The sequence below is a fragment of the Chenopodium album genome, chromosome 2 (genome assembly GCF_948465745.1).
Source record: "Chenopodium album chromosome 2, dcCheAlbu1.1, whole genome shotgun sequence".
Taxonomy (NCBI): Eukaryota; Viridiplantae; Streptophyta; class Magnoliopsida; order Caryophyllales; family Amaranthaceae; genus Chenopodium; species Chenopodium album.
In genome coordinates, this window is record NC_137835.1 from 64925568 (window position 1) to 64997656 (window position 72089).

At 36.9% G+C, this 72089-nt stretch overlaps 3 protein-coding genes across 3 annotated transcripts; 2 read left to right on the forward strand and 1 right to left on the reverse strand.

Annotated features, from left to right (window-relative positions):
* The first annotated feature begins 10659 nt into the window (after positions 1 to 10659).
* LOC145574372 (uncharacterized) lies at positions 10660 to 38739 on the forward strand. The gene is made up of 3 exons (XM_081632146.1): positions 10660 to 11005; positions 37698 to 37989; positions 38076 to 38739. The coding sequence occupies exons 1-3, from the start codon at positions 10660 to 10662 to the stop codon at positions 38737 to 38739; spliced, it is 1302 nt and encodes a 433-aa protein (XP_081488272.1).
* Positions 38740 to 51853: 13114 nt separating this feature from the next.
* On the reverse strand, positions 51854 to 53134 carry LOC145574380 (uncharacterized). Its single transcript, XM_081632159.1, has one exon. It carries the CDS (start codon positions 53132 to 53134, stop codon positions 51854 to 51856), a length of 1281 nt encoding a protein of 426 aa, XP_081488285.1.
* A 6868-nt stretch (positions 53135 to 60002) lies between these two features.
* Positions 60003 to 60854, forward strand: LOC145574395 (uncharacterized). The gene has a single exon (XM_081632180.1). It carries the CDS (start codon positions 60003 to 60005, stop codon positions 60852 to 60854), a length of 852 nt encoding a protein of 283 aa, XP_081488306.1.
* The last annotated feature ends 11235 nt before the right edge of the window (positions 60855 to 72089 follow it).

Sequence of the window (72089 nt, forward strand, 5' to 3'; positions counted from 1 at the left end):
TGATGTAACAGGGATAGAATCGGTGAATTATGGACTATAAATTAGTTGTCATTTGAAGTCTTCAAGTTGGATAATGGGGGTGAAAAATGTCTATGATGGATTTTCAAGGATAATAGACAAGTGAATGTATTAATGGAGAGTGATAGAAAGTTCATGGGGAATATAAATGTGAAATAATTTTTGTATGGAAACATGATTATTTGAATGAAGTTTAAAGTTGAAATAGACTCTCACACACAAGGATTTAAATATGTAGCAAAGAAATGATTGGAGGTGATAAAGAAATATGGGTGAGGCATTCAATATTATTGAAAGGGGAGGTAATGTAGTGGATTGATACAAAGTAAATAGGAAAGAAGGAAATTAACCCCCTCAAAAGTGTTGGAAAAGAAAGTAAAGAAAATGTTGGGATAACTAGAGTTTGAGACCAACGATATTCGAGGAAATGCAGGAAAATCAAGAAGAGAATGTGAATTTGGGTCGAATTCGTAGGAGGATATGCTATTTTAGTGGTCATGGAAATAAGCTTAAATATACATTTAAGAGTAAGAAGTTGAAGTGAAATATAATGGAAGGAAGGTGAAATACACCTAGGAAAGGACAAGTTGTAAAAGGATTCGATAAAGGTGTATTGATGATTAAGAGTGATTGTTTCATTTGAATTGTAGTGGATAGATTGTCTAAGTCAACAATGTGTAAAACTGATGAAGGAGACTTGGAGAAAGGAGCAACTTGCAAAGGCTTACATCAAATTTTTTTTGTGAGATTACATGGAGTTCCTAAGGATATCATTTTAGATTGAGATTCCTAGTTTCTTTCAAGATCCTAGGAGGTATACAGGAGAACTTTGGTGATACACTGAGGACGATTACTACAACCACCAAATAATAATGGACAAACAAAAGGAATATTTGACGTTGGAAGTCATTAGAGAGCATGAAGCATTGGAGAGAAAATAAATGAAAGATAACCATGCAAGCCCGCATTGGCATGGCAATATTTCGAGGTTGGTATAGAAAGAACCATGAAAGTTCACTATGTCGGGGAACATTAGTGAGAAGATCGTCTTAGGACTTCAAACGAGTAAAGTTATGGAGAAGCAAGAAAAGTATCCATGACGGATTTAAGTGGTGCAAGTTAAACAGGGGACAAAAGACAAGTGTTATTGAAAGTGTAACCCATAAAACAAAGTTAAAAGTATGGAAAGAATAAAGAGAATGAGCCAAGGAATATAGAAATATATGAATTTGCATAGAATTGGTAAAGTGGTGAATAACTTGGCATATTATTGGACCTTGGTAAGGTATAAGACATTTTTCATGAGTCATTGTGAAAGAACATTGACTAAAGATATGAATTACAAAGGAAACTATATATTGAGGGTAACCAATTTAATCAAGAGAAAGCTTGACAAAATCAAGGTTTTAAATAACAAAGTGCTTCATACTTTTACTAGAGGATTGGTAAAAGAGAGTATAGATGGTATTGATTATTTTTGGTATAATGAGTACGGAATCGATGAGACTTTTGGTACTTGCAACAAGGAATGAATATAGAAAAGTATTATGATTTTACCAAGGATAAAACGAGAAAGAGAACAACATAACTCTAAAGTTGAATTAAGTGGAGTTACGGGGGCGTAACTCGTTTTCTTTAAGGGGGGGTAGAGTGCGATAGAATTGCGCGCTTTTCCCTTAATTTTGGCATTTTAAGTGCTTTTTCGGTCAGTTTTACACTGATTTTGTTATTTAGTTTGTTTGTCTTACACACAAGGATGTGTAAGTTTATTACCAAAGTTGAATCTTACACTAATAGTAGTGTGAGTTTGTTAGATAGTCTAATAGTTTACACATTATTTTGTGTAAGTTTGTTGGTAAAGTTGTTATCTTATACATTAGTCTGTGTAAGTTGGTTAGTAAGTTAGTTACTTTACACACTAGTTTGGGTGTGAATGAATAGATGAGGTAGAAAGTAAGTATCACAAAGTACAGCAACTAAAAATATTAAGGAAATTTTCAGAATTTACAAGCACTTATTCGTTTTCAAGTGAGCTTTTTTCTGTTTTCGTACCTAAGTTTCGGGGACGAAACTTCTTTTAAGGGGGGTAGACTGTAATACCCCGTATTTTAATGTATTATATATATATATATATTATTTATTTAATAATAAAATATATTTTGGGTCAAACTATTTTAATTATTGGAATATATAAATAAAACAAGTTTTGGGTCAATAACTAATTAATCTAAATGTAGCCCATTTTCACTATAAGGCTAATCATTTTATTTACTTATTTATTTGGGCCAATTAATCTTCCCATCATACTATTTCTTATGAGGCCCAAATAATTATAATTTACCCTATTCTATAAATATCCCTTTGATCCCCAAATTTGCCACACAAAAGTCAAAGGGGTAAGCTTTTTTTTTTTTTTTTTTTTTCTTTTCCTTCTTCCTTATTTTCTTTCTATTGTTCTTACTTTTCTTTTCCCCTGCTTCACGTGAACTGCTCACAATGCAAGGAGAAGTTGGAAGCTTTGCTCCTCCACGTCACCCGCCACCTCACACCTGCCACGTCACCAGCCACCTCCGGCCGCCCAGCAGCCGCCGGCGACCAGCCGACCACCACCACGGGTCACCTCCTTCTTCCCTTTTCTCTCCTCTTTTCACTCGAGCTATTTTGATGATTTTATTTATGGGTTTTGGTTTTAATTATTCAAAGTATGTTTGATTAGTATCATAATTATGTTTTGATGATTAAAGATTGTAAATTTTAAATAATAAAGTGTTTTATTTTCAGATTTCATAAAATTATAAGTTAGGGTTTTAAAATTATTAAAGACTTGATTTTTAGGGTTTTTATGAACAATTGATTTAGGGCTTTTATAGTAATGATTTTTTGAAATTTTGGTGATTATAACTACTAATTAGTTTAAATTAATTCCAGATTATTTTGAACACGTAAATTCATGTTTTAATTATTAGATTTCCATTCGTTAATATTAATCCCGATCAGGTTCTAAACTCCTCCGATTTTGATTAAAAAAAGTAGTGTTTTTCGAGTGTAAACAACGTTTTAAGCAAGACTCACTACTTCTAGTAGTGAGCACCACTCTCTCGTGGCCAAATTAAGCCTCTAAATACGATTTTCGAGCAGTTTTTGATTTTTAACGAAGTTTTTTTTTATTCTTTGAATTTTATCTTTGAGTTTAAAAGGGGTAAGAGATAATTTAATGTTTATATGGACAATTTAAGTATAAAGATGTATTTTGATGAAGTTTTAAAGGATTTTTATTAGTTTAAAATGCTGGAATTTTATTTAAAGTAGTATAATTGTGATTTTAATAAAAGGGTGTGATAACCTATTAAAAAGGAGTTTAATTAGGGGTTTTTAAATAATTTTCAGATTATTTTAAATGGTTTAAAGTGAATTTAAGTTGCTGGAAATTGTGTATACAAGGGTAATTAATTTAGTATTATTGTCCCTTTATGTAGGAGACTTGCTTCGGGAATTGTTGTAGTGTTTTCGGCCACTTTAAGGGCGTTATTGAGGTACGTACGCGTACTTAGCATATTTTGGTGATGTAGAATCATGCTCGGTTTGATTTCAATTAATTACAAGTAGTATCATGCTAAGGTTTATGTATGGAATTGTGAATTTATGATGTTTGTGATTGAATTGGGAAGCATGAATTATTTGTGATGGTTATAGATTGGAAGATTATATTTTGGGCATGTTGTGTTTGAACCACATTTTTATTTATGGCATGTTAGAAGGCATGATTAATTAAACTACATGTTTAATTATGTTTGGAATATTGAAAAGGAATTTTATTACGGTTCAAATAATTTTTATTGATGCTTTAAGCATGAGGAATGAGCTATATAAGTGTCTATGTACACAAGGAATAAATTTTATGTTGTTGCCTTTGTGCACTTAAGGTGTTTTTAACACCGAGGGATAGGATTTTTGGCGCATTATGCGTTTAAGGTGTCTTTGACACTGAGGTAGAATTAAAAAGGGTTCAACAATAAATAATATGTGGTCACTAATTATTCAAGAATTAAATTGGTATGTTTGTTTGATTGAATAATTATTGTTGATTGACTTGTTGTGCTTTGAGAGTCATCACCAAGACTAATAATATGTAAATAACGTAAAGTGAAAGAGATTACGCACTAAAACTCTTTGAACGTATATACCTTGAGTATGAACAATGGGGGGAGTTATGGGGTTTTATATTTAACCATAACTTCTAATGGAGTACAGGACGCTGAATATTCCTTTTTTTTATTATTATTATACGCAGGAATTCCGCCACCTTTGAGTGTTTTTGTTGCTGGCATGGTTAGCTCCCGTGTCAGTTAACCTCAAATTTATTTGGGGGAGGTTAGGAGGTGGAAACCCGTTCGATGCGTAATCAATGCAAAATGAATTATTTAGTGTCTAGTCATTGTGTCTTGTTGATTGGTGTGTATGCTTGTGAACAGGTGCAATGAGGTAAGTGTGTGTTGATAGGTGAAAGCATGTTAGTGTGGCTAATTTACGCTTATGTACTCAGCTTTGCTTATTGTGTGTGTGTTTGTGTATTTGGCCATGTCTTTACCTTGGCCCTATGATGACCCATTTCTAATGGAGAGTAGTGGAAACAAGTAGAGATAAACTTTTCAGGTATTGAAGCATGATCATAATGGGGCATGAGTGAAGAGTGAATCTTACTAGTTTTCATTAGGTTACAAGGTGTTTTATGCTTTATTTATTTATGACATATTTTATGTGGACTAACACAAAGGTTTGGTTTTGGAACGGTTTTTGAATAAGGGCCTTTAATGGTTCCAAGTTGTAGTTTGATTTTATTTGATTTTGTTTGTTTGGTTTTAAACTTTATTTTTGTTTGGTTGACTTTTGAGTTGACTTGCTTAATCGGTTTTTAATTTTGAGTCTTCCGCTGTGTATCTTTGATAATTGCCTTACCCGTTTTCACGGTGGCGGTAATGCCTTAGTTATTCCTAAATCGTGTTTTTAAAGAGTAGAATGGGTATTTAAAAGAAAGGAATTTCTAGGGTGTTACAGCTTCGCTGCCGCCTGATGTGCCGCCAGCATTGGTGAGTGGCTGTTTTCCACTCTTCGACACTCGTTGTTGAGTGTTCGGCTTTGTAGGGGTTTTGGTAGGAGAGGAGGCGCCCGTTCCCTTCTTAGCAGGCTTGGTGGCGACATGTTTCCTTCGGCTCTAGGAAACATCGCCAGTCGACTGCTTGCGCAGCTTGGGATCCGGCTTAGAAGAAGGGGCAGGCTTTGACGAGCCACTCTGAAAATAATTCTAAGTATGAGAAACAGAATGTGCTACGCATTTCATTAAGAGAAAACTTAGCAAGCTCGTTACCTTAGGAGTGCCGCCTATTGGTTGCTCATCCGCCTGCTTCAGGTTTGAGCAGTAGAAGGCGGCCGAGAGGGCTGGTTTTTTGTGAGCAGGGAGCTTGGCCATTGCCTTGTCTGCAACAAATAACCAAGAGTTAGCAAAGAAACAAATAAACAAAAGCAAGAAAAGGTAATAAAATCATGCGGCCAGCTACCTCTCGGCATCTCAGTACTAAGGTCGCAGGCGGCCAAGTACGTCCCGTCCGAGAGCTACTCGAATTTGGGAATATAGCTTTGGGGGGTGACTTCCTTAGCCTCCGTCTCATATTTCATCCGGACGGCCACAGTAAAGAGGCCCCGGTCAAAGATCTCCTCTTTTGCCCGCCTGGGAACAGGCAGAAGGGCCTTCTTCCAAGCCAAGAGGCGTGGATACTGGGTCCAGCGGTTGTACCGCTTATTTCTTTGGGCGTTTAGGGAAGAGACTATGTAAAATTTGGTCCTCCAGTCCTTCCACTTGTTCTCTTTCCCCAACGTCATCCATATATCGGGTGTGGCTGGTCAAAGTAAACCAGCCGATCCCTCTTGGATTGGGCGTCCTGCTCAGATAACGCATGTGAGCAAACGCCTCGAAGCTGGGATCCACCTCCAGTATTTCGCATGCGGCAACGTAGCCCAAAATATTGACCCAAGAGTTGGGGGCTAGTTGCCAGATACCCAGCTGGTATCCGTCCAAGATCCTCTCCACAACCGGATGGAGAGGGAAGCGAAGTCCTGCCTGGATGGCTGCCTCATAGCATCTGAAGCACTGGTCACCATAGACGGCCATTTAAGTCCAGGTGACTATGTCAATAGCATCCGCCACGGACAGAATTAAACCATGCCCCATGACATGGTCAGAAAGGAACTTTGGAAGATCATCCTTCATGATCTTTCGCCTGCCTTCGGGGACATGTAGATAGTAAGGTGCACGTTCATGCCACCTGGAAGCGCCTGATCGAGGTTAGATAGTGTCGTTAGTTCTACTAACCCTAATCAAATTAACAATTTATAATACCTAAACTACCCTAATACGAGTATAGGGGTAAGTAAAGGGTCGAACCCAAAAGGACTAAGTGTATCAATCTATGCTAATTAGACTACTAGGAAAGCTTGTGAGGTAAAGAAAGGTTCAACTAAACACTACTAAGAGCAAATAACTAAAACTAGGGAAAGTGGAATCCAATTACATCAATGCATTCAACAACATCAAACAATTAGATGAAAATGACCTCAATTAGGACGATTTACACATTTAACTCACTCTCGCGCAATTAAACATGTTAATAATCCTACTAAACTAATTCACTCTCGTGCAACTAGCCTAGCAAAGATATGGAGGAATTTAGGGCTCTCAAACAACTCACTTTCGCACAATTGATTGAAAACACAATTAAAAGCATAGAATCAATTAGCTAGAAAGATTCTAATCCATAAAAGCATCATCCATACACAATAATCAAGAAACAATTTCATACTAACCACAATCAATCATTAAATTAATTAACATAACCTTCATCCATTTCCCTAGAACAAAACCTAAACTAACATGGTGAACAAAAACAAGGAAAACAAGGTAAAATAATAATAAAAGCAAGAATCAACAACTAAACTAATTAATCTACTCAAATAAACAAATAAATAAGCAAAAACAATAATAAATGAAAGCAATAAATGTGAGAGAAAGTTAGGAAGACTCATTGAATTTATGAGAGGAAAAATCCACAAATTTGCTTCTTCAAAATCCCAAAAACTCCATGAAAAATCCAATCTTTCTCTCTCTAAACTACTCCTAAACTAGAGAGAGAAACTCCTAATCTAACCCTAAGAGAGAGAAAATAAAAGAGCTAAACTAATCTAATCTAATCTAGGGTAAATTAATTGTTAAGTGAAAGTTGAGAGAAAATAACCCCAAAAGGGTATTTATATACAAGGATAATTAAAATAAAATAAATAAAAGAAAACAAAATAAAGAAAATAAAATAAAACAAAAGAAAGAAAAAGGGAAAAAGAAAAAGGGAATAAAAATAAAATGAAATTAAAAGAAAATAAAAAAACCCAAAATCCCCAATTCCCTCAGCAACCCGATTTCCTCCTGTTCGAAATTTTGGCTGCTTCAATATTGGGATGCAATCCCCTGCTTCACGCCACACCACACCCCATCATCAATCATCACGCAACCATCATCACCACCATCGCAAGCATCCATTATCATCTAGCATCAAATCGTGGCCCTCCGATTTTCATAAAAATCACGTGAAAAGCTCGTGATTAACCCACAATTGCGCGCCCGCACAGACATCGCACAGAGGTCGCGCAAAGCTTCTGCCTCGACTCTGATTTTGGACTCAATTGTGTGCGCTTTCTGACAGGGCTGCGCGGCCGCGAATTGGGGCTTGAGATGGTATGAGTTGCGCGGCTATGAGGTAAGTAACTTGGTGGTGATTTGGGTGGTTATTGTTGGTTTAATTGGTTGTTGTGGGGGCTGGTTAGAAGTGGTAATTGCTGGCGGTTTGGTGGTGTTGGTTGGAAGGTGACGGTGGTGCAGGGGTGGTTTAATTGGTGCAAATTGGTGAAGTGGTGAATTGGTTGATGATTGTTGTTGTTGCGAGTGAAAACAGGGGAAGGGCGTGGTTCAGGTGGTTGCGGTTTTGAGAGGGCTGAGAGGTGGTGTCGAAGGTGCGATTGGTGGTGGTTTGGTGAGTGTGTGACGGGGGTTAAAATGGTGGCAGAGGTGGTGGTTGCAGGTGGTTTGCGTGGGTGATGATTAGGGCAGCAGGCTGCTGTTGCTGTTGGTGTTGTTGATGGTTGTTGTCGCTGCTGTTGCTGTTGGTGATGGAGATGGTGTGAGTGGGCAGCTTTGCTGTGAGGGCTGGTGGTGTTGAGGAGCTGGGAGCAGGGGAGTTGTGTGGTGGAGGTTAAGGGATGGTGTGGTGATGGTTAAGCTGGCAGCAGAGGTTGGCTCAAATCATGTGCCTCGGATCTTGGACTTTGAACTCGAACATGACTTTGAAACCCGGAACACCTACAACCTAAAACACGAGGGTGAAATGGAAAATAAAATAAAATAAATAAAATAAAGAAAAATAAAGTAAAATAAAATAAGATAAATAAAGTAAAATAAAATAAAATAAAATAAAATGCTAAAACTAAAGAAATAATAAAATTAAATGAAATAAAATAAAATAAAATAAAACACGAAAATAAACTAAAAACTATAGAAAATTACAAAAATACTCAAAATAAAGATAAAAGACAAGAATAATAAAATAATAGAAATAAAGGATATAAAAGGTGAAATTATTGGAAAATAAGTCGGAATACGACTCAATAAACACCCTAAAAGTGACATAAAAGTCACTTATCAGCGCCCTCTCCCTTTTCAACGGAGATGGACTCTCTGGCAGCTTTAAGGTTTGACTGCGCCTCCTCAGAGTCAAGGGGGACGCAGTTGGAAGATGATGACGCAGAGTCATCATCAGAGTTCTCTTCGGAGCTAGGGGACTGCCGATTGGTGCCGGCAGTGTCCTCCCCCAGCTCATCATCCGGCACCGATCCACTCGACCCTGGGTTCTCAAATTCCTCGTCGCACTCCACCAAAAATGAGTCATTTGGAGTGCTGACAGTGCTAGGCGGGTCTCTACTTATTTCAGAGACAGGCACCCTAATGGAGCCGTCAGAATTGACAGTCTCAATGTCCCAATGGTACCAAGAACCATCTGCCCTATATCTCCTTGTTGTTTTCTTTGTTCTGGCCATCGTGTCCTGTAGAGGCACAGACACTGTCGGATTTGGAGATGTACTTAAAGCAAAGTTCTCGAATGAGCATTCGACACTCCTTGTTCTAGATTCTGCCGTCTCCGGTGACCGACTGATCGCTAACCTAGGTCGTGCCGGGTGCGTTTGGGAAACCATTTTTGATAAAGAAAAAATGCAAAGAAATAAGGAAAAAAAAAAGAGATCAGGCGGTTACCTCAGAAGAAGGTAACGAGTGTCTTTGGTCTTGGGCGTCTGTTGAGCGAGCGAACTAAGGGGGCCGATTGTCGGATGCTCTTGAAAGTCAAAGTCTTTGAAAGTCAGAAGATTCAAGATTCTCTTAAAGATTCACGCAAGTGTGAATCCAAGGAGAAGTCAACCTCCTATTTATAGAGGGGGTGAAAACCTGGGGTTAAAACTTTAGATTCCCCAACAGTAAAAAGTAATAATTCATTGTATGTTATGTTTGATAGACGTCCTGTTTTAATAAAACAATGGGTTGATGGAATGCAGTTCAATTTTTTTGAATTCTCTAAAATTCCTGTATGGGTTCAATTGCCTAGTCTTTCATTGAAATATTAGGGGAAATCTTGTTTAGAGAAGATAGTTAGACCGATTGGTACTCCTGTTTTGGGTATTTTATACCCGGCCAAGTGGCCCAATCGAAGTCTGCCATGTGTCTCTGGAAAGGGCGCCACCTTGGACCTTCCAGATGGTGACACGTGTCAGGCAGATATCACCCTTGATTTAGGGTGTTTGATGATCCAAAGTGGACCAATAGGAGAGTGACACGTGTGGCCCTAAGAGACGCCCAAATGGCCTCTTGGGATGAGCGACACGTGTCACTCAGATATTGCCTCTTAAATGGCGGCCTTCAAAGGCCCAAACTTTGAGGCGCCGCAAAACGGCGTGCCCTAATCCCTAGGTCATCAAACCCTAGGGAGGGCACACTTCCCCAAAAGACCCTATAAATAGGGACAATTCCCTCATTTATTGGGGTACGTCACATCAACATTTATTACAGAGCAGTCGTTCTCAAGAAACAAACAGCACAATCCCTGAGCTTGGAATCCGAGCAGATACCTTAATTTCCGCACGTTTTACTCCGAACCCAATACTAACTTAATCTTCGGAGGCGGACCACCGACCATCCGGCGGTCCGTTTGTTTTGCAGGTACAGGCGATGTTGTGAATCCAGTCTTGAGCTGTAACTCTCCCAAGGGACACAAAAAACCCCGAAACAACTCCAATTAGGCCAGATTCTGCTACTCAATTGAAAGATAGAGTTGCTTATGCTAGATACTTACTGGAGGTTGAATTGAATGGAGATTTTGTTGAGTTTATAGAATTTGTTACTGAAAATGGGGAGATTTTTCAACAGAAATAGTTTTTGAATGGAAGCCCGGTAAATGTGATGCTTGTAAGAAAGTAGGGAATGTCAGTAAGGATTACAAGGTGGTGAAATTTTTTTGGCAACCTAAGAAGGTACAAGTGTAGGCTGGTGCGCAGATGCAGGGTACTCAAGCTGAGTTTGATACAAGGAATAATGATGTGAGTGAGGAGGTGTACAAGGGTGAATGGCTTCCCACTCAAGAAAAGCATAGGAGTAAGGTGCCAGAAGAGAGTGTTGTCTGTCCTGTTCCTATTAGGAACTCTTTTGCAAATCTTCAGATGGATGAGATGGTTCAGTTTGGTGATATGAATGATCCTGGAATTGGGGTCTTGGGTACTACTCGCAAAGGGGATAGCATGTCTAGTCCTTGGGTTATATCTGGTGACTTCAATTGTCCTCTTAACTTTGAAGATAGATTGGGAAAAAGCATCACTCAAGCAGCGGTGGATCCAAGATTTCAAAGTAGGGCTAGCACTAAACGAGTAAACGATAGGGGGAAAAAATATGCATTGGAGTACTATCTTGAGACTAAAAAAAAGAAGCTAAATTTAATCCGGTAATAACACATCAAGTTAAATTTTTTTTGCATAATGTAATGGGATTATTTTTGTATAAAAAGTTATCACCAAAATTTTAAATAATCAATAACTATATACTAAAAGACACACCAGCAATGACACGTGTCGTCTTCTGCTGTGTCTTTTAGTTTTGTTTTTTTTTTTTTTGGTTTTATATAATTTAAATTTTTAATACTTCCTCCGTTTGTTTATTATTGCACCATAAGGGTTGAGTACAAATATTTTGGTAGTGGAAAAAGTAAGAGAGAGAAAGGTAAAAATACAAAATTTCCCATGTGACATATTGATAAACTAAAAAGTAAATGTGAAAAAGCAAGGGAATAATTTCAAGCCTTTAAAATCCCACTAGCTTGAACCCCACTGTGATCATACACTAAAGTATGGTGGCGTCCAAAAGGGAAGAAGATAGAGAAAAAGAGTCGCCAACAAGTTTTTTAGGAACTTGTAAACCGTTCACGAGGTGAAGGTTACACCCCTTAACGATCCAAGAGATCGTCAACTCCATAAGGTCTAGAACCAAATAAGGGTTCGGGGATGATGGTACAAATCCAACCTAAAAGAGATTGAACCTGCCCTAATAATAGGCCCCTACTTTATTCTGATCGTATTCATGTGCGCTTTCTGACTAACATGCAATCAATAGGATTAACCCTAAACCTGTTTATCTATGTTGGTTGAATATTAATGCACAAATAAACTATTATTGGCTATCACTTGAATTATAATCAAATTAACCCTAACAAGATTAATTATCTTATTAAGCGTGATTACAAATACCAATTCCCTTTAAACATGCAATAGAAGGTGTGATCAAGCAATAACAATAAATATCAAGCAACATAATAATAATCATAAAATAATAATTATGAACAATAACGAATATCATAATCATAGCAATCATAATAATCATAATCATAATTATCACAATTATAATAATATTCATTTTAAAGCATAATAAAAGTAAGATCCTAGGCATGATACTAACAAGATTAATAACAAACCCTAGCATGTCACTAAGCAATAAAAATCAAATCTTTAGCCCTAACATGATACTAACAATCATAAATATTAGGAAGAGAATAAAAGGCATCGCAAGAATCATATTAAACATTAAAATTACCCTAGACATGATACTAGGAATCATAAGAACAATGTAAACATGATTTCTACATCATAATATCAATTAATCAATTAAAGTACTTACTTTGATGCCTCGTACCTCTTTCTAATAACAAAATACACATGTTAGTAACTTCAAGGAAAATAATAATAAATCAAACAATTAAATTAAATAATTGAAATAGAGATTTGGGACCAAACCCTTAGAAATTAAAACCTTTCACGTCTAGGGCGAAGGCAACTTCGAATATGGCTAGGTGTTTCTAGATCTTGTGAATGCGGAATTTTGTATGAGAACACAAAGTTTTGGGAAAGATGAAAGAGATGAACGATCAAAAGATTTAAAGAATGTTAATGCATGAATGATTTAACTTGCGAATGAAAACTGATTGTTTATGAATGTAGCTGATTGAAAACGGAGTTTTTAATACGATATTTATAGAGAAAATCAGCCAAAAAAGATAATTTAACAAAACAGAGTCTGACGCTCAGGAAACAGAGCTGGCGCCAGGCACCAGCCTTAGCGTCAGGCGCTAATGGCTAGCCCCAGGCGCCAAGGCCTAGGGTTGGACGCCAAGCTTGATTTCGACGCGTTTTCAAAAATCTGATGAATTTACCGTACTGGAGGATAAAATAATATAATTTCTTCGAAAATGCTATTTGATTTTGATTAAAACTCTGAAAAGTCAACTTATCAATGCTAATTGAATTAGGAATGAAAAGAACCTTCTAGAAGAATCTAGAAGACTAAAGCCATTCCTAATTGCATTAGGAATGATAAATCATATTAGGCCCTCCCCTAGATCATTGGGCCGCATATCAAGCTCAAACCAGACCCAGTTTAGTAAATTGGCCATAACTTCCTCAATATTCATCGGAATTGGGCTTATAATATATCATTGGAAAGGTCTTTGCAAGCCCCATCCAACTACACCATTATTGGACCCATATCATGGACCAACCAAACTGGATTGGCTGTTTCCTTAAAATAAAGTTTTCAAAAACAGAAAGAAGAGAAAAGAAATTAAAACTTGCCGCAACACTAGACCTTTCCACACTTTCGTTTCATTCGATTATGATTCGACGTGAAAGGTACTCATCACTGGGTTTGGTTTTGGGGACACACAAATGGGTGTCTACAGAAGCCCCCACTTTGACTGAGTTTGGAGAAACGCAAGTTTCGAAAACAAAAGTCAAAGTAGCAATAGCGACGGAGAATGATTCAGAACGTTCTGCGATGCTAAATCACTCTTGCAACGCCGATACCTGCAAAACTAGCGTTAGTTAAACAGATAGAAGAGTTAAGAAACGTGTATCTTGCATCGTCGAGCACACGTCTCTGAAAGTAACCGATTGTTTTGATGACTTCTTGCAAGCTAGAGAATGTCATCCTGCTTGAAAACCGCCACGCTTGTAACTGCTTCCAAATTAGAAGATTGCTTCGCCTGAAACTATCCTCTCTGCAATGATAATATTCCACATCTTAGGGAACATTATCGAAGATTATTTCTCTTGAAACAATCTTCATCCGCATTGACAATATTCCACATCCTAAGGAATACTATCGAAGATTATTTCTGTTGAAATAATCCTCAGCCGCATTGACAATATTCCACATCCTAGGGAATACTATCGAAGATTATTTCTCTTGAAATAATCCTCATGTTGTTCGTGACAACTCTCCGCAAGCTAGGGAACGCTGTCGAAGATATCTTCTCTTGAAGTCATCCTCATTTGATGCGATAATTTTCCAAAGGAAATTACCGAAGATCTACGCCTGTCGATCTTTAAAAGTTCGCCTGAACTTTGCTTCCGCTATGCCTGTACGTCGGCGTTCTTGTTGCTTTGAACCTGTACGTCGATGCCCTTTGCTCTTGAACCTATATGTCGGTGCCTTTTTTCCTAATGAGTCAATGCTTAGGCGCTTTAAGCTAAGTGAGACAATCTCTTATCAGGTCGATCACTTTATGTAATCAAGCCGATTACTAAATCATGTCAAATTTCTTAGAGGGGCTAACTGGCGTACCAAGGAACCCGAAATATGTTGTAGAAGGCTAGCACAACCTCATCAGGTGGCTAGATGCTTTGGCGTCGCTGAAAGACCATCAGCGCCAGCTATTAGGCGTTAGCGCCAGGCGCTGACGTTGGCGCTAGGCGCCAAGCCCAACTCGTGACGCCAATGTCTAGGGACTGGCGCCAGCACGGGAATCTCTTTAAATTCCCATTTCCTCTTCATTTCGCTGCTCTGTTCATCGCGAAACTGCTCGAGGAAACCGAAAGCTTCAATTGCTCATTGCTTGCTCGTTTTCAACCGAATTTGCTCAAATTTGTTGCAAATCAAAGCTCTTTTCATTTATTTTCCCGATCTATGTAAACTCACATCAGTTTTTATGAATTCTTGACATGAACATTCACGAATTTCATGAAAATTCGAATTTTATGATGCTCAATTTTCTTTGTTTGTCGAGTTTTATGCCATGAAATTGCTTGATTATGTTTGTATATTGCCTTAGGAGTAATTTGAGACTTGTTTGACTCAATTTGGTGAAGAAATAAGCAATTTGCCATTGTTGGACCTCTTAAGGTCGTGAAGAACAATGTGACTCGTTCTTGACATTTTTGCTAGCAATTCTTGTCCAATTTGTCACAATAATCACTATAGTGTTGCAAGAAATTGTTTGTTTTCTTGAAAAATGTTTATGCTCAATTTGAATTTGTGCTCTGTTTTAGTACTACGTACTCTGTTTTTGCGAACATAGTATCATACGGCTAGGCGAACCTTAGATACTATAGAACCTTAATTTATTATGATTCTGCACAATGTAGCATGGCTAGACAACGAGGCTCGGGTTCACGGTCCCGAAACACTAGACGGGAGCATGAGCCCGTAGAGGACGACGCCACGCCGTCCACTTCGCTTGGTCGATTTCCGGAGTGGGACGAGCGGACTCTGTTCTTCGCCCCTGTCCACCACATCTCCGAGAGGGTGAGACAGGGTACTGAGCCCGGGAGGACACGGCATCATGGCTCTGGCTGTGACGGTCTAGGCGATTTGTGCAGGATGCACATCGCTAGGGATCTTGAGACGAGGCTCCTATGGGAGTCTTGCGGGCTAGCTACTCTGTTTAAGACCTCCGAGGCTATGGTCGCCTCCAGCGAGGGTCATCACGTAGTGCGCGCTTTGGTGGAGTTCTTCTAGGACACCACCAACACCTTTCATTTTCCTTGGGGCGAGATGATGGTCACCCCTACAGACTTCAGTCTCATCACAGGACTGGAGTTCACTTCTGTGCCACTGCCGTTCGACGGTGGGATCGACGTCTTTTCTTCAGAGGTCGAGGAGTTGTTGGGGCCGATTGCTATTCGGGCCCGAGCTGAGGTCGAGACGACTCAGTTTAGTGCTAGAGGGATTCGCCGTTCGACGCTGGCAGCGACTCTTGATGACGATGCGACCACCCGAGAGCAGCAGGTGCGCATCTTTGTGCTGATGTTGTTGTCAGGGACATTCTCCCCTGAGAAGGGTAGTAGGGCATTGCTTTACTACCTCCCTGCCGTCCGTGATCTCCAGCGGATCGAGACTTATGACTGGGCCAGCTTGGCCTATGCTGACTTTGTTTATGCGCTGAGGGACTCGTGTCGTCACCGGTCTTTTAGGACGAACGTCGCTTTGTCCGCTTTTTAGAAGGTCGTAGAGGTAAATATTATTCCCTATAAAGTTTAGCCCTACATATTAGTTAGCATTTATTCTCACTTTTAACTCCTTGTAGATCTGGTTCTACGAGTACTTTCCTTCCGTTTCGCCGGCGAGACCATCGCCGAAGGGATTTCCGGTGAGCGCCTCTTGGGGCGGCCACCATGTGGACATGTCTACTGCACGTGTCCGGAGCTGGATCATCTCGATATGACTTTTAGTGCTTATTCTGACTCTTCCGCGGTGCTTTAGATATATTCTTGCCTGATTGATGCTTTTTATAGGGACCTGAGGTGGTATATCGACCGTGGGGCGGTTGGACAGTCCCTGGATTAGCCGCACAGTACTCTGCTGAGCGTCGCTACTTTCTAGGGACCTATGGAGCGGTCGCGCACTTAGGAGAGAGGGTCGCTAGACACTCTTCTGATGTTTTCGTCGTTCCTGTCGCTCCACCACGTCATATAATCGACGAGGTGCGGTTGTCAAGCATGTCCGAGGGAGCTGGTACCCCTTGGCGATCCCATGCGATCCTCGGGCGGTGTTATGCTGAGGACCTACTACCTTTGTTAGCTCCAGCCCCTGTACCGGCTGAGGATGTAAGGGTAAGATTCTTTAGCTTTTTATTTTTCGCTAAGTAGCCCCCAAGTAATACTTTACTAATTTTCTCCGTTTTATCAGGACGGTGCTGCTGAGTTCGTGCCACCCCGTATGTCCATCCACTACCAGGGGATGTACGGGCCGATCGAGGAGATGATTTCTCCGGCTCTCGAGGGTGAGCGCTTTGTAGAGCGGTCAATTCCTCGCCACCACACTACAGTAAGCCTAGTTTATTTTTCAGAATTTTGTGTTCATATATCATGCATTTTTGCTGACTTATTTTTCTGACAGTTTTCACGCGAGGTGGTTTCGGCTATGGCACGATGCATAGATGCCTTCCGGAGCCAGCTCGTCCGGATGAGGAATGCAGCCACCTGTCGTCGGGATGACGTTGTCCGAGAGGTAGCTTTTCTTTAGTCATTATTTCTGCATTATTGCTTCAGTTTTACCTTGTTTCTGATTTAATTCCTTTTGCAGGGCCAGCCTATCGCTTCTCACACCCGTACGAGACCTGAGGGGCGGAGAGATCCGGCGAGGTCTAGCTCGAGACGTCGTCGTACTTCGTCAGGGGGTAGAGGCGGTCGTTCTGAGGATGCTCGAGCCGGTGTTGCTGAGGGCTCTGGATCTTCCTCTGAGGGTGCTCCTGCTGCACCGGTAGGAGAGGCTACCTCGGCTTTCAGTGGTGGTGGGATGTACGAGGTCGGCTTGTCATCGCAGCAGCCTCCGCGGCCTCAGCCACAGGTTGATCTTGGCTGGAGTGGTCCTATCTTGAGTCTTCCTCCTCCCACGGAGACTGGAGCTGGTGCTGAAGCTGGAGCTGGTGGAGAAGTGACTCCTCGTACGACGCAGTTTTGTAGCATGATGGGCCTACGTCCTCCGGCGCCGTAGTTTGTTCCTGTATATATATTTTATTTTGACTTTTTATAGAACTTTGCCTTTGACTCATTATTTAGACACATTTTGTATTTTTATGTTATTATGAATTTATTATGAGTTTATTTGATTTATGTGTATGTTTGTGTGTGCAAGAAAAGTGTGACAACAATTTTGCGCAAAAATTCCATCATTTTTGTTATTGATGGAGGATATTATCCGACTCTCTCCCCCAAAAAGAAAAAATAAAAAAAAAGGAAAAGAAACGAATAAAAATGTCGGGTTCTGGAATTTAAAATAAAGTCCAAAAAAGAATAATATAAATTAAAAATAATAGCTATATTTAATTAATTAAGAAAAAAGATAAAAAAAAAAAAAAAGGTGTTTATGAGAATTAAACGGAGCCATAAAGTCATTAACCGACTCGAGTTTAATATTAAAAACGCAAGCTGAGCACGCGCGGCTGTCTTGGTGACTTGGTGCCAGCTGGCGCCACAATATGGCGCGTGGCGCCAGGCGCTAAGCTTAGCGTGTGGCGCCAAGCTCTGGCGGTTGGCGCCAAGCTCGGGGGTTTGACGCCAATTGACGCTGACTCCGTGTTTCATTTTGATTAAAACTCTTCGCAATATGTGCATAAATAGCCCCTTGCCCAGCCGATTCTTCTCATAATTCCAGCGAATAAAATTATTCTCTTCTTTAGAAAAAATAATAATTATGTATTTAGCCACTAAAACCTTCACCCAATACACTCATGAATGGTGTCGATCTCTTAATGCTAGAGACAGAAAAGAATTAGATTTATTTCACTTGGGGGGAATTTATGGCATCAAAGGGGTAGATCTAGACCTAGACTTCATACATACCGCTTTAGAATTTTGGAATGTTGATACGCATTGTTTCAGAATAGGGTATGATGAGATTAGCCCTTTGCCAGAGGAATTTGGTGCTATCTTAGGCTTCCCTGCAATAGACCTCGTAGTAATCCCTAAAGTAGACGCATACTACTATAAGGATTTTGAGCGTTTCTTTAATTTGAAGGAAAGGGATTTATCAAAAATAGTGGATGGCAACATAGTTAATTTGAAATAATTCGCACGTCATTATTTTGATAAACCTCTTTCTGAATCTTTACATATATATAGAAGAAGGGCGTTCTTATTTTGCATGCTCAATCAATTTTTTCTTAGCAGTGGTAAAAATAATGAGGGTCAGTCAATTATCACCATTGTACTAGAACAGATTGAATCAGGGAGGAATCCAATGCCATTAATAGTTGGAGAGACTATGATTAGTCTAGATGACATGAAAAGGGACCCAAAAGCGCCTCTTCGCGGTTCTCCAATTTTATTACAGGTAGAAAAATAATATTTTTAATTACAGAAATCAAAAAATATATTTTTGTATTGTAATAATAATTTATTTGCATTGCAATTTTTTTACAGATGTGGCTAATGGTGAGGCTAGGATTAATTAGCCCTCCGGATGACATTGAAAAATATACTCCCAATTGCTTCGTGAGAAGGAAGAAGCGCATCCCTAAAATTGGGCGTCATGGGTGGAGAAAAGTATTTGAATCACGTGATTTTGCCATCAAGTGGGTCATCCCATGGTGGAAAATAGAAAGGATGGTTTGTGTTAACAAGCAACCTTTCTGCCGTCTTCCAAGCTTGTCTCGTGTAACCTATTATTATCCCTGCAGGGTGAAAAGACAATACGGCTTGCTTCAGAATATTCCTTCCGGGGATCTTCGTCCTCCCTATGAGTACCCTGTATCTCAAGAAATAGATAGATTCGATGCTTATTGGAGCGCTAGACCTTTATGGGAAGTGATTACCCAAAAGGTTCCTCCTTCTTTGCCTAATGATGTAAAGAAATGGTTGCTGAAGAAATCTTCCATTGATCAGGGTAGAACCGATGTGAAGAATCGTCTAGGTGACAGGGTGACTCCTGCCAAAGAACGCTTAGATGCAAGAATTGAATTCAAAACACCTACAATGCCTAGGAAGAAAAATACTACCAAAGACAAAGGAAAAAGGAAAGCTAACACCACAGACAAAAAAGTTTGGGTGGAGAAGAAGCATGGAGTGCTAGCTGAGGGGGAGACCATCTACTCCAAAATTGAATGTAGGTCCTCTAAAGGAGGCCTACTAGCTAAAGTAATGGATGAAGAGGAGGAAGCAGAAAAGAATTGGAAAAGAGCTAGAAAGGAAAAGAAAGATTAAAAACATATCTTAGCTTTAGATTTATTAGACTTAGACGGTTATTTTTATTTAAAGTTAATTTATTTTCATCCTTATTTAGATTCCATCAATAATGTAATTTTATTTTATTAATGAAATTTTAGCATTCAATTAAATTGTTTACTTTAAATTTATTTTATTAAAGCAATGAAAATCGGAAAAAATTAATTTTCCAGAAGTTCTTCGAGTACGGAAGTCGAAAATTTTCCGAAAAACACCAAAATTTGCCCAGATTTTATTCCCAAATTGGCGCCAGTAATTGGGGTTTGGCGCCAGGCGCCAATTCCATCGACTGGCACTGATGACTTCTGGCTGGCGTCAGGCTCTATTCTGCGACGCCAATAATTTGCCGATTTTCTGTTGACTTTTTAATTGATTCTGGAATGCGGAGATGTCGAAAAATAAAGTGGCCGCACCCGTAAAGGGTTGCCTACGTATCCTTTCCTAAAGAATCAGGCCGAACGTAGCTCTCTTGAGTATCCTACTCAAGTAATTATGGGTAGTATTTCTTAAGTTGGTCGAGATTGGTCATGTTTGAGAATTCATTGCCATCCATATCAGTTAGTTTTGTTGCACCTCCTGACAGGATTGTTTTGACATTGTAGGGGCCCGACCAATTAGGTCTAAATTTTCCCCTTGTATCTAAAATATTTTTCCTTAGTGCTTTTAATACCAAATCCCCTACTTTGATATTTTTGTCTTGACCTTCTTATTAAAATGCCTAGCCATACGATTTTGGTAACACTGAGTGTGATGTAGAGCTTCTAGTCGTTTTTCGTCGAGTAGAATCAATTCTTCATATCTTGCCCTAGTCCATTTTCAACTTCATCGAGTTTACTCTCTAGCGCAATGCGTAGAGATGGTATTTCTAGTTCGACATGTTGTACGGCATCCATTCCATATACTAAGGAAAATGGCGTATTTCCTGTTGATGTACGAATTGACGTGCGATAACCCCACAATGCGAAGTGAAGCTTGTCAGGCCAATCCTTATAATTTTCTGTCATTTTCTCGATGATAGTCTTTAGATTTTTATTAGCTGCCTCGACTGCTCCATTTGCTTGAGGTCTATAAGGGGACGAATGATGATGTTGGATGCCATATTTTTGTAGCAATTCTTCACATTCGGCTTGAAAGTGAGTTCCATTGTCACTTATCATTTCATGTGGGACTCCATATCGACAAATGATATTTCTCTCGATAAAGAGTGCTACATGTTTCGCGGTGAGTTTAGCATATGATTGTGCTTCGACCCACTTTGTAAAGTAATCAATTGCTACTAGAATAAATTCGTGGCCTCCTGTTCCTTGGGGAGTGATTTTGCCAATTATGTCAATTCCCCATGTAGAGAATGGCCATGGCGATGTGTAGGTGTAGAGCAAAGATGGAGGGACATGTTGTAAATTGGCGTAAATTTGGCACTTAGGGCATCTTTTTACATATTGATGGCAATCCCTATTAATTGTAGTCCAATAATATCCTTCTCGCATTATTTTCTGGACTAACATTTTGCCATTTACATGAGTGCCATAGATTCCTTCGTGAACTATTCTCATTACTCTTTGTGCATCCACTTTTCCTATACATAGGAGGGCTCGACCTTTAGGTACCCTTTTATGTAGCTCGTTGTCTATGAGTACATATTGAGAAGCCAAAAGTCTTAAGGCTCGCTTTGCTCTTTTGTCAGCATGAGGAGGGTATTAACCATTGGTGACATAGTTGAGTATGTCTGTTTACCACGGTTCTTCTTCTTCTTCGCCTTGGACTAAGTCGTCGTCTTCTATAGCCTGGATATATGCTGGTTTGTGCCTTTTTTCGATAGTTAGAGGCATTTGCTCGATTTCCGTGGGAATCCTAACCATTGAGGCTAATCTTGCCAAGGCCTCAGCAAATTTGTTTTCTTCTCTAGGTAGATATGTGTATTCTACCTTCTCTAACTGATCGGTAAGAGTTTCCAGATAGGTTTGGTAAGGGGCTAGGCTTTCGCTCCTTACTTTCCACCTTTTAGATATCTGATTGATGATCAAAGAAGAGTCTCCGAATATCCTTAACTTCTTTACTCCCAATGCCAAGGCTGTTTCAAGGCCTACCACGCATGCTTCATATTCAGCAGCGTTGTTGGTAACGTCGAAATCAAGCTTTATTGAGATTGGAACGTGCTCTTCTTTAGGTGATACTAGTAGCACTCCGACGCCACATCCCTTTTGGTTTGAGGCTCCGTCGAAATACAAGGTCCAAGTATCATCTTCAGTGACCATTAAGTCTTCATCTGGAAATTCGTTGTCTTGTATTGGCGTCGAGTCCTCTATTGGAAAATCTGCTAGAAACTCTGACACCACGGATCCTTTAATAGCTTTTTGAGGCATAAACCGTACATCAAACTGGGCTAGATTGACTATCCATCTTGAAATACGTCCATTTAGTGTAGATTTCTCGAACAGATACTTGAGTGGATCTAATCGGGAGACTACGAAAACGGTATGCACCAACATGTGTATAGCGTGTTTCGTATTCGAGCATCTTTCTACTTAGGTAATAAATTGCGTTCTCTTTGCCTTCTACCTCTTGTGCTAGCATGGCTCCCATTGTCTCTTTGGTAACCGTCAAATATAACCTAAGAGGTATTCCGGGGAGCGCTGGCGTTAATACGGGAGGATTTGCGAGATAGGCTTTGATCTTGTCAAAGGCTTTTTGACACTCGTCATCCCATATTACTGGTACATTCTTCTTGAGCTTCTTGAAGATTGGTTCACATATCGTTGTTAGTTTTGATATGAACCTACTTATGTATTGCAACCGGCCAATAAATCCTCGAATCTGCTTCTCAGTCTTGGGCGGTGGCATCGACATGATTGCTTTAATCTTGGTTAGATCTACCTCTATTCCTCTAGAGCTTATGACGTATCCCAAGAGCTTGCCTGAGGTGACTCCAAAAGCACATTTCGATGGATTCAACCTCATGTTATATTTTCTTAGCCTTTCGAAAAATTTCCTTAAGGCTACTTGATGGCCTGGACGGTCCTTTGATTTCACAATCATGTCGTCGACATATACCTCGACTTCTTTGTGCATCATGTCGTGAAGTAAGGCAGTTGCTGCACGTTGGTAAGTAGCACCCGCGTTTTTCAACCCAAATGGCATTACCGTGTAGCAGTAAGTGCCCCATGGTGTTATAAAGGTTGTTTTCTCCATGTCTTCTTCTGCCATGAGAATCTTATTGTACCCTGCGTATCCATCCATGAATGAGAGAAGCGCGTGATTTGCCGTGTTTTCTACCAGAATATCGATGTGTGGCAAAGGGAAGTCGTCCTTTGGACTTGCCTTATTTAGATCTCGATAGTCGACACACATCCTTACCCTTCCGTCTTTCTTTGGAACTGGGACAACGTTGGCGACCCATTCGGGGTATTTAGATACCTTGATGAAACCTGCAGTTATTTGTTTTTGAACTTCTTCTTTTATTTTAAGTGCTACGTCGGGTTTCATTCGGCGCAACTTTTGTTTTACAGGTTTCATTCCTAGGATTAGTGGTATAGTGTGTTCAGCTATTTCTCTATTAATGCCTGGCATATCTTCATATGACCAAGAAAATACATCGATAAATTCTTTAAGTAAGTTAATTAAATCGGTTCTTTCTTGTTTATTCAATGTTAGTCCGATTTTAACTTCTCTTTTATGAATTGAATCATTTGAAATGTCAACTGTCTCAGTTTCTTCAATTACCGGTGTTTTCTTTTCGAGTGTTTCCATTGCTTTAATAATTTCTTTGTCTTTTTCATCGTTAGCTAAGCAATGCTCGTCATCTTGGGTTAGGGAAGAACACAAGAAGTAAGGGGAATGAGAAATATTATTATACTCTGAGATCATTACATCAAAGAGTGATATGTCCTCAGGGACTGGATCACTAACTATCCTAGGAGAAGAAATAGGAAGGGGAGGTGTTACTACTAAAGACTTAGAAGACTCTAAAGGGAAAGACTCTGACTCAGACTCTGACTCAGACGACTCTTCGAACATCGGTCCTTGCCCTGTCGTGATTGATGTCTTCCTTCCGCTTGGAGTAGTCACTTTGATAGTCTTGCGCCACCCTTGTAGTGATCCTTCGGCTGGAGTAATTATCTTCGAGGGGTCGAAGCTTTCACTTTGTAGGACTGTTTGAATGAGCGAGGAGTTATCTTATTCGTAAGTTGGCTCATTCTTTTCTCGCCCAAACAATAATCCCATGACGTTAAAGTCAAAGCATGGGGGTGCTTTCTCTTTGTGGACGGGAGTTGGGACTTCATCAGTGAAGTAGCAATCCAAGAAAATCTCGAATCCTGGTTGTTGTATGCCGTTTACAACAAATGGCTCGGGAAATTCATGGCATGGATAGTCCTCTCCTTCTTTTATGAACTGACCATTAAGCGTAAGAGGGTACTGATCCATTGGAATTGATTTCTTTTGAATGCGAGCGTCCCTACGCGCCTTCAAATTTTCCTGGGCCCGCTTGAGATCTTTCCGAGTCGGTTCGAAACCAAGTCCGAAAGTATCTAGCTTAGGATGGCCAGGTGACTCCACCGATTTTGCTATCCCTTTCTTCTTTCCTAGGGTCATCCCAGGGAAGTGTCCATGTTTCTTCAGCATGGTGTCGACAATCATGTTGGAATGGGGGTCATGGCAAAGAGATGTCCTTTCATCCTCCTGGATTAAGGAGACTTCTTCGTTAAATCCCCATAGGTCTTCATCATCCTCGTCGTGCTCCACATTGATGATTGGATTCTCTATGGATTTAATTCTCATAGGCGAAGCATCAATAGTGATTGGGATTCCTCCAACTATGGCTTTCACTTGTTGATGGAGAGATGAAGGGACGGCCTTTAGATCATGAAGCCAAGGGCGTCCCAACAACAAATTGAATGAGGCTTTGATGTCTACTACTTGAAAAGTAGTAGCATGTTCTATTGCTCCTGCCGTTACATTTAGGGTTATTTTGCCAAGAGCTTGACGACGAGTATTATCGTAGGCTCTTATTCCTTGTGTGGACGGAGTTAAGTCTTCATCCCTTATGCCGAGCATCCTCGCAGTTCTAAGTGGACAGACATTGATAGCCGATCCATTGTCTACAAGAGTCATGGGAACATTCATCCTTTTGCAGACTACCGTGAGATTTAATGCCTTGTAATGTCTGTCACCTTCTGGGGGTAAATCTTTGTCCGAGAAGGTGATTAAGTTAATCGGACTAGGAAGATCACTTGTGAGGAAGTTGGCTAGTCCCTCAGGAGTAGTGTCATAATCTATCCCGATTTTATCCAAGGCATTCATTACAGCCAACCTATGCTCTTGAGATGTTGCCAGGAACTTCCACACATTCATCTCAACTTTTGTCTTCTTAAACTGTTTAACAATATCATTGTCTTCGATGATAGGTATGGGAACTTGTTGTATGGTGGGCATAGGTTGCGCTGAAACGGGAGGACGCATTCTCCCAGATCTTGTCAGTACATCTATTGATGAATCTTCTTCAGCCCAAATGTCATCTGTGGTGTATGATACAGAAGGTGAAGGTCCTAATATGTCCTTTAGGTAGACGTCTTCTTCATCACTGTCCCAAACTCCATTAACGGTTATATCCTCTTCTTGCTGAACTTGGACTAATTTCTTTTCATCAATCATTTTCTGTACCAAATCCTTGAACTTGAAACAGTTTTCTATGGTGTGCTCCCCTGATTGATGGTACTGACAGTAATATCTATCTGTCCTTTTTAACGACTCAAATGGTCTCGGTTCGAGAGGTTTGACCTCGCCACTCTCGGAGAGCATTTCGAACATTTGCACATATGGGATCCCAATTGGAGTGTAGATTCTATTGCTCTTCTTGGGTTTTTCAGTGACTTGTAAGGGAAAATACTTTGCCTCATAATTCGTTCTCACTGGTGTGAATTCTCTTTTAGGTTCTTCCTTTGGACATGGAAGCTCATCATATTTCTTATGGAGTTCGTTCATAACCTTAAGAGCTTCACGTAGTAGTTGTGATGCCTCCTTCATAGACAGTGTGAGCAATTGTATGTCTTCCTTATTTGCCGGTTCTGAAAGGCTATCTTTGACATCGAAAAGGATCTCCGCTTCTTTTTCTATGGTATTGATTTCTTCGACAGGTTTAATGAGAGATGAGGGGTCAACCTCGTTTTCTTCATCAGAGATAGCCAGAGTATGAGCTAGAGGTGCATTGTCGATGCTTGGCTTCTTACTGGCAGGGGGTAACGGCAGTTTGTTATTGTCAATTAGGTCTTGGATAGCTTCCTTAAGCTTCCAACAGCTTTCAGTAGAATGGCCCCTACCTTGGTGATACTTGCAGTGTGCATTGGGGTTCCAGTTAACCGACCTCTTCTCCACTGGTGGATCCCCAAATGGTCCAATGGGAGTTATAAGACCTTTTGCATTTAATCGATCAAATGCGGTGTCATAACTCATGCCAATAGGAGTGAAGTTCCTCCTAAATGGTTTCTTTTGTCCTTGGTTGTTCATGGCGAGAACTTCTCTTAAATTAAAGGTTCTAACATTATTTGAGTGGGCGGTTTTGGAAGAAGAAGGATTGTCGTTCTTCTTTCCTTTCCAGACACTGTTGGAGTTATTGTTGGCAGCTTTTGACTTAGCCAAGTCATCTTCAATATTGATCCCAATGTCATAAACAGCCTTAAAGGTATGGAGGTTATTTTGATATTTAAGATGCTTGGAATATTTTTCTTGGAGATTCTTGATAAACAGTCTCACAGACTCTTTTTCGCTTGGTACCTCAATCATTTTAGCTGAGGTTTCTCTCCACTTGTTGAAGAAAGAGGTGAAGCCTTCATTCTCTTTCTGTTTGAGGATTTCAAGTTCTCTATGGTCAGTCTCGACTTGAATGTTGCACTTGTACCTATCGACGAAAGCGTTTGCTATAGACTCCCAGGTAGAGGTCTTTTCTTTTTCGAGAGAAAAGAACCATTGTTGGCAAACGGTCTCGAGAGATAGTGAGAAAAGAGAAGGGAAGACCTTCTTATCAATACCCTTGATACTCATTATTGTTTCGAATGCTCTTAAATGGAAGTAAGGGTTGTCAATTGCTCTAAATTTTGGGATGTCGTTGGCGTTGAACTTCTGCGGAAGAAGATCTTTGTCCACCGAGACCCCTTGTGATGTAAGCTCTTGAAACTTGTAGTCACTGGACAACTTGCTTAGGCTCTCTTGCATGAGGTCCATTTGTTGTTGTTTCACGGGATCGTCGATCCTAAGTGCGAGAAGCTTCAGTGTCTCGGTCACAGTAGCCAGTTGGTTCTTAAGATCATTTACTTCTTCTTGAGTTTCCATTATAACCCTTTCTTTCCTCTTGCGAGCTATAGGTTTGTTAAAAAGTTGGACTTGTACGAAGAGGTTATCTTTGATTAATCGTCCTTGGTTTCTTGACCACGCGCTGTAAATTAAACCATTTTGCGTTTTAATTACTTGACTCGAATCAACTTGACTTTATGGTTTTTTTTAAGAAAAAAAGGGGTGCATATTTTTGGCAAAAATAACGTACATATTTTTAGGGAACTAAGTATTATTATTTTTATATTGGAGGATTAATATCCGACTTACCCCCCTAAAAAAAATGACGGAAAAAACGAGCACACAAGACTCTCTTAATCATGGTCAAAGCATGTGTATTGGTGTGTGCATTGAGTGTAAGTGACATGCTTGGACTCTTGTGTAAGACCATGGGACTTAGTGCCTAAACTCGATCATTGATTCAATTAAACATTATTGGCAGCAAAATTAACCGAATTAAACAGAAAACTGATTAATTAGACCTTAGGTGATGACTCGACAGATAATCCGAAATGTCGGCCAAGCGACAGGACTGGCGTCACACTGTGGAGGTTGGCGCCAGACAACATAGCTGTCGTCAGGCGCTACACACCATAGCGTGGCGCTACAGCTCAGACCTTGGCTCCAATAGTGGAGCTTCGGTCTGGGACTGTTTTCGGTATTATTAGTCAACTGGGGTTAGCCTAAAGTCGTACTAGGTCAATTTCGATTGAAAAAATAGACTTTATTGACTCGGATTAAATAATTAATTAATTAATTAATTCGGCAAAGTTCTTTAAGTCATTAATTTATTTAATCTCAACACAAGTCAACAAACGGTTAAGAGAAACATAGAATATATATGCACAACAAATAATGCACAATTAGTCAAGTAGGCACAATATGATGCAATGCGTTCGCAACCTAACCATGGCTCTAGTTCTCTAAAGTTCGGGATATGGCTTAGTCCAAGAGGGTCCATGGTTAATTGTCCGGATGCACCGCACGGAAGCCTAACCGTGAAGGGTTGGCGCGAGTGGATGGGACACCGCAAGCTTTAGAAAAAGACTCGCTTCCATGGTTTGGTGAATTCAACATCTCGGATGTACCCTTTGTTGCACGGAGCGTTCAATCGGGTAGATGGAGCATGAATTCCCAGAGGGTTATGTCCATATGTAGAACACATATGGGTTTCAGAAAAGTGAGAAAAAAAATTCAATCAGGAAGTAGGATCGAGCAAACAATACGAAAAACCGGTCGAAATTAGAACGCATATTTCTGGCTCGGTATTGGGGGAAATTGTCGCCAGCAATCAGAGACTGGCGCCAACTTTTAACTGTAGCGCCTGGCGCCAATACTGGCGTCTGGCGCTACGGCTAAAAGTGTGGCGCCAAGCTCTGACCCCTGACGCTACTTCCCACATGCCTCAGCAGCTTTCTGTGATCGATAAAATCTTCCAGTTTCGCGCGGTGTTATTTCAGTCCTAGTTGTGAAAGACATTCCTCAAATTTCCTACGTGTAAAATCCTATGTTTTTGACTCATTACGGATGGTCTTTCTAATGAGATCCTTTTTATGCATATGACAATAATGTTAATCAAAATTACGCACATGAAATACTTAGAACTTTTCGAGTCTCATCCACTCATTCTAAATCATTGCCGAAACAAATTCAGGAATTAAAATAGAAATCCTCCCCAGTGGAGTCGCCAAAAACTGTAGGGAATAATTTCAAGCCTTTAAAATCCCACTAGCTTGAACCCCACTGTGATCATACACTAAAGTACGGTGGCGTCCAAAAGGGAAGGAGTCGCCAACAAGTTTTCTAGGAACTTGTAAACCGTTCACGAGGTGAAGGTTACACCCCTTAACGATCCAAGAGATCGTCAACTCCATAAGGTCTAGAACCAAATAAGGGTTCGGGGATGATGGTACAAATCCAACCTAAAAGAGATTGAACCTGCCCTAATAATAGGCCCCTACTTTATTCTGATCGTATTCATGTGCGCTTTCTGACTAACATGCAATCAATAGGATTAACCCTAAACCTGTTTATCTATGTTGGTTGAATATCAATGCACAAATAAACTATTATTGGCGATCACTTGAATTATAATCAAATTAACCCTAACAAGATTAATTATCTTATTAAGCGTGGTTACAAATACCAATTCCCTTTAAACATGCAATAGAAGGTGTGATCAAGCAATAACAATAAATATCAAGCAACATAATAATAATCATAAAATAATAATCATGAACAATAACGAATATAATAATCATAGCAATCATAATAATCATAATCATAATTATCACAATTATAACAATATTCATGTTAAAGCATAATAAAAGTAAGATCCTAGGCATGAGACTAACAAGATTAATAACAAACCCTAGCATGTCACTAAGCAATAAAAATCAAATCTTTAGCCCTAACATGATACTAACAATCATAAATATTAGGAAGAGAATAAAAGGCATCGGAGGAATCATATTAAACATTAAAATTACCCTAGACATGATACTAGGAATCATAAGAACAATGTAAACATGATTTCTACATCATAATATCAATTAATCAATTAAAGTACTTACTTTGATGCCTCGTACCTCTTTCTAATAACAAAATACACACGTTAGTAACTTGAAGGAAAATAATAATAAATCAAACAATTAAATTAAATAATTGAAATAGAGATTTGGGACCAAACCCTCAGAAATTAAAACCTTTCACGTCTAGGGCGAAGGCAACTTCGAATATGGCTAGGTGTTTCTAGATCTTGTGAATGCGGAATTTTGTATGAGAACACAAAGTTTTGGGAAATATGAAAGAGATGAACGATCAAAAGATTTAAAGAATGCTAATGCATGAATGATTTAACTTGCGAATGAAAACTGATTGTTTATGAATGTAGCTGATTGAAAACGGAGTTTTTAATACGATATTTATAGAGAAAATCAGCCAAAAAAGATAATTTAACAAAACAGAGTCTGACGCTCAGGAAACAAAGCTGGCGCCAACCTTGGCTAGCTGGCGCCAGGCACCAGCCTTAGCGCCAGGCGCTAATGGCTAGCCCCAGGCGCCAGGCCTGGTTCCAGGCGCCAAGGCCTGGGGTTGGACGCCAAGCTTGATTTCGACGCGTTTTCGAAAATCTGATGAATTTACCGTACTAGAGGATAAAATAATATAATTTCTTCGAAAATACTATTTGATTTTGATTAAAACTCTGAAAAGTCAACTTATCAATGCTAATTGAATTAGGAATGAAAAGAACCTTCTAGAAGAATCTAGAAGACTAAAACCATTCCTAATTGCATTAGGAATGATAAATCATATTAGGCCCTCCCCTAGATCATTGGGCCGCATATCAAGCTCAAACCGGGCCCAGTTTAGTAAATTGGCCATAACTTCCTCAATATTCATCGGAATTGGGCTTATAATATATCATTGGAAAGATCTTTGCAAGCCCCATCCAACTACACCATTATTGGACCCATATCATGGACCAACCAAACTGGATTGGCTGTTTCCTTAAAATAAAGTTTTCAAAAACAGAAAGAAGAGAAAAGAAATTAAAACTTGCCGCAACACTAGACCTTTCCACACTTTCGTTTCATTCGATTATGATTCGACGTGAAAGGTACTCATCGCTGGGTTTGGTTTTGGGGAGACACAAATGGGTGTCTACAACACGAGTTTCAACATGTCACCTACAATCACTAGTCTTAGCACACACTTTGAGTATATGTCACCTTGACCATGTCTTAGGTTCATGCATGAGTCGGTCTTTCCGTCATTTGAGTTGGGGTACATTCTACTCCTAATTCTTCATATCCCTCCATCTAAATCTTCTTCACATTCTATTCCAATCTTTCTTCACTTCCTCCATCCATTGCATGTTGAATAAAGTTTGAGTCAAATAATTAACAATAAGTATCCCCAAATTCTTTTTCCACAGTACTTGGTCAAGGAGAGAAGGGCGATTAATCAAGGACAACCTCTTTATTCAGGTCTCGCTTTTTGATAAACCGACTCGTCAAAAGAGGAAGGCTAAGAAGATAATGGCAACTCAAGAAGAAGTCAATGATCTTAAGAACCAACTGGCTACCGTGACTGAGACACTGAAGTTTCTCGCACTCAAGATCGATGACCCCGTGAAGCAACAACAGATGGACCTCATTCAAGAAAGCCTAAGCAAGTTGTCTAGCGATTACAAGTTTCAAGAGCTTACATCACAAGGGGTCTCGGTGGATAAAGATCTTCTTCCGCAGAAGTTCAATGCCAACGACATCCCAAAATTCAAGGCAACGGATAATCCTTACTTTCATCTAAGAGCTTTCGAAACCATAATGAGTATTAAGGGTATCGATAAAAAGGTTTTTCCCTCTCTGTTCTCACTATCTCTTGAAACCGTTTGCCAACATTGGTACTTCTCCCTTGACAAGGAGAAAACCACTACCTGGGAATCGATAGTAAACGCTTTCATTGATAGATACAAGTGCAATATCCAGGTTGAAACCGATCATAGACAACTTGAGATGCTAAGACAAAAAGAGAATGAAGGCTTTACTTCTTTCTTTAATAAATGGAGGGAAACTTCCGCCAAGATGATTGAGGTCCCCACTGAAAAGGAGTCTGTGAGGATGCTTATCAAGAATCTCCAAGAAAAGCATTCAAAGCACTTAAAATATCAACATAACTTGAATACTTTCAAGGCCGTCTATGACATAGGTATTGAAATCGAAGATGACCTCGCGAAGCAAAAAGCTACTAACAATAGTAACCACGGTGGCTGGAAAGGAAAGAAGAGCGACAATCCTTCTTCTTCCGAAAACGCCCACTCTAGTAATAATGTTAGTACCTTTGACCACAATGATGTCTTAGCCATGGACAATCAAGGATCTAAAAGGAAACCCAAGCGAGAGTTTACACCCATTGGAATGACCTACGATGCTGCTTTCGATCGTCTCTACGATCGAGGATTAATCAAACCTATTGGCCCTACCGAGGATCCAACACCAAAAAATCGATCTTCGAGATGGAATCCAAACTCCTATTGAAAGTACCATCGAGGACGCGGTCATAATACTGATGAATGCTACAGGTTTCAAAACCTCATTCAAGATCTAATAGAGGCAAATAAGATCCCATTGCCCCTAACTAGCGAGAAGACTGGGTGATGATGAAGCGAACGACACAAGACAAGAGGCGAGCTTCAACGACAGGATTTCATGACCTCTTTTTCTATTTCTTTTTCATTTTTTCCTTTCTCCAATAAGTCTAGCCTAGGCACCTTTCTTTTCCCTTAGATTAATCTTGTAGATTCTTTATTTTCTTCTAATAAAAATGAGCGTTTATTTCCTTGCATATGATCATTTCATTACATTGCATTAAAAAAAAAAAAAAAAAAACATGTCGAATTAAGCACAAGGTATACCAATGATTTGAGGCACCCCTTGTAGCCACATCATATCTCCTTTCACCTTTCAAATTTACAATCTTTTGTTCATAAACCACTTTGAGCCTCGTCTAACGATAGACCTTTCTTTTTTCAACCTACATCTACCTAACCTTGGGATGGGATGGTGTGTAACTTATGCAATTCTAAAAGAAAGCTTGAGCAAATTCAAAAGATCAAAATAAAAATAAGCAAAAATAAAATGATCATAAAAATGTGCAAAAGGGCAAGTGTTCCAATGTCTTTGATATGAAAATATCTTCGATAAGAACACGTCTCAGATTGCGTCTCTTATCGAGTGCTCGGTACCGTGCCTGAGAAACATGAATGCCAATTGAGTGATAGACCGCATGATCGGGATTGCCCACACTCATAAAAATAAAGATAAATGCTAATGCAAAAAGAGAGCTAAAAAAAAGAGTAGAAACTCAAGCATAAAAATATAAAGATTCAAAAGCAAGGTTACACACCTTGGGGGCTTATATAGGGTCTTGAGCCTTTTATCCCCTTCTTCTATAGCCTTTAGCCTAACCATGTTACAACCCTTAAAAAGACCTTTTTGAGGTATACACACTTGTGCGAGGTTCGGCTAGAGCTACATTCGGCCTGATTCCTAACGGATACGTAGGCAACCTCACATCGAGGTGCGGCCGTAATAAAAATGCATTCATATTCACATTCACACACTTGCACCATGATCATATCAAGGGATCTCCAATGCTCATCCCTATTCACTTAGAGCTAGACTTGGGGGCTTGATCCCTACATCATTAGCTTACCTAGCCTAAGAGTCACCACCATTTGACTCTTTCAACAAATAATATCTTTCCACACACTTAGCCCTTGCGGCCTAACTTTAGTATCACTTTCACACACTGCACATATACATGACCAAATATACCTTCCCTTAGGAACCCTTTGTTATGGAATCTTAACACAACGCTGAAGCATGCTTTGTCACGTCACTCATCAATCATAATTGTCATTACATAGAAGTACGAAGTACTTAGCCTCCGTGCCTAAGTTACCCAAATACTTTCATCATTGAGTCAACCATTGAGATAGCCTAGGATGGATTAATCCTTGCACGATAGTATCAAATGACATTTGACTAAGCTCATTCAACATGCATCTTCAAACTTTCGATTCTTTTTCGCGTCTTTCTTTTTCGGGAGAAAGTCGGTACCCTCCACACATGACGGAAAATTTTTGCTTTTTGCATTTTTGAGTCACATGGAGTCAACACCATGCACACACGGGTCATGAGTCACACGTGTCTTTTCACTTCAAGTCGAGTCAACCTCGAGTCAATCATATCGAGTCAAGTTTATACCTTGAGTCGTGTCAAGTCGATGAGTCAAGCAATGTTAAACCTTAGGTCAACCCTAAGATGATTAAAGAATTTGGCAAAGTTTTATAGTCAAAAATAAATACAGGTGTAGTAGAACAGGGAAGACCCTACTCCAGCACCTTGCGCCAGAGATATCTCAGCAACGACAGGACTCGAAGCCTCTCAGAGAGGTGATTTCGACTTCATACAGCAATTTCGGGTTCCTTGGTACGCCATTTAGCCCCTATAAGCAATTTGACATGATTAAGTAGTCAGTTTGATTACAATCGCAATAAGTGATTGACATGATGAAAGATCGTCTCACTTAGCTTAAGTGCCTAAAACACCGGCTCATTATAATCGGTTCAAAAGCAAGCACTCAAACGACAATATTTCCAAATATGGATTGTCGCGCATTCTTATTAAACGACAAAGTTTTCCGAAAATTGGATTGTCATCCCCAACTGACAATATTTCCAAAAATGGATTGTCGTCCATCTTCTTCAACGACAATTTTTCCAAGATTGGATTGTCATCTCTGGCAAAGTTTCCAAGCGTGGATTGTCGTGCTCCTTCTTTGTTTGGCAAGTTTTTCCAAGTTCGAATTGTCATACATTCATAGATCGCTGGCAAGTTTTTCCGAGATTGGATTGTCATACACCCAGTTCCTTACGGCAAAATTTCCCAAAGGATTGTTGTAGGTCTCTACTCATCATAAATATCGACAAAAGTTCCTCAACGTGGATTGTCTTCAGCAAATGGCAAATTTTCCCGAAGTGGATTGTCGGTCAACTCTTTTTTGCAAATGTTCACAGACGCGGATTGTCAATAGTGACAATATTTTCCTAAAAGGATTGTCACATAGCATTGGCAAATTTCCAAGGTGGATTGCTTTCAAGAGTTATATTCCAAGATGTGGATTGTCGATCGTAGCAAAGTTCTTATGAAAGATTGTTACGAAACATTGGCAACTTTTCCAAAAATTGGATTTTGGCAAATTTTCCGAGATACGGATTGTCGCTTCATTGTGGCAACATTTCCAAGGATGGATTGTTACGAAGCATTGACAACTTTCCCTAAGTCGGATTGTCATACATCATACAAGAGTTGTGTTGGCAACTATTCCCAAAGAAAAGAGGATTGTCATCACAGCAAAAGCACCGACATACTGGTTCACAAGCAGCAAAGCGCCGACGTACTAGCGGCATAGCAAACATTAAGAAGCAGTGATCTTTTCGAAGACTATCACAGCGGAAAAAGAAGCTCTTTGTTCAGAGACGAGTGAACATCGAAGCAGCAAGACATTATTCCCTAGCTTGCGGAAAGTTGTCAAAAAGAAACTGAAGATTGTTTCAAGAGAAATAATCTTCGATAGTATTCCCTAGGATGTGGAATATTATCAATGCGGAGGAGGATCGTTTCAGGCGAAGCAATCTTCCAAATTTGGAAGCAGTTACAGGCGTAGCGGTTTTCAAGCGGAATAGCATTCTCTAGCTTGCAGGAGGTCATCAAGACAATTGGTTAATTTCAGAGACGTGTGCTCGGCGCTGCAAGATACGCGTTTCTTGACTCTTTTATCTGTTTAACTAACGCTAGTTTTGCAGGTATCGGCGTTACAAGATTGATTTAGGATCGCAGAACGTTCTGAATCATTCTCCGTCCCTATCGATACTTTGACTTTCGTTTTCGAAACTTGCCTTTCTCCAAACTCAGTCAAAGTGGGGGCTTCTGTAGACACCCATTTGTGTCTCCCCAAAATCAAACTCAGTAATGAGTGCCTTTCACGTCGAATCATAATCGAATGAAACGAAAGTGTGAAAAGTCTGGTGTTGCGGAAAGTTTTTAATTCTTTTCTCTTCTCTCTGTTTTTGAAAACTTATTTTAAGAAAACAGCCAATCCAGTTTGGTTGGTCCATGATATGGGTCCAATAGTAGTGTAGTTGGATGGGGCTTGCAAAGACCTTTCCAATGATATATTATAGGCCTAATTCCGATGAATATTGAGGAAGTTATGGCCAATTTACCAAACTGGGCCCGGTTTGAGCTTTATATGCGGCCCAATGATCTAGGGGAGGGCCTAATATGATTTATCATTCCTAATGCAATTAGGAATGGTTTTGGTCTTTTAGATTCTTCTAGAAGGTTCTTTTCATTCCTAATTCAATTAGCATTGATAAACTAACTTTTGTGACTTTTCAGAGTTTTAATCAAAATCAAATAGCATTTTCGAAGAAATTAAATTATATTATTTTATCCTCCAGTACGGTAAACTTATCGGATTTTCGAAAACGCGTTAAATTTAAGCTCGGCGTCTGACCCCAGGCCTTGGTGCCTGGAACCAGGCCTAGCGCCTGGCGCTAGCCATTGGCGCCTGGCCCTAGTGCTGGTGCCTGGCGCCAGCTAGCCAGGGTTGGCGCCAGCTCTGTTTTCTGAGCGTCAGACTCTGTTTTGTTAAATTATCTTTTTTAGCTGATTTTCTCTATAAATATCGTATTAAAAACTCCGTTTTCATGGACCAATTCTCACTATTCATCAACAATCAGTTTTCATTCACAAGTTTTTCTTTAGCATTCTCTAATTCATTCATCTCTTTCTTTCATTCTTTCTTACCTTGTTTTCATACAAAATTCCGCATTCGCAAGATCTAGAAACACCTAGCCATATTCGAAGTTGCCTTCGCCCTAGACGTGAAAGGTTTTAATTTCTGAGGGTTTGGTCCCAAAATCTCTATTTCAATTATTTAATTTGATTGTTTGATTATTACTTTCCTTGAAGTTACTAACGTGTGTATTTTGTTATTAGAAAGAGGTACGAGGCATCAAAGTAAGTACTTTATTGATTTATTGATATTATGATGTAGAAATCATGTTTACATTGTGGTTATGATATTCCTAGTATCATGTCTAGGGTAACTTTAATGTTAAATATGATTCATGTGATGCTTCCTATGTTCTTCCTAATATTTATGATAGTTAGTATCATGTTAGGGTTAAAGATTTGATTTTTATTGCTTAGTGACATGCTAGGGTTTGTTATTAATCTTGTTAGTATCATGTCTAGGATCTTGCTATTTTTATTGCGCTTTAATATTAACATGAACATGATTATTGTAATTGTTATAATTTATGATGATTATGAATATTATTATTTTGATGTTTATTTTATTATTATGATTATAATTATTATTCATGATTATTATTGTGATATTTATTATTGTTGCTTGATGTTTATTTTTATTGCTTGATCACCTTTATTGCATGTTTAAAGGGAATTGGCACTTGTAATCATGCTTAATAAGATAATTAATAATCTTGTTAGGGTTAATTTGATTATAATTCAAGTGATCGCCAATAATAGATTTATTTGTGCATTAAATTCAACCAACATAGATAAACAGGTTTAGGGTTAATCCTAATGATTGCATGTTAATTAGAAAGCGCACATGAATACGAGCAGAATAAAGTAGAGGCCTATTATTAGGGCAGGTTCAATATCTTTTAGGTTGGATTTGTACCTTCATCCCCGAACCCTTATTTGGTTCAAGACCTTATGGAGTTGACGATCTCTTGGATCGTTAAGGGGTGTAACCTTCACCTCGTGAACGGTTTACAAGTTCCTAAAAAAAACTTGTTGGCGACTCTTTTGCTCTATCTTCTTCCCTTTTGGACGCCACCGTACTTTAGTGTATGATCACAGTGGGGTTTGAGCTAGTGGGATTTAAAGGCTTGAAAATATTGCCTACACCACTGATACATCTTCAATTACCTTGTAAAGTAAGCAAGGTTTAATCTTTATATCTTATTTTACAGGAGGCTCTTTTTGTAAACAATTTTTTTTGGGGGGGGGGGGGGAAGCACGTGCCCCCCCCCCCCAAGTCATTACGTGGATCCGCCAGTGCACTCAAGGGGAAGTGGTTCACTTCAAGGATTGTGTTCATTATTGTGGGTTGAGTGACTTAAATAGAATGGGTGCTACTTAATTATACTTGGAATAACAAGCAGCTTAATGAAGATGGGGTGGATAGTAGAATTGATATGACCATGATTAATGTAGATTGGGTCATTCAGTTCCCTGGGACCTATGTGCATTACATGCTTGAGCTTTTGTTTGATCATTGTACAGCTGTGTTGAGACTGGTGGATCAAAAGTGCAAGAATATAATAACTTTAAGGTTCATGATTATGTGGGCTGATCATGCTAACTTCCAAGATATAGTCAAGGAAGTGTGGAGCACTAGTGTTAAAGGTATTCCAATGTATAGGATGCTGGTGAAGCCGAAGAAATTGAAGTATCAGTTTAAAAAGCCTTGAATAAAGCTGAGTTTGCTGAGCTGGATGTTAGATATTGGAAGTTGAAAGATGAGATTGGAGAGATACAAGATAAGTTGCAGCATTGCCCTACAAATGAGAACTTGAGAAGCTCTGAGGCTGAGAAATTAAGAGAATTTCATGAGGTGAAGAAGAATTACTTTTCTAAGCTTAGGCAGAAAGCTAAGATCTCTTGGCTTCAAGTGGGGGATGATAATACAGCTTTCTTTCACATGAGTATAAAGTTGAAAACATTTAAGGAGAAAGTTATGACTGTGAAAAATGAGGTAGGGGTGAAGTGCAATAGTTCAGAAAGTATTGTTAAAGGCTTTGTGGACTATTATAAAAAGCTCTCAGGGACTGATCTTAGGGATAGGGTGAAAGTCAATGTGGATATTGTTCAGAAAGGGTATGTGCTTAATGATGAACAAGTGAAGCTCAATGGTCTTCCTTTCACTAAGAAAGAGATCAAGGCAGCTTTGTTCTCAATCCCTAATGATAAAGCTCCAGGTCTAGATGGGTATTCAAGTTGCTTTTTCAAGAAAGCCAAGGGTATTGTTGGTGAAGAATTTACTGAGGCAGTTTTGAATTTCTTTGAGAATGGTAAACTGCTCAGAGAAGTTAATTGCACTACTTTGTCTTTGATTCCAAATATAGATCAACCTGATTTTGTGGTGGATTTTAGGCCCATTGCTTGATGTGATGTGGTATATAAGTGCATTACTAAGCTTTTGTGCCTGAGATTAAAAGCAATTCTTCCTGATCTCATATCTCAATCTCAGACTGGTTTTGTGGATAACAGACAATTTTTTCATAATAACAGTATTATACATGACATGGTTTCTCATTATGGTAGAAGTAATGCTCCTAGTAGATGTCTTTTGAAGGTGGATATTAAGAAAGCTTATTACTTAGTTAAATGGGATTTCCTTGAGGAAATGCAGAATGCTTTTGGCTTCCCAGGAAAATTTGTCAAGTTGGTGATGACTTGTATGACTTCTGCTGCCTTTTCTTTGAATATCAATGGGGGCTGGAAGGTTTCTTTCAAGGCAAGAGAGGCCTAAGACAAGAGGATCCTATGTCCCCTTTGCTTTTTGTTCTTTACATGAAGTACCTGTCTAGAATTTTGAAGTGTATAGGTGAGGATCAAGGTTTCAGTTTCATTCTCGGTGTAGGAAGCTGAATCATCTAGTGTTTGTAGATGACCTTATTTTGTTCAGCAAAGGTGATACGCAGTCTGTTTTTATGCTTTTGAAAAGTCTTGCTACTTTTGCTGCCTCTTCAGGTTGGTTGCTAATAGTGGTAATTTTCTTGTCTTGTAGTTGACAAAACTACATTATTAGTAGAAGGTTACAATATATTGCGGAGAAATCCTTATTTACTTATTTATGTTGTAAATTTCTACTCTTGTTCTTTCTAGCCCCTTCCTGAAACTGAAAGCAAAAAACACTTTTTTGGAATTTATAATCTCTTATTTCAAAAAATGGTGGCAAAATAAATAAATAAATAAATAAAATACAAGGAATTTGTTCTTCTATTCCATGTTTCAAATTCGAGAATCTGGTTGATAAGATTAAAGCTAGAATCAGATCCTGGGGTTCGAAAACTCTCTCTTATGAAGGAAAGGCTCAACTTGTTAACTCTGTCTTTATGTCTCTTCACTTTTACTAGGCTTCTATCTTTATTTTGCCCAAGAGTGTTTTGGATGGGATTGTTGCAGTCTGCAGAAATTTTTTATGGGATGGGAAGGTTGTGTCTAACAGGGTCCCTCCAATTGCATGGGAGTTTATGTGCAGAAGTAAGAAGCAAGGTGGGCTTGGAATTCATGATTGTTATCTTTGGAATTTGGCTTCATTGGGAAAGCAAATTTGAAATATTGCCACTAAACAAGATAGTCTTTGGGTTAAATGGATTAATCATTTATACATCAAGGATAGAAGCTGGAAAAGGGTTCCTTGCTCTAGTTCTGCTAGCTGGAGTTGGAAACAGTTTTGGAAGTTGAAGGGAAGGTTCAAATCTGGGTACTCTGGTAGTAAATGGTTAGTTACTGGGAAGGACTATACAGTTGCTAGTGGTTATAAGTGGTTAAGGGAAGATAATTAGGATGTGCGTGCCATTGTGCAATTGGGTGTGGAATAGAATGAACATCCCAAGGCATAGCTTTACTAGTTGGATGATTATGTGGAAAAGAATTAGAGTAAGGGCAAGATTGGCTAAATTGGGCATTATAAATGTTTATGACTGTCCTTTATGTGGTTTGGCTGAAGAGACAGCTAATCACTTGCTCTTTGAGTGTCATTACACCAAAGAATGTTGTAGGATTATTGATTAGGTGACTAGTTAAAAATGTGATCCTAGTTCTCTGGAATATTGCAATGACAGGTTGAAGGCTATTATAGGAAGATTCAAAAGACAGGTGGTGCAGTGCTGTTATATAGGCTTACTGTATTCAATTTGGCAGTAGAGAAACAAGGCTATTTGGGACCTTTGTTTACAGAGTCCTCATCATGTTATAAAGAAGCTGTTTTGGGACATTTATCATAGGATTAGTGTGACTATGCCCAAGAAAACTAGTAGGAAGAATAGGGATTAGGTTAGGTGTCTGATTACTTATTTTTCTTGATGTTATTGTTGTTTTTGTTTGTTTGGGATGGGATTTGTCTTGTTTGTTACTGCTTTGTGTTGCAGTTCGTGCTGTTTTTTATGGTTGGGTGGCCTTTTTGGGCCTTGTATTGGTGTAAATATTCTTTGTGTTAATGAAATTTTTTACCTTTTTACAAAAAAAAAAAAAAAAAAAAAAAAAAAATAAACGCAAAAATTAAAAAATCAGAGCAGATTGAACAAAATCGACTCAGTTGACATATTTCATAAACTAAACCCGACCAAATGGTCAGACGATAATGTTAACCGACATGCATTCGAGCATAGACAAAAAGCAAATTGTTGAATTACCCGACTCCTTACTCAGTAAAAAGTACAAAGATACACGGCACTTAGGCCGGAAAAACACTTAGCACATTGCCGCTGAAAACTTAAGGCTGCTGGGGAGGGGGCTCCGTCCGGGTCTGGCTAGGTGGGAGATCAACTTCAGTTTGCTCATGTTAAGCCTGGTTAGGGTCAACCGGAGCTTGATCGTTTGGCTCTTCCCCCTCATTTTCCTCGTCTGTGGCAATCTCAATGCCTTGAGCAGAGGCCCATACCTTGAACGGAGGCGGTGTCGCGTAGTTTAGCTGCTGGGCATCATATACCTCAGTGGCATACTGATACCTCAGGTTGAAGCACTCCTAGTTGGAGTTAGGGTGGATCAGATCCCCAGCCAGCTTCAGGCGGGCTTCAGTGTCTTTCTCGTTCTCCGCCACCAACATGTTTGCTCTTTAGAAATCTCCTCTTGATGGTTGCTCCTCATCCGAACGATTTCATTCTTGAGCCGGTTGTTCACATCCCTGAGCTGAGTGTTTTCACTATTCTCCCCTTGCAAAGCCTTCCGATCAGACTTGGTATTTTTTTAACTCCAACTCTAGGTTGGTGGATTTGGTGTTGGCCTCCTCCACTACAACCGTCAGTCTTGATCAGCTCCTCCTGTTTTAACTCCGCAGCTTTAATTTCAATTTCACTCATTGTATTTTGGTATTGAGCAGAGTTGAGAGCATCCTGGGCCCTCTGCATAGCATCATTTACCTCCTCCTACTTCAGCCTAAGCATGGTCTTGAGCTTCTCTACCCTCAGCATTGCCTGTAGAATATAGACGGCAAGTTAAAAGTTAGATGAGAAATGTAAGAAGAAAATAAAGGAAGTACTTAAAAAAAATCTAAGTTACCTCAACCAGAAAGGCAAGGATCTAATCGAAGTTAAACGTTTGCAGTTCAGGCACCTTGTCCTTCTCAGACCTAGTAAGGCTCCTAAGCATTTGCTTGGCGAAATGCTGGACATTAGGTTGGCTGGTAAAGGCACCTGCACCAAAAGAAGTACGTGGTGAGAAAGCAGCATGGGCGACACCTATGTTGTACCGGCTGCTACCCGAATCTCCATATAGGCTAGCTCGAGTTTTGACTCGCATAAAGTCAAGCAACCAAGGATGTTCAAAAACATTAGTCTTGCCTTGGTCCTTAGGCTGGGAGGTTCCTCCTTCCCCAGCCGTTGCAATGGCGATTGCAGCACCGAGTGGCACACCAGTCTATGACGTTGTTGAGGCGTCCGACATTTACCCTGCCAGCTCCGAGCTTTCGCTCAATACCTTCAACACAGCCGGGCTTTTGCCACCGGTGTTAGGGCGTTTAGGGTCTGGCTGGGCAGAAGAAGTTGATTGGGAAGGGTTTTGCTTCCCCGCCTTTGCTGGGATTTTCTTTAGCTCTTCCCCAGGCCGCTTTAGCATTTTGGAAATACAGCGGGGGATTGTTCTATTGCCACTCTGCAAATCAAGTGAAAGGGTTACAGCCGGCAAATAAAAGTAATTTTATTCAAAGCAAGAAAGCACGGCACGCGGGCCTTACCTTGAGCAGCCTTTTTCTTGTCCACCTGCTCTTTTCTTAGTTAAGCAGCCGATTTGGCAAGCGTCTTGTTGGCGTCCACCATACTTAAAGCTTATTTTGCAAAAAGAAAACCGATAGGTAAGATAATTTATAACAAGTTTGTTTAAAACAATAATTAAGACAATGACAGCCGAATAAACAACATACGTCTCTCAAACATGGTGCTTAGACCACAGGCTGAGAGAAATGCCTCATCTTTCAAAAAATACGGGTGAGGTACCTAATTCTTGGGTACGATTATCTTAGTCCCATCATCCAAAGGGGTGGTGGTTGTCTCAAAAAACCCAGGCTCAAATAATTTTTTCTCAAGCCTTGGATGGAATACGAGGGAGGACGCACTTTTTCTGAGCAAGGCCGATCCTTATTGTACCAGCGTAAGAACCGATTGTGGCCTAAAGAGGGCAAGGATATCAAGTAAAATTTCTCCTTCTAAGCGGTCCACTTAGAGGACTTGTCCAACGTCATCAAATATTGCGGGTGCGGTGGTCAAAGTACCACGCCCCTTACCAGCCTAGAGCCCGGCCTCATGTAATGCATGTGAGCAAAAGCCTCAAAACTTGGCTCGATGTTCTAGGACTCACATGCGGCAATATAACTTAGTAAATTTATCCATGAGTTGGGGGTGAGTTGCCTGACGCCTAGCTCATATCCCTTCAAAATCCTTCTAATTCCCTTGTGGAGAGGGACGCGGAGACCGGCTCTAATTACAGCCTTATAGCAGCTGAAATGATTGTCGGCATTTTCAATGTCATCATTTAAAACCCCCAAATCTCCCTCTACGGAAATACTAGTATAATACGTATAATTATACCGTAAGAGATTGGCTTGGGCGTATTACCGCCGTGTGATTACGCTAGGCTACTCAAAACACTTAACTCAACAACAAAATTTGCAGCAAAAACTCAACTTTCTTTTATTAATACTTATAAAAATAGTAACATTGTTATGAGTACTTAAAATAAAAACAAGACCAACATTCCTAAACTAGGTGAAGCAAATCTCGCGACTCCCATATGCTCATTCATGACTCCACCTGAAAATAGTCAACACTGCTTACCATCACGGTAAACAGGGCGAACCAAAACAAAATAAGAAATACGGATTAGCAAAATATGTTAAGTACGATAAGAGCAAGATAATGTAAACTTAATTTTTTTGCAAACATGATTTTAAAATCAATTCCAATAATTAATCCAATAATTTCAAACTCATTATTCCAAAACCGATTCCAATGATTCAATATTCAAAATAATAGCTAATAAAACCAATTCCTTTATTAAGAACCAATTTCTTTTAATCCAATTCCTCACCCAAGTGTGCACACCCCCCAAGCTAGTCTCCTTATATTACAAGACTATTCTTGAGGAAAGACCCGGTCATACAAAGTCCAAGGCCTTATCAATAAACAAAATCCACATAGTGGGATTACCAACATGCTTATAAAGCATTAATAATAATAATTCAATGGTTATAAATACTTTTAATATTTAATAGTTCCAATATAATTCAAAATCCTTTTTATTAATTCTACATGCTTTCAAAATCAAACCTTGTAAATAAATACTTGAGAATAAAATCTCATATTAATTAATAGTTTTTCAAAATCAACAACTCTTCCTTGAAAAACCTTTATTTAATTCAACAAACCTTTTAAAATCAATTCCTTTATTTAAACATAATAAGTAATTCAAAACATGATTTAAAAATCAATCATTCAAAATTCTTTTATTGAAACAAATATTAAAATCAATACCTCCAAACATAATTTATTTCGAATTCATAATTCAAATCAATTTAATTCAATCACCAATCAAATCATATATATATAACATGTTATTCAAACCAATCACTTTCAAAGGTATCTAGCCACCTAAACGTACCTTGATCCTTGCTAGCAAAACCACACAAAAAGAACCTCAAGAACCTTGATTCCGATTATCAATCAATACTTCACACTTTCAAAGTTCAATCACAAAACACCTTGCAAATAACATAACCATAAGGTTATCACAACATAAACTCAAATCTAATGTGCATGGACTATAAAAATCTTATAGCTTGGCGCCTGGCGCTAATGTTCAGCGCTTGGCGCTAACCTGTTTTATCCTCGTCGAAACTCTGATTTGTTTTTCTATTCGTTTGGCTGATTTTCTCTATAAATAGCCTCCTAAAACCTCTGTTTTCAATCATCAAAAATCATCAATTCTCATCAATAATTAACAACTCTCTAATTCTCTTCTCTCTCTAAGCAAAAGCTTATTCTCTCTCTCGTTTTTCTAAACTAGTTTTTTTCTCTACAAAATTCCGCATTCACAAGATCTAGAAACACCTAGCCAAGTTCGAAGTTGCCTTCGCCCTAGACGTGAAAGGTTTTAATTTCTTAGGGTTTGGTCCCTAATCTCTCTTTCAATTATTATTTAATTTAATTGTTTTATATTTTCCTTGAAGTTATTAACGCGTGTATTTTGTTATTAGAAAGAGGTACGAGGCATCCAAGTAAGTGCTTTAATTGATTTATGATATTATGATATAGAAATTATTTCTAGGTTATTATTATGATTCCTAGTGTCATGTTAGGGTGTTTTGATCTTCCTAGTATCATGTTTTGGGTAACAACTATAATTTCTAATATCAAATATGACAATTGTGTTTCCTGCGATGCTTCCTATTTTCTTCCTAATATCATGTTAGTATCATGTTAGGGCTATATATTTGATCTTTATTGTTTAGTAACAAGCTTGTTAGTATCATGCCTAGGATCTTGCTATTATTATGATTTAACATGATTATTTTAATCATTATGATTGTTAACATGATTATGATTTTTATTATGATTATTATTCTTATGATTATTATTATGATTATTATTGATTATTTATTATTGTTATTGCTTGATCACGCCTTTTATGCATGTTTAAAGGGAATTGGTACTTGTAATCACGCTTAATAAGATAATTAATAATCTTGTTTAGGGTTAATATGATTATAATTCAAGTGATCGTCAATAATAGTTTTATTTGTGCATTAATATTCAACCAACATAGATTAAACAGGTTTAGGGGTAAACCTAATGATTGTATGTTAGTCAGAAAGCGCACATGAATACGATCAGAATAAAGTAGAGGCCTATTATTAGGGCAGGTTCAATCTCTTTTAGGTTGGATTTGTACCTTCATCCCCGAACACCAGTCATGGTTCCATACCTATTGGAGTTGACGATCTCCTGGATCGTTAAGGGGTGTAACCTTCACCCTGTGAACGGTTTACAAGCTCCTAAAACTTGTTGGCGACTCTTTTGCTCTAACTTCTTTCCCTTAGGACGCCACCGTACTTTAGTGTATGGTCACAGTGGGGTTCAAGCTAGGGATGATGCTTGAAATATTCCCTACAGGTAGCCGTCTGTTTTACTCTAGCCATAGATTCCTTCATAGACACAAAGACGGAGGGATTTGAAGATGAGCAAAGAAGGTCCAAATGTCCAGAGACGGCACCCCCAGTCTTAGACACAGTCTTACCAGGAGACCGGCTGATTATCCTAGGCTGTGTCTTGTGTGTCGTTGAAGAATCCATTTTATTTGAAAATCTATATATACAAGCGATAAAAGTTTGAAAAAATTGAGAACAGGAGAGGCGGTCACCATTGTTGAGATTCTGAAAAATGCCGTATGTTGTGACCGGTTGTGTCCACGCAAGTTGCAGACGGAAAAATTTCTAGAAAACAACTACAGGAGGTAACAGAGTAACTCTCTCTAGAAAAATTTCTATCTTTCTATTCTTGACTTGTAAATGAGTCAACCATAAGGAAAAAGGGGGGTAAAACCCTATATATAGAAGGGTTAAAACAGGGGCATCCCTGTCACTTTAACCAAAGGTAAACTGTTTATTACTGTTCACCTCTTACAGGGGGACGCGTGTCACAGGCGCCTCGTGGCCTGCCACGTCACCCTTGTAAGGGGCAAATGTTTAGGGTAAAATACCCTAGAGACGTGGCCCAATTAGAGAGGGACACGTGTCATTCTCGGAGAGGCCCAACGTGGACCACTCTCCATAGGTCATCCTGACCTAATGAAAGGCACATTTTCCAACGACCCTATAAATAGGAAGATTTCCCCCATTTTCGGGACACATTCAATTATTACAACATACCTACATTCTCTCACGTCATAGAAAACACTTTATCTTGGAATCCGAGAAGAACTCACTTTTACCTTTTTTGCAACTTTTTTCATCTTTTACGACCAATACTAACTTGATCGTCGGAGGCGGAGCTCCAACCAACCGGAGTTTTCGTGTTTTGCAGGTACAGACTGCGTGAGACTAGTCTTGGTGATGTAACTCTCCCGAGGGACCAGAATACACCCAAAACTCCCAAAACAACAACAACAACAATAACAACAACAATGTCAATAAGAAAGTAAGTACAGTGTCTAGTACCCCTATAGAGGCTATGGTTAAATGTAAAACCTCATAACCCCCCATATGTTCATACTCTAGGTGTATACGTTCCAAGAGTGATGAATGAAGAATAAACATAATAACAACCATCAACACATACCTCAATTTAATTAGTGAGCAAACACTATTTATTTTAATTAAGTTTCCTTGCCTAGTTTTGTGCACAAAGTTGCACTATTACTACCTTGGTGCGTAAGATGCACTAATAGACTTCCTTGACTCAATTTCAACTTATATGAGTGAGTAAATAAATAAACTAACTTCTTGACTCAAATCCAATAATATATGGGTGAGAAATAAAATCATGAATCAAGATCAATAATTCTAACTTTAGTTATTTTAAACTTATATAAGTCTTGGTTGTTATATTCATGTTTTCTTGATACTTGATAATAAAAAATACTTCCATGATTCTCACATGTTCAACTTCTATCATGCCTCAATTAACACGTTCTCATGCTTGAATTGCATTATAATTCATGTTCAATTAACATCAAATCTAAGTATTTAATCAACCAAACATACTAATAATTTATCACTTAATACATACTTTACATTTCTAGCATGAACTACGCATACACAAATATTCTTATGTGCATATGCACCTTGAATAATGCCTAAACTCGGCCACACTCGTTAGAAATCACCTAGCTCAAAATTTCTACAAATAAAAAAAACATAACCATAATTAATCCACTATTCTAACAAATTTCCATCAATTATAATATACTTTAAACCTCACTAATTAACCCAATATAATGGTTCAAATGGGAACTTAAAACTCTTTCAATAAGACTCAGTTTTCTTAACTTGAATAAAATTCCAGCATACTTATTTAAGATAAAACATCATTACTTAACCAGAGAATCATATTTAAATCATTAAGAACCTTTTTCCTTTTTTAAGTAATCAAACCCTAACATAATAATTAAAAAATAGTGTGTACAATTGAATTTCATCATTAATTTAGGGCTTAAAACTCATTAATAACATGTTTTAACCGCTAATTTAACAACCACGACAACCCATAATTTAAACCTAATTATAAACATTAAATTCCCAAATTCTAAGGTTTGTAAATTAAGGTTTTTATTTAATTAAAATCTGAAAGTTGTAACAATAAATTAACAACATCAAATACCCAAAATCCACTTCAAAATATAATTAAAGTCATGCATTGAATTAATTAAAACAAGCTTAGAAATTTAAAATAAGAGAAATAGTTTTTTTTTCTTAATACCAAATCAAGGAGATGAGAGAAGAGGACATGGCTGGGATCTAGGTGTTGCTTCTGGCCGCTAGTGACGCCAGTGGCGCGTGGAAAAGAGGAGAGAGAGGTGTGGAGAAGGACGATGAAAAAGAAAAAAATAGGAGAGAGAGAAAAATAAGAGACACTAGTAGAAAGTAAGTAATGGCAAGCGGTTCAAACCCCCTAATGGGAAACGGTTCTGCACCGCATGCCCTTAGGGGGCTTGCCAATTGGTCTTTAAAATTGCAAGCGGTTCAGAACTGCTTGCCAATTGTAGTGAAAGGGCAGCGTTTTTGGCGCCAAACCGCTGCCCATTAGGGGTATTAAAAATAAAAAAAAATAAAAAATTGGTTTTTTCACTTAAATTGATACATAATAAAAAATATATATAAAAACATTAATATTTTTATTAATTAATTGTTGTAATATTACAATTTCTGATTTTCAACAACAACAAAAAATAAATTAACAAAAAAAAATTACAATTTCTGATTTTCAACAATAAATTAACCACCCCACACCACCAGCCGCCAGCCACCACACCACTAGCCACCAGCCACCACCCTACACCACCAACCAACAGCCACCAACCACCACCACCAGCACCACGACCCCCAGCCACTTACCCACCACGACCCCCACCAACACCAGAAAAGCGGCCAGCACCATCACCCGTCCACCCACAACAACCCCCACCAACACGAGAACACCTGCCAACACCACCATCCACCACGACCCCCACCAACAACAAATCGACCTAAACAAACCAATTCAACCACCCATCACAATAAAATTAAAAAAAAAACCTGAAAAAACAAAAAAAAGAATAAGATTAAAAAAAAATGGAAATACCTTGAATACCACAAAAAAAAAATCAAAATTGGCTTTAAATTTGGGTATAATGGGTCAAATTCGACCATAAAAACTCTAGATCTAGAGTTTTTATTGTCGAATTCGACCATAAAAACCCACACACGCACCACCACCGGACTACCACCGTTTAACCCACACGAATTGGTTCGAAAATCCATGCTCGAATTGGGTCGAAAACCCACCGGACTACCACCGGATTTCACTAAGAAAGGAAAGAAAGATATGAGAGAGAAAGAGAAGGAGATGGAGAAAGGAGAGATGAGAAGATGGCGTGACAATGGAGGTGTGAGAGGAAAGAGAAGTGAGGGAGTGAATGAGAGGAGAGAGAGCAAACTGAGCTAGAATAGGGGCGAAAGGGGAGAGAGGAGAGAGAGGCCGTGAGAGGGATATAATGGGCTTAGGGTTTGTAAATTGTAATCCCGCTTTTTTTTTAAATGGCAAGCGGTTTGGGGTTGAACCGCTTGCCAATATATCTAATGGCAAGCGGTTCAACCCAAACCGCTTGTCATTATATATATTGGCAAGCGGTTCAACCCCAAACCGCTTGCCATTTAATATTACAGGTTTATTAAAAAAAAAATTAGGTAAATGGCAAGCGGATTTTTAAAACCGCTTGCCATTTGGGGCTTCCCATCACTTATTTTCTACTAGTGAGAAAAGGCTTGGGTTTTTGTAAAATTTGACAATTGATTTTTGAGTGTGAAATCCCTAAGTTTTTGGGTACTTAGAGCACCAGCAATGGAGAGGATTACTCTCCTTTTAGCCATCCTTTTATCTACTTTTTAGATTCCTCCTGAATGCTAGATTAGCTAAAAGGATCCTCTTTTGATTAGGAAAGTAGTATTTCCTTTCTGTGGAAAGTAAACAATGTCTCGACCCACGTGCCAAAGCAAACAAAAGAAAAAGAAAAAAAAGGGAAAAGTAACCGTTGGAAGCAACAAGCCAAACCAACGTCAAAGAGCAACTGTCAAATGGAAAAGCATGCACAAGTGATGTTGTGACACTTGTCACAACTTTAGAGGTCACGTATTTTTTGTGACTTAAATCTCTAAAACGGCTATAACTTGTTAACGCTAACTTATTTCAGAAAACCAAAAACACCAACGGTCATAAAAAAAATTTCTGTATAAAATGAGTATTATTTTTCCATATTTTCACACACTTTCATTTTTTGCATTTTTCCCCATTAATCTCATCTATTGTCGAAAACATCTAATATCAGTCAAACAAATTTTTTTTTCACAAATTTCACTTCCAATTTCAAATATCCTTCATATGGATCGTAATAATTCAAATAACGGGAATAATATGAATTTTCTAAATAATCCAAATTTTTAATATAATCAAAATAATCCTCCTTTTGACCCAAATTTATTGAGTAATCCTCATTTTCAAGCTGCTTTGCAATGGTTTAATAGTCAATCAAGACCAATAAATGTCAACAATATTCCACAATGTCAACCTTCTTTCCCTTTTCCTCAAAGTAGTTCGTCATCTCAACAATCTCTTGGTAATATGCCGGGTTTTCCCATTTCTGAACATTTCACTTAGAACATGGATCAATCACCGGGAGGTTTTGGTGGTAGCAATGCAAATCCAATAGAAGAGAGTGGTAATGAACATGTGGAACAATTAGTGGGGGCACAACATCTAGAAGACATTAACGATGTTGATGTCGAAATTGTTTCCGAACAAAATGTCAACACCGCCGGGTAAAGGAAAAACCAATCATGGAGCATAGCTGAAGACAAAGCACTTCTATCGGCCTACATAAACGCAGGAGGTGATGTAGTGAGTAGAACGAAGACAAAGAGAAGTGGGTTATGGGTTGACATCTATAACCGCTACAAACGTTCTAGAATAGAAAAACCCGATGAAATAAAGGTAAGAAACATTAAATCTATGCAAAATCGCTGGGATCATATCAATTCACATTGTAGTAAATGGGTAGATGCATATGGGTATCATTATCAAACCAAGGGTAGTGGTGAGACCGAGCAAAATTTGGAGAAATTTGCTCACGAAGATTATTACGCAACTAACAACAAGATGTTTTGTTTATTGCACTGTTTTGAGGAATAGAGAAAATATCCGAAATGGAATCCATCTTTGGCCAAAGATCTCGAATATGTTACACGGTGGCCAACAAATGTCAACCAAAAGTGGGGGAAGCGGTAAAAGATCACAACCTGATTCACTATCCGAGGTTAGAGGAAGAGGTAAAAAGACCTGCTGGCATAAAACAAACAAAGATGAAAGGGAAAGCATCTACTAATTCACCTTCAAGTATAAATCTTGAAGCGTTAAACACAAACTTTAACGAAGTTGGTGATAAGTTGAATGATTTGTGTAGGGAATATTTCAAGCATTACCCCAAACTTTAACCCCACTGTGATCATACACTTAAGCATGGTGGCGTCCAAAGGGGAAGAAGATAGAGCAAAAGAGTTGCCAAAAGGTTTTAGAAACTTGTAAACCATTCACGAGGTGAAGGTTACAACCCTTAACGATCCAGGAGATCGTTAACTCCAATAGGTCTAGAACCATGACTGGTAGTTCGGGGATGAAAGTACAAATCCAACCTAAAAAAGATTTTTTTTTTTTTTTTTTGGCAATTAAAAATTTTATTAATCACCAAGAGAACAGGAATACACCAAAAACTAGCAAAAGCTAGCAGCCAAAACACCAACAAAGAAGCCTACAAACTCACTTTACAATAAGGATCTCACATTGCCTATCATTACATCTGGAAGCTACTTTAAAGGAAATTTCTCTCATCAATGCATCAGCAGACCTATGATGTTGATTAAAAACCACTTCATTCCTCTGGATCCAAATCGCATAAATGCTCTCAGCAAAAAACATTAAGAACAGCTTATGTTTAGGAGTCCCTTTCTTACCACACTTGGTAGCCCAAAGCAACTCTGAATCAAAGGAGCCAGGATTTCTCTGGCAATGCAAAATCTGAAGCACAGCACCCCAAATCTGAGCAGAAAAAGTACATTTGAAGAACAAATGATCTATAGACTCAGCAACATTACCACACAACTTGCACATAGTATCAGAAGTAATTCCCCAAGCAGAGAGTCTATCTAGGGTAGGCAGTCTATTACAAATAGCCAGCCAAGCAATAAATAAACTACGTGGAGAAGCCTGATTATTGCAAATTACCCTGCTCCAGCTGACTTTATCATGAATACCATGGAGAAACTTATACATAATCTTAATAGAAAAGCAACCCCCTTTGATAAAATTGTCCCAGCCACCAGCATTCTTGATCAGATTCATGCAGTCAAAAATTTTCTTCAAAGCCCAAGACATAGCTTGACAATGCACATCATCTAAATTCCTGCCTCTGATATAATAAGCATCAACCCACCTGACCCAGAGCTTATCTTTTTTGCATGAAATAGCCCATAAGAGCTTACACATAGCAGCTTTATTCCACAGCTCCATATCCTTCACATTCCAACCCCCAGCAACCTTTGGCAAGCAGAGCTGATGCCAGGAAACTAAGGCCTTCTTTGAGGCATCAGTGCTACCAATCCATAGAAAGATCCTGCAGTATCTTTGAATTTCTTTAATAGCCTTTTTAGGGATAATAAAGATTTGACACCAAAACGATTGAAGACTCAGCAAAATTACTTTTACCAGTTGAAGTCTTCCAGCATAGGATAAGAATCTAGCAGTCCAAGATTTGGCTCTTAAGAGAACCTTATCAATGAGGGGCTTACAATCAGCATAGGAAAGTTTATTGGTGGCAAGAGGAACCCCAAGATACCTAAAGGGAAAAGAACCTTTAGGAATCTTAAGGCTATCAATAATTTGTTGTTGTATAGACAGGTCAACACCTCCAATATACACATTGCTTTTGTCCAAATTAGCCTCAAGACCAGAAGAGCAAGAAATTTTTTTAAAAGCAAGCAGAAGCAGCTCAGCAGAAATACAGTCAGCTCTACAAAACATGAGAAGATCGTCTGCAAACATTAGATGAGTGATACCAAGCTTTTCACACTTGGGATGAAAATTGAAATCGGGATTGCTCTTTAGATGAGTCATGTTCCTTGAGAGATACTCCATACCTATGGCAAAGAGATAAGGAGAAAGAGGATCGCCTTGTCTTAATCCTTTTTTTGCTAAAAAAAGGGGGACTAGGTTTCCCATTAATAAGAATACTATAAGAAACAAAGCTCAAACAAGCAAAAATCCACTCCAAAAAAAGCTCAGGGAAGCCCAATTCTTGCATATCACTCCTCAGGAAGCCCCATTCAACAGAATCATATGCTTTTTTAAGGTCTACCTTAATCATACATCTAGGAGAAATATGCTTTCTAGTATAGCCCTTAATAAGCTCAGTGGATAAAAGAATGTTATCTGAAATATGTCTTCCCGGGATAAACCCAGCTTGACATTCACTTACCACTGTATGAACCACTTGCTGCATTCTAGCTGTCAAAAATTTGGAAATGATTTTGTAAATAATTGTGCAACATGCAATAGGCCTAAAGTCCTTAACTCTTGAAGGGTTGGGAACTTTAAGAACCAGAGTCACTGAAGTAATATTAACCTGCCTCAACAGATGCTTACTCTCAAAGAATTCCTTGACTGCCTTGCAAATGTCAGTCTTAAGAATAGACCAAGTATGCTTGAAAAATACAGCATTTAGCCCATCTAAGCCTGGAGCTTTACTATCATCAATTTCCTTTAAAGCTGCTTCAATTTCAGTATCTGTAATAGGTTGACAGAGAAGAGTTCTATGAGCAACAGACAATCTGGAACCATTTCTCATAATAGAAAGATCAATCATTGGAAGCTGAGGAGCACAAGAACCAAGAAGCTTCCCATAAAACTGCAAAATTTCTTGTTGAATATCATCATGAGAAACAAGTTTCTCATTTAGATCATTATACAAAAGAGAAATTCGATTTATCCTATGTCTCTCCTTGACTGAAGAATAAAAGAATTTGTGATTTGAGTCACCAATATGCAGCCATTGAATCCTAGACTTCTGTCTCAGAGCAGTTTCTTCAACTTTAAGCCACTTCTTAAGATCACCAATACACTGATGTTCCATCTGCCAAAGCTCAGAGTCATGAATATCAACTTGTAACTTATTCTGAACATTAGCAAGCTTTATTCTAGCATTATCGATTTTATCATGAATGCTCTTGAACTCTTCAGAATGTAAAGTTTTAAGCACCACTTTCACCTTTTTCAGCTTAGACCAGAGAGTGAACATAGCAGTCCCCTGAACATCCTTCTTCCAGCAGTCTTCAATGAAAGGTAAGAAATCTTTATGATGGACAAGATAATTGAAAAATCTGAAGGGTCTACCACCACCATGAGAATCAGCAGAAAGAGTAACTAAAATTGGACTATGATCAGAGATAGACGGGTTTAAATAATAAGCAACAACATCACCTTTATCTAGCATCCAATTACTATTACCCAAACACCAGTCAATTCTACTAGCAGTGCTAGTCATCACACCTCCCTTGTGCCAAGAGAAGAAGTGACCAGCACTTTTCAATTCAGAAAGATTACAGTCAGCAATACACTCAGCAAAATCCTTAATTTCAGCCATAGAAACAGCAGCTCCATTAATTCTATCAGAAATATGGAGCATAGAGTTAAAATCACCTGAAATCAGCCAAGGAACTGCACCTATCATGTTCTGAATATTCCTTAAGTCAATCCAAAGTTGTTTCCTAGTATCAATTGTGTGCAAACCATAGACAGTAGAAAAGAAAAAGGTATTGTTATGTACATTATCCACAACCTCACAATGGATCACCTGCTCAGAAACAAAAAGAATAGTAACTCCAATACTACTAGATTGCCAACCCAACCAAATCCTGCCTCTATCACAAAAAGAATAATTAGTTTCCCAACTCCAATGTCTGCCTAATTTCTTCATAACTTTCTCTTTATTTTTAGGTTTAACTCTAGTTTCAAGAGGAGCTATAACCTTAATATTATTAGCAACAACCAACTTATTTACCTCACTAATCTTAAAAAAGATTGAACCTGCCCTAATAATAGGCCTCTACTTTATTCTGATCGTATTCATGTGCGCTTTCTGACTAACATGCAATCAATAGGATTAACCCTAAACCTGTTTATCTATGTTGGTTGAATATTAATGCACAAATAAAACTATTATTGGCGATCACTTGAATTATAATCATATTAACCTAAACAAGATTATTAATTATCTTATTAAGCGTTATTACAAGTACAAATTTCCTTTAAACATGCATAAAAGGCATGATCAAGCAATAACAATAAATATACATCAAGCAACATGATATTAACAAATTATATATAAGTTATCCGTCAATTAACAAATAACATGAAATAATTCGTAAATTAACAAATTACGTTAAAGTATATAATTCGACACAACAATAATCATAATCATAATCAGCATAATCATGTTAAAGCATAATACTAATAGCAAGATCCTAGGGATGATACTAACAAGATTAATAACAAACCCTAGCATGTCACTAAACATCAAAGATCAAATATATAGCCTTAACATGATACTATCATAAATATTAGAACAAGAATAAAACATCACAGGAATCACAATTGTCATATTTGATATTAGAAATTATAGTTGCTACCCTAAACATGATATTAGGAACTTATTGTTGTCATTCTAAACATCAAATTAAGAAAAACATCCTAACATGATACTAGGAATCAAAATAACAACCTAGACATGATTTCTATATCATAATAACGATAAATCATTTAAAGTACTTACTTGGATGCCTCGTATCTTTTCTAATAACAAAATACACAAGGTAGTAGCTTCAAGGAAAATAATAATAAAACAATTAAATCAAATAATTGAAATAGAGATTAAGAAAGTTTAGACTAGATTTGGGACCAAACCCTCATAAATCAAACCTTTCACGTCTAGGGCGAATGCAACTTCAAACTATGTTAGGTGTGTCTAGATCTTGTGAATGCGGAATTTTGTATGCAAAAGTCTAGTTTAGAAAAGAGAGAGAGATAGAGTAATCAAGAGATTCTTGATAAGAGTTGGTGATAAGAGAGAATTAGAGAGAATTGATCATGAGAAGAATTGATGATTGAAAACGGAGGTTTTAGGAGGCTATTTATAGGGAAAATCAGCCTGATGTGATAAAAAAAACGAATCAGAGTTTCGAAAAGAATAAAACACAATCGCATTGTCAAACACGCGCGTTGCGCCAAACGCTGGACTCTAGCGCCAGACGCCACAGGCGCTGGTTCTGTAGTTAAACGCTGGAAAATAGTTTTTGCGGATTTTGTTTTTATCATATCTTTTGATCCAGAAGTCCAAATAAGTCATATAATATATCGTTGGAAAGATCTTGAATTCTACTTTCCAACTCAATTAGAATCAAATTAAAATCTTTTTTAGATAAAAAGATATGGTCGAAATAGTGGAAGGGTGTCAATTTTTGATAGGGTTTCATATCTCATTCATATCTTTTCCGTTATAGCTCGGATTTAATATTATAAAATATCATTGGAAAGATAATTTCAATATCTATCCAACCATATAAAATTTGGATAAATATTATGCGGCATGAAAATAAAATCTGAATATATTCCACTTCGTACAAAACAAGGATTCTAAAAAGGAGTAGTTTTATTCAATTTAAAACTCTTTGAAACATAATTATCAATCCTAACTCCATTAGGACTTAAGAGAACCTTCTAGAATATTATAGAAGAATATAATCAATCCTAATAGCTTTAGGAATGATAATTAATAATAGGCCCTCCTCTAGATCATTGGGCCGCATATAAAAACTAAACCGGGCCCAGTTTAGTATTTTGGCCATAACTTCCTCATTATTCATCGGAATTGGGCTTATAATATATCGTTGGAAAGGTCTTTTCAAGACATATCCAAATAAATTATTATTGGTCCCTTATCATGGACAAAACTAAACTGGAATGCACGTTTTTTATAAATAAGGTAAGAAAAGAAATATTTTCAAAAACAGAAAGAAGAGATATTTTAATAAAAACATACTCATCACTAGACTTTTCACACTTTCGCTTTGTTCGATAATCAAATGACATGAAAGGTATTCATCACTGGGTTTGTTTTTGGGGATACACATTTGGGTGTCTACAATTTGGGTGGGCGACTTCTGGATCAGTTGAAGGAAAGAGATTAAATTTAAAAAGCACAAGTTGAAGAAAAGAAAAGGCAAAAGGATGAGTCCATGAAGTTTAGAATGTTAGAAAGATTAATGTAGAAGCATGTTCTTCATGAAGTTGAATAAGAAATGTATAAGAAACTTAGAGATGAATTCAGTAGTAGATTTTTTATTTGATTTGATTTAATTTGTCTGATTGTACCGAGTAATCATGATTTGTTATTACAACTATGAGTTGTATGTTTTATTATTATTGTAACTTTGCAGAATTATTGTCAATGTACCTTTTTAATATGAATGTAATTTCTATGTATTAATATGAACTTTATATTTACTAAATTGAGTTCAAGTCTGTTAATGTTACTTTATATTATTGTGATAATGTGTAAGATTTCTACCCATGACATTTCATCTAACCAAAATCTTATCTTCTGACATCCTTTGTTTTATGATCACATATCATTATCTAAAATCTAATCTTCTGACTAACCTTATCGTTTTTTGTCTAGATAATTTATCAGATTGCTCCCACGACATTTCATCTAAACCAAATCTTATTTTCTGTTGGACTTAATGATTTTGATGATGACACAACCTCACTTACTTACAAACTAATAAGTGCTTGATTGTTTAAGTGTGTACTCGGTTACAAAGACTAGGAGAATGAAGTGTCTTGTAAAACTACCATGAGGAACAAGAAGGCCAGAAGCAGAGCTAGCCATATAGAAGAGTTCCCTCACAGGAGTTGGCGCTTCAAAAATGAAGACTGGAGAAGAGAAGGTTCCCTCGGGGAACAGAGCTTCGGAGAAGAAGCCTCATCAGAGAAGAGAAGTTCCTCCCAAGGAACAGAAGCCTCGGAGTAGAAGCTTCATCAGAGAACATGAAGACTAAATATATTTTTATATTTTGGGATTTATGTAAGTATAAGATATTAAATGGCACTCGAAAAATCTGTGTGGAATTGGTCTAAAAGATAAAATATGTGCATGCTAGTTTTTAGGAAAACTGTTATCATTTAAACGTTTATCTTTTTCTCAAATTAAAAAGATTTTATTTTATTCCTTAATTCTGATTTTCTAAAAATATCTTCTGCAAATAAAATCTCCCACGTTTTCTAAAAACTTGCGGCCTACTCCTCCATGATTTTCTTCAAGTCATGGTCTTGCACATTGAGGAGTTCATGTTTCCTTTATTTTAGGAACATGATCTTCTTAGTGGGTTGGAGTAGTGGCGTAATGAAATTGCTGCACAAAGAGGATTTTCCAAAGCGTTTATTGATCTATTAATAGCCATTAATTTCTGTTGGAAAAACTCACCCTTGCTCACATAAGTTTTCAAGCTTCAAATCGAGTCAAGTGTCAATTCCACACAAGTTCATTAGAATGTTCTTAATGTTCTTATACTAGAGTTTGTTTTTCCTTTGAGTTGTAATTTTGGGAATGGGGAAGTTTGAGTGAACGTTTGTGTATGAGAAAGAGAAGTGAGAAAGAGAAGAGAAAGAGAAGAGAAAGAGAAGAGAGAACAGAGAAGCGAGAAGAGAGAATAGAGAAGTGAGAAGAGAGAAAGAGAAGAGAAGAGTAACAAGTTGGGTGACTTGTTCCTCAGGGTCTCAAGTTCGTAGAGGAACTTGAGTTTGAGTCTTTAGCTTGTAATAGGATCATTTTGCCCTATTATAGTGAAGATTATTTTCCCAAAATCCCAAGTGGTCGTGGTTTTTCTCCTTGTTAGGGCCAAGGAGTTTTCCACGTAAAATCTCTCTTGCATTCTTTAGTTCCTATAGTTAATCTTTCAGTTCCTTTAGCTAACTTAATTTTAATTCCGCAAAAAGTTTGGCTAATCTCTCATACTACAATTCAACCCCCCCCTTCTTGTAGTATTCTTTGAAACAACATTTTCTGACATCCTTTGTTTTATGACCACATATCATTATCTGAAATCTAATCTTCTAACTAACCTTATCGTTTTTTGTCTAGATAATTATTAGATTGCTCCCATGACATTTCATCTAACTAAAATCTTATCTTCTGACATCCTTTGTTTTATGACCACATATCCTTGGGAGAAATCTTATCATCTGACTAACCTTATCCTATTTTTATCTATAAAATTCATAATATTACTCCCAATAACATTACATCTATCAATATCAACCTTTTTTCCCTTTAGCGTTAAAAAAAAACAAAAAAAAAAAAAAAAAAAAAAAAAAAAAAAAAAAAAAAACCTCAAAACCTTCTATTTCAAATATTGTTTGGTAATAAACATAATATGAATTTCGATTCAAACTCTTCAAGCTCTTTTTCTTCGTCTTCAAGTTCAAATGATGAAATCTATGATCAAATGGTCATGAATTTTATCAACGAGAGTCATCGATTACAAGTAATGCAAATGCAATACTTGTAGCCGTAAACAATTCAGTCCAGTAAAATGAACAAAAACATCAAAGAAAACGAAGAGTAACTGTGCCGAGAAATTGTGAAGCAGCTCACGACAATTTAGTTTCAAATTACTTTAGTGACCAACCAGTATACGATGAAACCACATTTAGAAGGAGGTTTCGTATGCGAAGACCCCTTTTCCTTTGCGTTGTCAACACATTAAGTGCAACTAACCGTTACTTCCAACAACACCCAGATGCTACCACGCGTCTTGGTGCTTCACCCCTTCAGAAATGAACAGCAGCCATACGTATGTTAGCTTATGGTTGTTCTGCTGATCAACTAGATGAGTATCTGAAGCTCGGTGAAAGCACTGCTAGAGAATGTCTTGCACAGTTTGACGACGGAGCTCAATTTGCAAATGAGTACCTTCGCAAGCCAACATTGGAAGATATCCAACGCCTCCTTAGAGAAGGAGAGGATAGAGGTTTCCCTGGCATGTTGGGCAGCATTGATTGCATGCATTGGGTCTGGAAAAATTGTCCAGCTGGATGGAAAGGAATATATCAAGGAAGATCTAAAATGGTGACTGTTATTTTAGAAGCGATTGCGTCCAGAGATTTATGGATTTGGCACGCCTTCTTTGGGACGCCTGTTGGATCCTGCAACGACATTAATGTACTTCAACGTTCTCCGGTGTTTGATGATATAATATATAATCGTGCTCCACAAGTTCTGTTCACTGTTAATGGAAATAATTACAACAAAGGATATTATCTCACAGATGGGATTTGTCCAAAATGGTCGGCATTCATAGACGCTATTGCAGTCCCACAAACCTTAAAGGATAAATTGTTCACTACACGTCAAGAGAGTGCTAGAAAGGATGTTGAGCGTGCATTTGGTGTGTTACAAGCTCGATTTGCAATAATTAGGAAGCCTGCTTTGGCAGGGAGTGTAGAGTTGATGTGGAAAATCATGATGACTTGCATCATCATCCACAACATGATAGTTGGAGACCAGCGTGATACATATTTAAATTATAAAGATCCAATTGAATTCTCCCAAGAACAGACTGAAAATATGTCAGGGTCGTCCTCAACTAGAAATGCAACAACATTTAACGTAACTCCTGGGCAGTATGATCATAATAATTTTAGTTGATTGATAGCTTCAAGAGGGGAGATTCGCGATAGACAAGTTCATGAGGCATTAAAGAACGAATTGGTTGAGCATTTATGGGCAAGGTCAGGGAGCTCGGTTGAAAATTAGCATTTTAATAATTTTAAATTATGTGTGTTATTTTCATTGCTTATTTTCATCCGTGTATTTCATATTTTTAATTTATGTCTTTTAGTTCATGTATTTCGTATGTTAATATTTTTTTATATTAATGTTAAAATGTATTAGTTGACGTATTTTTGTTTGATTAATAATAATAATAATAATAATATTTTACAAACTAAAATAATAATTAAGTGTGTAAATAGGAGAGAAATATATGGTGGGGTATATGTAAATAGGAGAGAGTATATGGGAAAGGATACTCATTGATGTTGAAAATATTTAAGAAAGAGGATAAGTAAAATGATGGAGATAGTGGGAAGTGATGTGGAAGAAAGAGAGTGTGATGTGTCAAGTGGAGGAAAGGAGTTAGAAATTGGGAAAGGATTGTTGCTTACTCATTGATGCTGGTGCTCTTATATCCCCTTTTAAAAACAAAAACATTTATTTACACAATTAACCTACATTACTAATTCTAGTCCTCCTTAAATTCACCTTTGGGGTTAACTTGTTGGGCTCTTAAAAACTCTTTTATTCACAACAAGTTAGTCCAATACTTTTAGTGATGTTGATCTAATTTGAAATACTTTATACCCAATTAATAACTTATACTTCATCCATACTTTTATTATTGCACCACTTGCCTTTTAAGGAAATTTCACAAATATTGCACCATTTCCATTTAAAAAACAAAATATGTGGTGTTCATACTACAAATATCCAATATACCCTTACTTTTAACATGTGATTCTCTACTTTATGTTTACTTCGCATGGATTTTTTTTTTTTTTTTTTTTGTATTTTTACCCTTATCTCTTTATTTTTCCCACTACGAAAAAATGTGTACCCAACATGTATTGTGCAATAATAAAAAAAAACGAAGGAAGTATTATTTTATCCACAGTTATCTATATTTAAATAATTACTTCATTTAAAATAAAATGAATAATTTTAATTTATAAATAAAATAAATATTTTATATATAAAATATTATAAAAATACGAAGCATTACAGTCCTAATATGTCCATTAGCAATTAATCGAAAACATCACAAACGTCAATATCCATTGAAAAGCCCAGCAAAGATTAGCCATTACCAATTAGTGATGTACGTTTTACCAAATTACATGCAAGACATACTTGAAAATAAAAGATGTAAGACTTGAAAGTAAGACAACTACCTACAGCATATCTATAGATGCAACATTTATGTCAAGTATCAGCCTCCTTCTAATCTATGACTAGTCTTCGAGGGCAAGTGATTTCCCCACTCCCATTGTTAAATTCCTAACTTCATTTCCCTTCATCACCATTTCAATTTTCTCAAGTAAATTGGAGTGCAGATATAAACTGTGGGAGTGCAGAAATCATTTTCTGCCTTCGAGGGCTACATTCAGTATGTCGATAGCCATTGACACCAGATTTCGAGCACTATCGAGGAGAAGTTAAGAGTATTAGACTCTGCGGCACATCAACCACTAATACAACATCATAAATGACACAAATATCATTGGGTTTTAATACTTCCTCCGTTCTTTTTTTATTGCACCATGAGGGATTTCACGCTTGTCAATGCATTGTTTTAGCTGTTAATATCTTCTATTATACTTTTGTAAAAATTATAAAAATCTGATATTTGAAAAGAAGATTTCGTGACGAATCTAACTAGATCTCTCATGACTACCTTTTTCCTAATGGTTAAATCACAAATAATGGTCAAAGAACATTAAGTGAATAGTGTCAAAGTCCAAATGGTGCAGTAAAATAAATATGGAGGAAGTAACATATTTCATTGTTGATAATCTAATCTAATAAATAACATTGACTAGCAAAGAAGCAATGTACTAGCTTTAGAAAACAACATGATTACTAGATTCTGTATGCAATCCACTATTTCAAGCCCCTAATACAGAGAAATTAAACATACTTTTTCCAATGTAAAACCAAGAATAATTGATGAAACAAGTCAAATAATGAATAAGTATAACAATCAACCTTCAAGTTACAAACTTTTTCACCCAAATTAAACAACAATTACAAAATCTATAGCATCATTGGAATAAAAAAAAACCCACAATAAAAATTCATCAATTCACACTTAATTAAATCAAAACAATACAAAAGTTACCACCCATATTATTCAAACCAAAAAAGAACCAATGATCAATTCATACATATAAAAAAAAGAACGCAGAAAAGAGAAGAAGGGTTTACAGTCACATTTTTCGCATTTTCTCTCTCCACTTTTGTGTTTTTTAATTGAGCTTTGGTATCAGCTTTCACAAATGAAATATACACACAAAAACTAATAAGACTAAAAATTAACTTACATTACAAAAAAGAAGACTAAACTCACAATTGAAACCCTATGATCACAATCACATAACTATAAAACATGAACAATCAATCAATTTTTTGATTGCGTAAAGTAAAACATGAATATTTCAAAAAAAAAAGTAGAACATGAATAACAAAAACAACTTGAAGATTCACAACAAATGCAAAACGAAATAATTAATAGCTATTTGAGCATAAACTAATAATAAGTGAATCAAACTGAATTCTTGCTTACTATAAAAAACACTAATAAAGGATTTAACATGAAATTTATTTCCTAACAAGTGAATTTGAATTTAAATGCTTTATTATTTCCTAACCCAAAAAGACTTTCATTAACAAAAATATTTACCCTTATTTCCCCCCAAACCAAAAACAAAAACCCTAATTAACTTTAATTAAGGAAAAAAAAAGAAAAAATAAATTACCTTTTAGTTCAAGAAGAAGAAGACGAAGGAAGAAGGAAGAAAATGAAACTAAATTTGGTTCATATTTTGTTGTCGGTGTTTTTTGAGGAAGACGAAATAAAAATCTCAATTGAAGAAATGAATCTAGTCACTTTTTGGTTGATAGAATTAAACTCACAATTCAAGTAATGAATTTCAACGGTGATATTGATAAGTAGAGGACTAACAAAAAAAAAGTGTTGATGTCAATGGAACTAATGGTGGGTTTGAATGAGGGTTGATGAATTTTGACAGTTCATTTGAATTTAGCTGGGTTGAATTTGTTTGGGTTGAATGTTTAATTGAGTTAAATTGTTAATTTAAATTTTGGTTGGGTTGAATTTGATTGGGTTAAATTGTTAATTTATATTCAGGTTGAGTTTAGCTGGGTTGAATTTGTTTGGGTTGAATGTTTAATTGAGTTAAATTGTTAATTTAAATTTTGGTTGGGTTGAATTTGATTGGGTTAAATTGTTAATTTATATTCAGGCTGAGTTTAATTTGATTAGGTTAAAAACTAATTTGCACCAAAACAGAACCAGTTCAATTACGGATACAAAACCACTACATGCAAGTAGTAATGGGTGTGAAATAAGATTTAAAAATCACATAATACGTATATATGGAGTAGTATAAACCACTGGTAGACCGCCCGAAGAAATCAACATTTTCTTTGTTTGATATTGTTGATATTCTAAATCGCACTTAAGTTTCATCAAATTCTCCTTTGATGAACCAGTCCCCAATTATATTGGTTGTCGCCTTCTGATCCCTCTCTTTATCTAACCTACATAACATATATATATATATATATATATATATATATATATATATATATATATATATATATATATATATATATATATATATATATATATATATATATATATATATATATATATATATATATATATATATAAAATTAATAAGAAAATAAGACAGTCAAAATAAATACAAAGTATAGACTATTAGACTAATACATAAAATAAAGACAAATACAATGTCCATGGATTTTCTCTCAACAACATTGTTATTTTTTATTTAAAATTATTCATATTTAAACGCTTTAGATCATAACAAATTTTGAATTCCTTGAGTCATGTATCATATTTCTCGATAACTTTTCCAATGCAGTAGCATCTAAATTAAAACACCTAGTTCAAAATATAAGGTTTCCAACGACACATCATGTGCAACAACTTATAAAAATCTATGAACCTAAGTGGCTCCGCAAACAAATGACATATAATCATAAAAACATAACTTTTTACATTCTTAAACTTCAATGTATAGAGTGGTATTAACATAGTTTGAGCACCCATATTATTATTTCTGAATTCACTTACAACATCAAATGTATATTCCACATCAAAACCAACCTCATTTCCCTTCGCATGAGATTACAATATTCTACAACTGCTATAAATAAACCAATCTATATCTTCATCTCGGTTATTTTTATCGATATTATGATGTGTATAACCAGAAAAATAAGAATCAAGTTTATAAACTATAAACGAGGTGATGACATCAATATCATCGTAATACCCCACTATTGTCAAAACAAAAATAAGATGACTAAGATCCTTAAAGGTAGAAGGTATACCCATTGCCATCGTACCACCCCTACAACAAGCATTTCTAACTTGATTTATAGAAGAACTGTAATTTGATAATTGCAAAGAATATTTCAAACATCCCACATTTGATCCCCACTGCGATCATACACTTAATATGGTTGCATCCAAAGATAAAAAAGCTAGAGCAAAAGAGTCGCCAACAAGTTTTAGGAACTTATAAACCATTCAAGATTACAGAGATCGCTAACTACATAGTGGTCCTGAACCATGACTGGATATTCGAAAATGAAGCTACAAATCCAAACTAACAGATGTTAAACCTGTCCTAAATAGGCCTCTACTTTGTTCTTCTCATATTTGTATGTCTTTTCGATCAACATATAATTATTAATTTAATCATAAACCTGTTTAATCTATATTGGTTGATTATTAATGCACAAATAAATCTATTATTAGCGATCACTTGAATTAAAATCAAATTAGCCTAAAATTAAATTATTAATTATCTTATTAAGTGTGATTTCAATTACAAATTCCCTTAAAACTTACAAGAGAGAGCGTGATCAAGCAATTACAATAATATATCAAGCAATATATAATCATTTATAAATTATATATAAACTATTCGTAAATTAACAAATAATATAAAAATATTTATAAATTAACAAATAATAGAAAATATTCATGATTAAAAAAACATAAAACTGTTCGTTAATTAATAAATAATGTGAAATAATTCGTTAATTAACAAATAACATAAAACAATTCATTAATTAATAAATTACGTTACATTATACATTTAAATTGACACAATAATTATAATTATCATATTAATCACATCAAAGCATAATAATGTTTGCAAGCATGGTTAATAACAAATCCTAACATGTCACTAAATAATAAATATCAAAGATTTTTCATAACATGATAATAGAATACAATAAAGACATCCTAACATGATAGTAGGAATTAACAAAATAATTTAAACATGATTTATATATAAAAAGAATAATAATTAATTAATTTATTAAATTATTTACTTTGAAGTCTCGTACCTCTTTTTACTAAAAGGATACACACGTTAGAAAATTCAATGAAAATATTAAACAGTAAATCTAATTAAAAATTTGTAATAATATGAATTGAAATTACATTTGAGACCAAATCCTTAAAACTATCAACCTTTTACGTCGAAGTCTAAGTCAACTTCGAGATTGGCTAAGTATATTCAAATCTCGTGAGTGAGGAATGATGTATTTTATAAAAAGGTGTGGAAGACTTAGAAATCAAGAGAGAGAGAAAGAAAAAAAAAATTTAACATAGAGAAAGAAGAGAAAAGATTAATGATTATGGGGGATTGTTAGTGTATTAAAATGTATGAAATCGGCCTTATTTATAGAGAAAAACGACCGAAAAAGATAAAAAAGAGTCAAAAATTCAAATCGTATTCAAATTCCTTTTAGGAAAATTTGTCTAAAAAGTACTTATATGTTTAACTTTTTGTGAAAAAGGGTCTTATATGTTCAAAGTGGTGAAAAAGGTCTTTATAAGTTACTTTTGTTGTGAGGAGGGACCTTGACATTGGAATATGACAGCCGACTTCGCTTTTCCGACATTGACCATCATGTAATATGCACATGATGTTTTAAAAATGTCTTTTCCTTCTTTTTTTTCACTTGATTTTAAGGAAAGAGAAGGATTTTGAGAGAAAATTTGGGGATAGTAAGAGAGAAAATGTGAAAACATGGGGAAAAAATGAACGAAATGACTTTTTTTAAAACATCACGTGCCACGTGAGTGATGGTCAACACCGGAAAAGTAAAGTCAATGGCCATATTCTGATGTCAAGGTCCCTCCTCACAACAAAAGTGACTTATAAGGCCTTTTTTCACCACTTTGAACATATAAGGTCCTTCTTTACAAAAAATGAACATATAAGTACCTTTCTAACAAATTTATCTTCCTTTTATCGCGTTGCGATAGATTTATCGTGTCACAATGACTCTATCGCGGCGCGATAAAACAGTTTTTTACGGATTTTGTTTTTATCATAACTTTTAATCTAGAATTCGAAATAAGGCAAATATTATGTCGTTGGAAAGCTCTTGAAGTCTACTTTGAAACACTGTTGGAATTAGATTAAAATATTTTCTAGAATAAAAGATATGATTGAAATAGTAGAAGGGTGTCAGTTTTGGATAGAGTTTTATTTGTATTTCTTTCATATCTTTTTTCGTTATAGCTCGAAATTATGAGGCACGAAAATATTATAATATATCATTAAAAAGATGATTTCAAGGTCTATCCAATCATCTAAGATTTGGAAAAAATTTATGAGGCACGGATATAATAGCTGACCGTCTTTCAACGTCATCCAATTCGAATAAAATTAGGACTTTCAAAAAGTGAAGTTTTATTCAATCTGAATGACTCGCAATTTTTTTCTAATTTGTATATTAACTAATGGGGATACCGGGAGGGAGGTGATTTCAAATTCTTTAATCTTATCTTTTCAAAAAGGATAATTAAGATATTTTAGAAACTTATAGAAGCTTCCAATTAATAATCCTAATTGGTTTAGGAATATAATTAAGGTTAGTGGACCCTCCAAATGATCATTGGATCCGCATATAAAACTCAATTTAGGCCCAGTTTTGTATTTAGACGATAACTTTCTCGTTATAACTCGAAATTGGGCTTATAATATATCGTTGGAAAGGTCTTTTTAAGCTCCATACAACTACACAATTATTGGACCCAAATTATAAACCAAAAACATGGTTTGGACGTTTTTCTTAAGTAGGACACGAAATGTATGATTTTTCAAATAAGAAATGAATTATTGTTATTAAAACATTTTAGAAAACAAAAGAAATGATGATTCTTTTCAACGTTTCATCTCGTTTGATAGTCAATGACGTGAAAGATATTCATCATTGGGTTTGGTTTTTGGGGGAGACACAATCAGGTGTCTACAATAACCTAGGACCTTCGCCTTGAAGATCCAAAACAATCCAATCTTCTTCTTTAAGCAAACTAATATCATCTTCTCTTAAAATAACATTTTAAAATTAAAAACTTTAAATTACGTTCAAGAAAACATCAATTTTCAATTAAAAGCATATTACATAAATCAATAAATTGAAGGAAAAAAAACAACTAATAGAACTTACTCTTAAAGCATTCACTACAATGAACAAAAAAATGCTCATGAGCAAATTTTATGAGCAAAGACCAAAATTAATGTACTACATCAATAAACATTTCTAAATTTTCTATGAGCTAAACTAGATTTGCTCATCCTATGAGCAGCAAAAAAAAAAAGAATAAATAGTAGCATATGAGGCCTACAACAAAGAAAACCAGCAACATTTTGTTTTTGCTTTTTCCACGCCAAAAATGGTGATGTGTATAGAGAGAGATATGTTGGTAGGGTATTGAATTAAGTAGTAAAGATAATGGTGAGGAAATTTATTTGATTATTGGTGGGATAAAAATATGACCACCAAAATGCTCATGAGCAAAAGGAGAGAGAATGAAGAAGTGGTTTTTTGCTCATTATTGTGAATTCTCTTATTCATGAGTCATCTAGTTTAGCAAGCCTAAAATCTATCGAACTTGTTGAAAAATATTGTGATTTTAGAGTAATAAGAAATGATTTTTGAGCTGTTTTGGATTGAATAGAAAGAGGAGAGAGAAACAAAATAATGGGAGAAAAGTGAAAAAATATCTGCAAGAAAGCATTGAGTTCTAATAAATAGATTGACACATTTGTGAGCTAGATGCATGATAAACGAAGCATTGTCAGACTCAAAAATAATTCTTTTGTACTCAAACCTGTGAGCTAGGCTCACGGTTATTGTTAGTGTTTTCCTTTCAGCATTAATACGGTCCCAAAAACCTTAGAGATGTATTATTGGGTTATTAAAAGAGTTGGTTAAAGACTTGACTTTCACATGTTTTTTCTTATATTTGTATTTTGTACTATATAAATCATTAAGGTGCCTTCTTTTCTTGATCTTTTTTTTTTGTTATTTTTCCAAATGATCCCGAGATCATTTCAAACATGGCTAGCTAAAACACAAAACCCAACATCATACGTGGTCCAAGATCATGGTCCACGGTCTGGTCTGTATTAGGCTTTAGTCCCATTTAGAAGCCTCAAAATTATGAGTTTTACAAAATTAAAAATTGGTCCCACATTTTCAGCAAGTAGAAAATGAGGGAATAAAATAATCAAAAAAGCTAACATTATTCATTGAATTTGTCCTCCAATGATCAATTAGTTTTATCCTTAATGTCATTATAGTGGGTCCCAATATTTTGGCTATTTCTCTTAACATCTTCGTACTATTAATAAAAAGTTATAAGATCAACACATTGAATATTGTGGGGGATGATCAGGTCATTTTCTTTGTATTCCTCTCCGTTTTATATTTAAAAGTTTGTTTTAGTTATTATTAGCAATATGTTATCATGAGTAGTATAGATATGGCAAATGACAATTTAATCAACCATAGAATTGTTCCTAGGGCTTAAATCTTTACAATAAGATTATATTATTAATGTAAGTCTTTATCATGTACATTGTAATTAGGACTATCTAAATATTATTATTATGAGTGCCAACTTTTTTAACTTTGATGAGGAAGCTTACATCCATGTCATGCATGTCAGTAGCACAATTTTTTTTAATATTCCCTTTGTTTTGTTAAACCCTTTCCCAAGGAACCTCCCAACAATACCCTTATCTCATTTTCCCAAGCTGCTTACTTGTAATAAATGATTATGTTCTAAGTTTACTTGATAAAAATTGTAGTAAAAAACATTAATAATGTATATTTGCTGAAGAAATTTTGATTGCTTGTCTAGCAATGTTTTGTAGTGATGGACCAATTCGCATATCTAGTGTCCTTATAAAATGTACAGGACATGAGACATTAAGAATTTCATGAATATCAGTAAAAAAAAAATTATTTTATCGTCCGTAATAGCATATATACCAAATTCAGCTCGCGGTAAGTCAAATTGAAGTAGTATATTATGTAGAATTATTTTGATATTTGTTTCAAGAACTCTATGTGGTTCATCCACTTTTTGTTTATTAACAAGTCAATTTTTAATATGTAAATAAAAAGGTGTATTTATTATGTAAATAAGTCTAAAGTAGTTGTTGGAGAGCTAACCTTGGTTTTTATTTCTATTTACAAACATACCCAAAAAAAATGTGTAATAATATTTTTGAATACGTATTGAATTTTCATATACATGTTAAAACCTAAAATGTTTTGTAATATACGTATCAAACATGTTATATATTTTGTGTATATCAAACAAGTGTGACATATTAGAAATTGTATGCGAGGGGATAACCAACCGTTTTTATTAGGGGTGAGCAAAAAATATGGGTACACGATTTTGGAATTGGAATCGGTAAGGACCCGGCGGGTCCAAACCCATAAATGGTCCCGGTGGATCCAGGTCCGGTTCCAAAAAATAGGACATGATAGAAACCAGTTCCAATTCCAAGTCCGAATATTTAGTACTCGGTACCAACCAGGTACCTGATCTATACAATAATGAACCTGGTACGTGGTATTGGATATGGATTTTATAGGGAGTTTATGAATTTTTCATAGCCCAAAGCCTAATATATAAATGATTAAGACTTGGTCTAAAAACCCTAACATTCTTTCATTCCCTTAGCCTCTTCATTCACAGCTCCCTTCATTTTCTCTCTCCTTATCTCTATTGTAACAATGGCAAAACTCACTCCATATTCTCACTCCCAAGTCATTATTTTCGTTCTTATTCTCTGTTTTCCCCTTTTTTTTCTCTGTCTAAACTTCTCCAATGATTCAACAAGTCTTATCAATGGTGATGTTAATCTCACTAAAACCATCACTACGAAGTCTACTAATAGTTTCACCGGCATTTTCAATAATTCTTTAGAAGAGGAATTCCTTGAATGCCAATTTTTTGTCTCTTTTTTTGAGGGTTTTGAAGTAGATCTTTTTTTATTTATTTTATTCTTTCCAGTAATTTTCCTTCTAATTTCTTGATGTTTTAGGATTCTTTTATGGTGAAAAAAGGACAATGTAATCCATAATATATTCTTGTATTTGAATTTTGGAGAGAATTAAAGTCTAAAGAAATAAGATATGACTATAACACAAATAATAATAATAATAATAATAATAATAATAATAATAATAATAATAATAATAATAATAATAATAATAATAATAATAATAGTAATAATAGAGATAATTTCTCTCGTTTTAGGCGATTAGGGCAGGGTTGGGTAGGGTTCCATGTCATTTTCCGGCGGCTTCAGTGTCTCGGTGGCTGTGCCTTCAGGTCCGGTGGTTTCAGGCGTCTTAGGTGCTTCTTTTTGGGCGAATTCCGGGTGGAATCAGGCTCCTCTAGTGCAGTCCTCGAGGGTGGTTTTCTGTTGGTTTTCCAAGGCAAATTGGCTGCGTTAGTGCTCAGGTTTTCCGGCTCCGATCTCCGGTTATTTTTAGGCTTCATCTGGAGGTGTTTCGGGCGTGTTTCTGGTCGAGGTTCTGGTCGTTGTTCATGCAGTTTTTTGCTCGTGGTGTTCTGCTTTGTTTTCAGCGTGATTTTGGTAGGTTTTTCGATTGTTTGTTCTTGCTGTTTTAAGGGTTGTTTGAGTCCTTTTTCTGTTGCGGTTTCTGGGCAGTTTCTGGGTGCTGTGTTGTTGCATTTTCTGGGGGTTTTTTGTTGCATTT

Bases quoted from the DNA above. Each gene is read 5' to 3' on its own strand.
- LOC145574372 (XM_081632146.1), top strand. From the start codon at position 10,660: ATGCAGGGTACTCAAGCTGAGTTTGATACAAGGAATAATGATGTGAGT. The intron at 11,006-37,697 runs GTAGGGCTAGCA...TGACTTAAATAG, and splicing joins GGTGGATCCAAGATTTCAAA to AATGGGTGCTACTTAATTAT. The intron at 37,990-38,075 runs GTATAGGATGCT...GCTGGATGTTAG, and splicing joins AGTGTTAAAGGTATTCCAAT to ATATTGGAAGTTGAAAGATG.
- LOC145574380 (XM_081632159.1), bottom strand. From the start codon at position 53,134: ATGTTTGCAGACGATCTTCTCATGTTTTGTAGAGCTGACTGTATTTCT.
- LOC145574395 (XM_081632180.1), top strand. From the start codon at position 60,003: ATGTTAGCTTATGGTTGTTCTGCTGATCAACTAGATGAGTATCTGAAG.